Below are 72,089 nucleotides of genomic sequence, written 5' to 3' on the forward strand. Positions count from 1 at the left end.
CTTACTCAAAGATTTTCCTCATCGCTAAACAACAGGCTAGAAAAATAGAAAGTATGAGTAGTAAGACTATGAGATCAGCAGACAGCTACGAAGACAGAGTGGCCAAGAGGGAGCGAAAAGCCGCAAAAACCCTGGGAATCGCAGTGGTAGCCTTCCTCATTTCATGGTTGCCGTACTTCATTGATTCAATAATCGATGCCTTCCTGGGTTTCGTCACACCCACATACATTTATGAAATACTGGTTTGGATTGCTTACTATAACTCAGCAATGAACCCCTTAATTTATGCTTTCTTTTATCCTTGGTTTCGAAAGGCCATCAAACTGATTGTCACCGGCAGAGTCTTGAGAGAGAATTCCTCAACAGTAAGTTTATTTTCTGAGTAAGTGTAGGTTATAGATTGAGAATAGGTTCACAATGCACATGGCACTGAAGAAAAAAATGAATCATAACTGTGCGCGAACTTCTCATGTACAATTATTGAAGTAAGCTTCACTTTTGATCCAAGTTCATAGTTCATAGTTCTTTGGTTAATGCAACATTAAAACCCATTTGTGAAGGAAACACCATGGCCTTAGAGCCAGAAGTGCCCAGACTACAAAGCAAACTTTGCCATTTAGCGCCATGATCTTGGGCAGCTTCATTTCCTCTGAGCTTAACTGTATTTCTCCGCTTAATAATCACTCCCTTGTAGGACTTTTCAGAAAGATTAAGATAATAATATAAAGGACCTAGTATATTTTTGTTATTCTAAACCCTGCCTTTGATTACTTTATGTTAGTTAATCCCAGGCTGTATCTTCTCTTTGTTTCTTTGTAATATTTTTTTAATAAACTGTAAATACAACTAAGAGATACTTAAGGAGGCAGTGGCTCTTTGCTCTGACAGGATCGCAGAATGAATCTGCACTGTCAGGTGTTCATATTTATGGGTCTAATAGTGTGATTTCAGAGTCAGAAAAAAAAATCAATCAAGAGACATATCTCTTAACTGTAATATCAATGCAGGTATTTACAATGGAAAAGATAAATGAATGGCATCATAGAAAACAACATTTATTCAGTAAGCTTCTTCCTGGTAAGTCTGCACATAGAATTACAGTAGGGATCAGAAATTTTGCCAGTTAGCATATGTTTAATTAAAGGATTTTAAGATTGTCATTCATCATGTTAAAATTAATTTTAAAATTAATTTATTTTTATTCACATAATGGAACTTTGTTCCAAAAATTACTCATAGAAGCTTTCAAGGATATATGTGAAAATATAAGTTAAAAGTGTGTTCAAAAGTAGAAAGAAAACTGAAATATAAAGAAGGCATAAAAAGAAGCCAAGAAGGAATCTGCAAAATACATATCATATGACCCACAAACTTGGTTCAAAGGTGAAAAAGAAAAGCTGACTTAGTCAAGCAGATCACCAGGGGTAAACCAAGCCAGGTATTTCAGAGGTTTTCCTGGGTGCTCAGACTGAAGGTTGCTGTATGACCCATGAACAATGTGCTACAGTACTTGATTCAGTTCTAACTCTACTTTTATTGCCATCAAACACTGAGATGTTAAGGTCAGATATCAGATCTTGGGAGCAGGTGTGAATATATATCAGAATATTCTTGCTATAGTTTTCAAATTTCTAGATAATGTAAATCAATGCTATCTACTAGCACATCATTTCTGTAATTATGCAAATGCTACAAAGTGCTAAACCCTTCCTGAAATAGTGTATTATTTCTGATTCTACTGTGCTTATGAGACACTCTCTTATCTCTCTCTTGCTTTATTGGATTTTACAAATGATTAAAGGTACCCTACTATGTTTAGTATCATGTTACCCACAACTCTTCAGTTCCAATACTGAATATCATCTATTTCTTTTGATGCTAGTGGTTTCAGTTATAGCAACGTTTTTTCATCCTGTTCTGCAAGCTATGGAATCATCCTGCTGCCTCATGTTAAAGATCAAAAAGCTAAAACCAGTGTTTAAGAAATCTAGTGACTATCATAAAGCTTCTGGATTCAAACAAACACTTTCAGCATCGAGTTTAATAAATTTACACTTGTCTTTTCTCTTTATTTATTTATTATTGGTAGCCTCTCAAATATATTCAAAAAACCTTTTCATTTTTACCACTCTCTTCCAAGACCAACAAACTATTGTACTTAAAAAAAAATTTTTTTTAATGTTTTACTTGTTTCTGAGAGAGAGAGAGACTGTGAGCAGGGGAGGGTCAGAGAGAGAGGGAGATACAGAATTTGAAACAGTCTCCGGGCTCTGAACTGGCTGTCAGCACAGAGCCCGATGAGGGGCTCGAACCCACGAACCATGAGATAGTGACCTGAGCTGAAGTTGGACGCTTAACTGACTGAGCCACTCAGGTGCCCCTGTACTATTATACTTTTATAAGTGTTTGAAACTTTCACCTTAGGGGTGCCTGTGTGACTCAGTCCATCAAGCGTCTGACTTTGGCTCAGGTCATTAACTCATGGTCCTTGAGTTCAAGCCCTCATTGGGCTCTGTGCTGACAGCTCAGAGCCTGGAGCCTGCTTCAGAGTCTGTGTCTCCCTCTCTCCTTGCCCCTCCCACACTCACACACTCTCTCTCTGTCTCTCAAAAATAAATAAACAATTAAAAAAAATTTTTTGATGGACCTTGAGGGTGTTATGCTGAGCGAAATAAGTCAGGCAGAGAAGGACAAATATCATATGTTTGCACGTATAGGAGGATTAGGAGGAACTTGACGGAGGAACAAGGCGGAGAAGAAGGGCGGAAATGGTGGGGGAAAGGGAGAGAGGCAAACCATGAGAGACTCTTGAATGCTGACAAAAACTGAGGACTGATGGATGTGGGGGGGAGGGGGGGGTGGGCATGGAGGAGGGCACTTTGGGGATGAGCACTGAGTGTTATGTAGAAACTAATTTGACAATAAACTATTTGTAAAAAAAAAAAAATACAAAGATTCCTTAAAAAAATAAAAATAGAACTGCCAAAAAAAAATTTTTTTTAATAAAATTTAAAAGTTTAAAAAAAAGAAACTTTCATTTTAAAGATACCAGCTATTCCCTCATTATTCTCTATGAACTTATTCTGGTTGTGTGGGGCCTTTGCTATTGGCCTTTGTATCAATGAACATTTATTGAGTGCTTTTGGTATGCAACACGTGGGCTCTGGAACTGGAAGCATGTACAATAAAGTCAATTTCAACCTAATAAAGATTTATCCAACTTACGAAACTATCATTCTGTGCATGGGATCCCTTACCTGCACTGGCTCAATCTTCCCAACAACTCTCTAAGAAGGCAAATATTATTATTTTATTTCCTAAGCAAGGAGCCTAAGGCCATAAAGAGGTGAGTAGAAGGCATATTTGTTAAACAATAGAACGTTATTCATAACCATAGCCAGGCAGTCAGAGAGTAAGCGCAGCAACCACCCATTATTAGCCTTCACAGGGGAGGCTGTGGCCCCCCTCGGCATTCAGGTCATTGGGAGGGATTTGGAACACAGGACTTTCCTGCTACCAGGGGAAAGTATGAGCATCATAAAGAAAAGTACAAAGTTCTTTGGGGAGATGGGGACACCGGAGAGAGTAATTGATTTGCTATGGTGTAACATTTAATCTACAGTTTTTTACTCACCTATACTCCTTCATTCTGGAAATAGTATTTTACTGTACAAGGCTCTTCCCACTGAGACTGAAGGGAGGGCCATTCAGATACACTGTATCTTTACTACTAAGGCAGGGTTGGCTTACACATGTGCACAACCATGAATTTGGTGCTTTATACCATTCTTTGGCTCCTTTGCACCTTTTCTCCACAGAAATCACTCCATCTCACCTGCATTGTTGACATTAGAAGTTTCATTTTCTTTTTCCATGGATCAATTGTTCCTTCATTATTATGAATAACAATATGATTATGTTTGCTCACATATTTAACAGTCCCTTTCAAAGTTTCTCTTTGTTTTCCACGTACAAAGAGATCATAGAAACATTTCCGTACATCTTCCTTCTCAGGAACCACCATGTTCATTGTATCCATGACATTACTCTCTGCTTTCTCGTGATCTGTTGTTCATATTTGTTCATTCCCAAAAAACTTCATGACTGAGGAGAATGTCCCTCTTGTTCTTCCTTTTATCCCCAACTAGACCTTCTACTGTACTTGGAAATAATGGATAATCAATAAATGTTTACTGAATAAATAGGTGTGTATTCCTTTAAATATTTTAGTAAGTTTATATAGAATATGTATGGTCACATTGAGAAAATAATAGACTTAGAATTTCTTTCAAGCTCTATTGGTAGGAATGGCTCTTACCTCATTAAAATCCTTATACTAAGTGTATTTGGGGTTGTCTTTTTCTCAACTCTGATTTTTTAATAGATTTGATGCTATCTGATTTTTCCTTCAGATTCTGTATGGATCATGCTTTACGCCTCACAGTGCATATCATTCTCAATGCTGTAGACACATAGGTGTTAATTTGTAGTAAATGAGTGTGACCATTCATGGATATGAATTTTATTTGAATTACCCTCTGAAAAGGGCTTCATTCCCTAATTGTAGGGCATTGGTAGTTGAATTCAATGGACAGAACAATTCCAAAACCAAATGTACTTTTGTACACTCCCATAACCACCTGGTGGAATTAGACTGTGAAGGTGGAATCCTCATGGATTGAAACTGAAAGTTATCTTAAAATAATCTAAATTAAACCATCCTCCGTTAGATGCAGGTTGCGGCTTCAGTAACCAGCACAAGGCAGAACAGCAGAAGTCTCGTGAATTTATGTAGAGGGCCGGCCACACACCAGCAGCATCCGGGTGTGCACAGAGCCTGAACCAAAGCACCCTCATGTCCTCCAACATAGGCTCACAGTACAACCGCTCCTTCCTGAATGTTGCCTCAACTCTCTTGAAGAATTTTATGGGATTTCAATGACAATGATAATTTTAACCAGAATTAGAACTCTGTTTCAAAAAAGAAAAAAAATCTGTGAGAATTTGAGAAGAATTTCTCTATTACCTTCTAGGCCAAGTACACTGAGGAGTGGTGTGATGCCAGCATGATGGCCACTCCTTAATTTTAAGCTAACTGTCTCTCGATGGCCCCTGTTTAGGAGCTTTTAAGATTTTCTTTTTACACTTGTCTAAGTTGTTGCCTGTGCGGTCTTTTCTGTTTGTTTTTTAGCCCTCTTTGCATTTTCAGTCTGAAGCTTCAGACCTTTCTTTTCCCAGAAGAAGCTTCCCTTACAATTGCTTTCAGTATTTTCTTCCCTTTACTGTTTGATTGTTCTTCCTAGAACTTCGAATTTCTCCCAGGCTCTATTGGAAGGAACAGCTCTTACCTCTCTGGTAAGCTTATACTGTGTGTATTTTGGGTTGTGCTTTATTCTGGTTTTTCAATCAATTTGATCTCATCTGATTTTTATGTTTCATAAATATATTAGGGGACCTTTCCTGGGCTTTCAGGAGTAAGGTACAGTGCTTCATTATCTTTGTAGGGCTGATTTCCCCATGGCATGCACCAATTCGACCATTCCAGTTGTGAAAACACTGAATTGCTTAATACTGGTTGGTGAGTATCTATTGCTCTGAGCCCCCATGAACCACCTGTTTACTTTCCCTAGAAACTCCTCCCCAGACTTCAAAGGCTCCTCCGGATCCAGCGTGCGAAAGGTCACTGCAAGGCCAGGAGGACATCTCCAGGGCTGACTCCGCCTGCCAGCATAGCATGCATCCTGACCCGTCATTGCCTCCGTCTGCCTATGGTTTTTTACTGTGTTGAAATATCAACCCTGACTATCGAGCTGAAATGGTCATGGGCTGAAGAGTACTTCATCAATGATACATTTATTTCAGGTCCTTAACGCTTAAGTAGGGGCAATTTCAGAATGTATTCAGAACTCCTGAATGATTGCTTACTTAATTATCATTTGTTTCTAAGAAATGAATGAGAGCTCGTAAAATGTGTGGTAGGGTGATGCGACATATTCTTCAAGTTAGTCCGGAAAAGTGTGAAGGAATGAGACTCTGGTCATCAGATTCATCTTTCCTGCTAGTTTAATTGGAGGCCTGACTCACAAAATATGTCACTAGATTTGAAACACTCTGAGCTTGGTTACATCACAAATATCAAAAGCTTCACCATTCTTTCTACTAGAGCTGACAAATGCCCTTTGATTCCCTCTTACTCATCTTTATGTTTTTAATTTTCTAATGTTCTTTAATTATGAGGGAGAGAGTTACAGAGTGCAAACAGGGGAGGGGGAGAGAAAGAGGGGAAGACACAGAATCTGGGGAAAACTCCAGGCTCTGTCCTGTCAGCACAGAGCCTGACGCAGGTCTTGAACCCACAAACCATGAGATCGTGACCTGAGGTGAAGTCGAACACTCAACCGACAGAGCCACCCAGACACCCCGACCCTTTACTCATATTTTAATAATACTGTAAGCAGATCTTATTGCTTTTCACTCAATTTCCACTATCTATAAGCCCATAACAAATTCTATCTAATTCAGATTAAAACTTTACAATCACACCCCACTCCGTTCTCTTTCAGTGGTGTCCAGGCCCAGGCCCTCAGGCCCTAGAGTTTTTACTCTTTCCTCTACTCTCTTTTCTGCCTGTGACTCCATCCATCTGCCAGGGTAGGGCAGCAATGGAATAAGAATATGACAAATGGGCCAAAAGCTGTCCTCACACCTGGTAGTGTCATTGTCTCAATGGACAATGCCCTGAATGCGCCAGGTGCAAGGGTAGAGGCTCTGTGATGAGGTATATATGTGACTTCCTTTGGGGGGCCGGGGTGTCCCTCCACCATCTGGTCCCCTGGTATCGGTGAGCCACTCCAGCTGATCTTCCAACTCCTCCTTAGAGTCTGTCCATGAAGGGAAACCTTATAGACCTTTCTTTCTAGGGTCTCTTCATTCAGGGACCCACTCCATTGAGGAAGGTACTGGCAAGATGACTCAAACTGATTCCCTGTTTAGATCTGCTAATTCAGTCATCCTGCTGAACTGCCCTGTCTTCAGGTCGAGCACAGGAAAGCAGAGTTGGAGAAAGATGGCTGTGAGGAAGACAGGCCATCAGGAAAAGAAGCATGTCTTGTCACCTACTCAGGTGGCACCAATGCACGTGGGCTGGAGGACACTGGAAGCCAGTCAGGTTAGACCCTTCCTGCAGACCTCCTATTGCAGGGTGCACTGGGGGTCTGTGCCACATCCACTTGAGGAGGATGTCGGAAAACGTCAACTGAGCACTGATCACAAGACCAGGGAGCAGGGGAAGGGCTGTCTCCTGCAGGGCTGCCTGAGGAACCCCATGTGCACTTGCATGAGCTGGACATTACTGGAAGGTTCACAACACCAAGGTCATGACCACTAAGCCAATATTATGGGGAAACCAAATTCGGTATACAATTATTGTTCTCCTTCTCTTCGACTCTACCTTCTCCCTGTGGAATGGAGCAGAAAAGGAGATGTGGTAAAGAGTGAAAAATCAGACATGCCCCACGCCTAAAACCAGGCTTTTTAAGTTCAGACTTGACTACCCCTGGAAATAGTGAGGACAGTTAGACATAGAGCATAGTTCTAAACTTCGGTTAAAAATGGAGTTACTTGGGGGCGCCTGGGTGGCTTAGTCAGTTAACTGTCCGACTTTTGCTTAGGTCATGATCTCGCGGTTCGTGGGTTCCAGCCCCGCGTCGGGCTCTGTGCTGACTGCCAGCTCGGAGCCTGGAGCCTGTTTCAGTCTGTGACTCCCTCTCTCTCTGACCCTCCCCTGCTCACGCTGTCTCTCTCTCTCTCTCTCCTAGAAATGAATAAAACATTAAAAAAATTTTTAAAAAAATGGGGTTACTTAATTTTTAAAAAGTGAATTCAATAAAATTAAATTTTTAATACTCAAAGAGTGACTGTAGAGGGGCGCCTGGGTGTTTCAGTCAGTTAAGCGTCTGACTTCGACTCAGGCCATGATCTCATGATTCATGAGTTCAAGCTTCATGTCGTCGGACTCTGTGCTGACAGCTCAGAGCCTGGAGCCTGCTTCGGATTCTGTGTCTCCCTCTCTCCTGCCCGTCCCCTGGGCTCTCTCTCCCTACCTCAAAAATAAATAAACATTGAAGAATTTTAAAGAAAAAAAGAGTGGCTATAGAGATATACCTGAGATCTAATGAAAGAATAAACAGGGAAGATTTGACAGGGCCCATTTTAGAGGCTGTGATTTAAGGAGAAATTAATTTCATGCTGTTTCTCATCCCAAAGATTTCCATAAGCAATTAAGACACATTTCTAAGAAATACCTATTAAACAGAAATTAATTATGTGATGAATCAAAATGAGAACTGACTCAGTTACACATTAACTGGAAATTTTTGTAGGACTGGCAATAGAACATATTGATTGTGTTATCAATGCCAACCACTGTTCATTTACAGTTTGACCCTCTGACTCTGATTTGTGTTTGGTTACCTCTAGTCTCTAAAGACCCAAGAGCACAAAACATTTCTCGTTCCTTTCTCTCATTAACGAATGTATGAGTGTGGGGCCTGGAAGGAACACAGAGATCATTAATGCATCTTTCTCTCTGATAATGAGAAATGTCTCACACTTTCAGTCACTGGGGAGATGGTAATTTAATGACCTTTTATTTTAGGAATGTCTCAGAAGTTCAAAACTTTCAAACTGATTGGCAAGTGCAGATAAGAGACTGAAAACTTTGTATGATGCAAGATAATCAAAAGTTTGCCTCCAGTCCTGCCCTTGGTGTTAGAAAACATAACCGCTGAAAACATGATTGCTGATTAACCTTGATCTTGATCTAATGCATTCACTCAAAATGGTCTTATGAGCAAGATAGGAAGACTCATACAAGTGCCAGAATTTTAAAGCTTTAGGAAGTGCCTCTAATTTGCATGGCATCTCAGCTCTGGGCTAGTTGCTTTTTATAGACTAACCACAAATATGAGTGTCTAAAATAACCTAGATTCTGCTAATAACTTTCAATGATGTGGAAGAAAGAAAGAAAGAAAAAAAGAGAGAGGAAGGAAGGAAGGAAGGAAGGAAGGAAGGAAGGAAGGAAGGAAGGAAGGAAGATAGGAAGGATGGAAGAAAAGGGAAACTTGCAGAAGAATTCTTTTTCTTAGTAGACACTTCATATTGCTTTCTCTAAAAGGTTGAATTCTTGGACATATGCTTGCATTGGATCCTGTCACATTTATTATCAGTCATTATTACAGTTCTATTATCAGTCTTTATTACTTCATTGTCTCTAACTTAAAGTTGACCAAATGCTGCCCAGGCTTATTTTGAGGGCATAATAAAAGACTTACCTGCCTAAAATACCACCTTGCTGTTAAAAATACAAGGGTGAGCGCCGGGTGGCTAAGTCGGTTAAGCGACTCATGATTTCTGTTCAGATCATGATCCTCTGGTTTGTGAGTTCAAGCTCTGCAACAGGCTCTGCGCTGACAGTAAGGAGCCTCCTTGGGATTCTCTTTCTCCCTCTCTCTCTGCCCATCCTCCCTCCCTCTCTCTCTCAAAAATAAATAAACTATAAAATTTTTTAAAAATACTAATGGGTCAGGATAGTGGTTTCTAGAAATTTAAATCAGAAATAATAAAACCGGTTTAAAAATTAGGGAAACTAAGCAGATTAATTACAAAAATTTTAACTTTACCGACTAAGGACATGATTTTAAAAAAAAAGCAGCAACAGCACGGGGGACAATTTTAGGTATTTTGCCATAATTTCATTGAGTATGTCTTACTATCAAGAGTTAAAGAAGAATATAATCTAAGGAAATGGATAATCTTGTAAATTGAATAAACTTTCCATCGTGAGACACATGTCCCACTATTCTCATTTTTCTCATTTTTCTCTGCCCAGTGAGAGCGTTGCCACAGCCTAGTGCTGTTCCCAGACTGGCATCTCCACATAAGACAACATCAAAATCGAAAATATTGAGAAATAACATTAGAGACATGTTTCCTTCTGTGTGGATCCCCTGCACCTTCCAGAAACCTGGCCTTTACCTGACGACTGTGCTCCCCAGCAGGCAGATGATGAGGTGGGTATCGTCCTTTCCTCCTCCTCGTGGTACTAAGGCATTCTTCCTCCATCCTTTCTAGAAACCCAAGGTTATCAGGGGTGCCTGGGTGGGTCAATCAGTTAAGCATCCAACTTCAGCTCAGGTCATGATCTCACATTTTGTGAGTTTGAGCCCCGTGTCAGGCTCTGTGCTGAGAACTCAGAGCCCAGAGGCTGCTTTGGATTCTGCATCTCCCTCTCTCTGCCCCTCCCCTGTTCATGCTCTCTCTCTCTCTCTCAGAATAAAGAAACATTTAAAAAATTATAAAAAAATAACCCCAAGTTTGCATTTCCTCTGCCCTCCTCAGTATTGTCAAGCATGGACCCCAGAATCCTCCACCTTTATTTCAGGTGAATGTTTAATACCCTGCACTCTATCCATCTCTCCAGTACTACTGTCAATATACACAGTATGTAAAACATAAATATTTGCTGTATTAGTGCTTTAGAAATATTAATTCCTACAATCATCAAAATAACTCTAGGAAGAAGGTAGTATTGGTATTCACATTTCACAGCAGAGAGTACCGAGGCCCAGGGAAGCTAAGAAGTTAAGGGAACTGGATTCTAGCCTAGGCTGACTGGACCCAGAGTCCATGTCCTGGGCCATGTGCTAAGCTGCCTCCTGGGTCTTGGAAACCCTCTCCACCCCACCTCAGTCTCTCACTCACAGGGTGAGTCAGAGGTGAGTCACAGGGTGAGTCAAAACCTAGGACTTGTATTTTATAGGTTTATCTGAAACCCTTGGGACTTCTGAAAATAGGATTCTTTTTATTTAACAAAGCACATCTATTACAAATGTGGAACACAGAAGTGAAGTATGGGAAGCACTTGTAATCAACACAGTACGATCTCTGCACAAGCGCATGAACATTCATGCGAGGAGAAGTAAATAAACACTAGTCCTCATGTGGGTGTTTGCCATCGAATTAATTAGACACAAACTTCCAGTGTTATAGCTTGTGGAACATCAAAATTTGGACTTGTACTAAAATCTGAAGTCCCTCCAATTTGTGTTTCTGATCACCGACTTCTGCCTTCAGGCTCCTTTACTCTAGAAAACCGATTAGAAGCAAAGTTTCAGCTGTCACTTCCTGGAATTCTTCACTCTCCTCCTCACCCAGCTAATGCCAATGCCAATCATTCCAATCACTTCTTAGATGTGAAGTTGAAGTTGGATGAAATCACTGTTCACTTGTTCTTACTACTTTTGTTAATGGTAACCCTATCTATCTACCTTATCTATCGATCTACCTACCATCTATCATTTGATATTATTTATATATCATTATATATTGTATTCTAATGAGTTCTAACCATAAATTAGTCCTTTCGCTTCCTTATCTTTACCCACAGATTCATATGGTAGATAATATTGCTTCCATATTTAGAGATGAGTGATCTGAAGCCAGGAGAGGAGGTGAGGTAAGTTGTGCAAGATTACACAGCCAAGATTTGTCCTTAGAACTTTCTGATCCACACCCCTGGGCAGTGATTCTCTAGAAGACTGCCTTCCTAGCTTAGAAGACAGGCTTTACCTATAGCTTATGCCCAAAACACTTGCTGTCACTGTGAATCACTTTTCACAAAAGGACCTAAAGAGTGGAAGTAGAAAACAAAGGAAAGATGGAAAAATGTCTCTTACTAGCTTCCACAGACCCCCGAATCAGCACACACTTAATATTGAAGGGGAAGTGTTGGAAGATCATAATGACCTGCTTTTAAAAATTACTAAAAACACTTAACAGCAACAACAACAAAAAGAAAAAAAAACTTAATATCATTAGGAAGTGATTTATAAGATGCTTTAAACACTTTAAAATGTAGCCCCTAGATTTGCGGGCCTGGGCCAGCCAGATGGCATGGATGGCAGCCACCACTGGCGGGACATCTCCCTGCACAACTTGAGCTCGAGACGGTGGGCGCAGCTCGGCCACTGCCATATCAGTGGCTGACGGACTCACTCTTCCCGTGGGTGGGGGCCACGTCACACCTGCACAACCTCGCCGTGGCCATGTGCAACCGCTACAGTCCCATCTCCATGTCTACCTCCCTCCGTGGAGACACTTCTGATCCGACCTCCTTGGGCCGTGACCAGGGCTTAGGTTCCCGGTTCCACCACTCTGACGATGCAGACCTTCTCGGCCTCCGGGAGAGCTCCTTCTCCAGCTCTGCAGAGAATGAGAACCTGTGTCCTGTGGGCCGAACCCTGGGCAGGTAGCCTCATACATGTTCCCGAATTAGGGCATCGTGAAAAGGGGCGATTTTTTTTTTTTTCTTGAAGCCAGAGAAGAGGGTCTGAGTCTCAGGATAGAAAGTGCATTCACAGACACACTAACTTTGCCATTCAAACTTCCCCATGGGCCGTGAGGAGAGCGAAAGCAGCCATAAGTGTACCTTCCACTGCAAAGCCTCTCTTGTGAGTGAGGCAGGGTACACACTAATGAGCAACCGGTGTTGACTCACTCCACTTGGCCTGAGGACCAAATTTAATGACAAGGGCGCCTGTGTGGCTCAGTGGGTTAAGTGTCTGACTCTCGATTTAGGTTCAGGTCATGATCTCATGGTTTGTGCGATGGAGCTCCAGGTAGGGCTCTGAGCTGAGAGTAGGGAGCCTGCTTGGGATTCTCTCTCTTCCTCTCTCTCTCTCTCTCAATCAATCAATAAACAAACAAACATTTTAAAATATGTAAAAAACAAAACAAAAAACCCCAAATGACATTCTGGGTTACAGAGGCACTAATCAGGTCCAGGCCATATTAAAAGAAGCAGCTCTTTTCTGTGTAGAGTCTGATCTGTCGCATCACCCATGTTCAGACACCAGGAGAAGCATGGCTCGAAAGCTCCCTAACTTCGTGGGCTGAAAGTATGGTGGCCTTAGCTGCTCCTTCTACCGTGGCCCCTAAGGGTGTGTCAATCGTTGGAAAGAGAAATAAACACATGGATGAACACCTATGCACAGCAGTACATACATATGTGTACGCACCTCTCCATGTGTGTATGTTTTAGTGAACAGTCAAAGGTCTTTGGGGGCTGAGCAAGACAGGCAGCGTTCGGACTCAGAGTGATGTGACTGAGTTATGAGGCAACGTTACGAGACAGTTTCTCGTGAGACTCAAACTAGCTCTGAAAGCCATTCTGAACAGAGTCCCCTAGCCCCCCGATGCCGCGTTAGCAAGCTGAGAGAGTTTGCTGCAGCCCGGGTGTGGATCTAGCAGTTTCACAGGGAGGGTCAAAACCCAGAAATGCCCCAGCTTTCCGGAGCTCCCTGTGCTTCTGTGAGCAGAAATGCCACACTTTCAGCACCTGAGGCCCCTCTGTGCCCTCCCAGCCCAGCAGACCCTCAGGGAATAATTCTCTCTACTCAGGAGCTGGAAAAGGAAAAGGAGGCCTAACCCATCGGTTGGGTGGCCTGTGCCTCTCAAGACGGTGGAGGCCATGTGGGGCGCCTGGGTGGCTTAGTCGGTTAAGCGTCCGACTTTCGCTTAGGTCTTGATCTCGCGGTTCGTGGGTTCGAGCCCCGCGTCGGGCTCTGTGCTGACTGCCAGCTCGGAGCCTGGAGCCTGTTTCAGTCTGTGACTCCCTCTCTCTCTCTGACCCTCCCCTGCTGACGCTGTCTCTCTCTCTCCTAGAAATAAATTAAAAACATTAAAAAAAAAAAAAAAAAAAAAGACGGTGGAGGAACACTGCCCAGACCACAGGAGGCTGGGGACATGTGACAACGAAGTGTGATCCTGGATGGGAATCGGAAACAGGAAGTCATTAATGGAGACACTGGTGACATCCAGATGAAGGGTGGGGTTTGGTGTATAGTAATTTGGAAACGGCTCCTCAGCTGTGACAAAGGTCCTATGGTAAGATGTTAACAATGAGGAGACAGAGTGCAGGGTATTCAGAAATCTTGTACTAGTTTTGTAACTTTTCTGTAAACCTAAAATTATTCCAAAATAAGTTTACTAAAAAACAAAACCAAAACCAGGAACAAAACCAAGCAGTATGGGTGGGAAGGCCCCCATCTACTGAGAGCAGGGCGTCCATGCTTGGAAGAGAGAGAATTACCTCGGGACAGACCTAGCAGCAGCCACTTGCCCAGGGGACTGCTACTGATGAGCTCGCTGGTGCTTCCTAGGGCCTCTTCCATCTCATTACTTACAGTTTGAAGGGAAATGTGTTGCTTCACCATAAGGATTTAGGAGCTATTATTTAAACAACATTTTTTTGGATCAGTGTCACCAGCTGGGACATTGAAGGGAGAAGGAAAAACCTTTTCAATGTTTAAGGGATGCCATGCCACTTGAGTTTCCAGAACTTTCTTCCTTCCCACTGTTAGGTGCAAAGATTGAGGTGTGGGGACAAGCCAGAACAGCTGGCATCTTGGGCGTCTATCCATGGATCCCCTCAACTCTCGGGCTCTTCCGAACCTTTATTTTTCCCTCTGCAAAAGTAGGCTAATCTGATTTACAAACACCCTTTCCCCATGGTTCAAACACTAAAAAACTTTTAAAGAGCATAACAGTGTGATGGTTAACAGATTATGTGGGACCCAATGATCTCAGTAGCTTCACTGTTATAAAACTCATCAGGAATCAACTATAAGAGCCACACTTGCTCACCATGGAAACCATCCAAGAAGAAAATTTAAATGTCTATTAGCCCACTTATAGAAGTTAACATTTTTTTTGTAATGTGGCCCAAACCTAACTGCTAATACATTACAGTATATGAAATGGATGTTTAAAGAAGCTGCAGCAATTAAAAAAAAATGTAGTCCTAAAATTTACCAATGCAGCTGCAATTTAGTTCATGTCATAAGGTTAAGAAAAAATCTAGCACATATGTGTTTTCAAAAGATTCTCCTAAAATAAAGCAAGGAAGCAAGCAGACAAACATAATTTCAATGTTCAGATAAGAACAGAGATACAAGTTAGAATATCAATTTAATATATTTATTTCCTCACAAACACTAAAATGATAAAGATAAATGAAAAGAAACTCCCCCTACACACACTGTCCATAAAGTTAGACTTTGTGAAAGCATATGGAAATATGTGCTTCCTACCTCTGTATATATAGAAATATACATATATGGGGGCTGTGTTACATCTACTGTTTTATAATCTGGACCAGTGTGTTTTGCTTTTGTTTTGAGTTTAATCAAAAAATATATTGTGCTTGTCTTTCCATGTCAAGACTTCTACAAAGAATGTCCTGGTCATGCCGGTTTCCTTGCCTGGCTCTTAGAATTACTTTCTAGAAATGGAGCTACAGGTTTAAGTGACATGTATGATTTAAATTTAATATACATATTTTAATTACTTCAGAGAGAAGAAATTAAAGTGCATTTTTCCGAGATGTATAGAAGCATGTTCAACTTTTATGAAGATGCATAATTTCCTACACTCTAATTCACATTGGGTTTTATGGATCCTTCTAATATTTGCCAATGTGATATATGAAACTCTAACACATTTTATTCGTATGTTTATTTATTTGTATATTTGGAATTTGAATGCATTCATTAGTCATTTGTATTTTCCCTCTACAAAATGGCCTATTGACATGTTCAGTGTAATATTTGACTATGTCTTCCTGTTTTATAAAACACTTTTCTGTTTTTAAAGCTATTAACTCTTCTTTATCATGTACACTGCCAATAGTTTTTTTAATGTTATCTTTTTTTCCTTAACATGACTTTGCTTTCTTTTAAAATTTAAAAAACCTTAAATTAGTATATGAATCCCTGTGGGTTTTCTGTTATGATTTCACCAATGAAAAATCATAAATGCTTTATTTTCTTTAATTTTCATAAATCTGAAAGAAGTCAGTTTTGATTTTATGAAATACATGAAGCAGAATGCTGAACAATATTTTTCCAGAAAGTTAAATACTACATCAACATTTCTTTTATATATATATATATATTTTTTTTTAATGTCCATTTATTCTTGAGAGAGAGACATACAGACAGAGCACAAGTGGGGGAGGGGGCAGAGAGAGAGGGAGAGAGAATCTGAAGCAGGCTCCAGGCTCTGAGCTGTCAGCACAGGGCCCAACTCAGGGCTTGAACCCACCAACTGTGAGATCATGACCTGAGCTAAGGACAGATGCTTAACTGACTGAGCCACCTAGGTATCCCAACATCAACATTTCTTGAATATCCCATCCTTTTCCCATAAACATGGACAATATATAGACTTTGGATAGTGTTTAATAGAAAAAAAATGACAGAAAATTTCCTCCATCATGATTGAAGATCGAACAACAAACCTCATGTGATAAGAAAACTATCATGTCAAGAGATAATCACTATTCAAGAAATTGTGCCATTTGCTCATGATTATTCCCACATGTACATTATATGCTCCCGAAATATAAAATATGAGTCTTGTCCTGTGTTTGAAATAGCTCATGTATATGGTTGAGAGATGTCTTAGAAGCTCCAGAAAATTATCTCTCCTCCACCTCCCCTTCCCTCCCCCCACTGCTGCAAGAAACAAGCCACTCAAATGAAAGCAAAGTTAACCTAGTCCAGTAAAAGGCAGGAAATACAAGCCATTAACAGGGAACATGGGACCAGGAAATCTTTGACAGTGAAAGAAAAGTGAGAAAGGAACGTGAGTCCTGGAAGAGGAAAAAAGCAACTGACAAAGCAGGAAAGGGCACAGATTTAAGGAGCCTTGTGCCAACCATTATTTAGTAAATACAGTTCTATCAAATGCTTAAAGATGTTCACTTCACCAAGAAAGCAAAAGCCTAGAGGTTATGCTACTGAAATTGAGGTACCATTTCTCTTCCATCATCTAAAATGACATTTTCATGTACTATAATTTGCATTATAATCATTAGGAAATTTTCAATATGTCACCACATCAATGTCTTTTTTTCAAATTATTAATTTAGGTCAATTTAGAAATTCAATTTGTGGTCGATGAACAGTCTTTTATTATTTGACCACTTATAATAAGTTTTCCTGCTCTCTTCATATATAAAGCATATATCAAAGACTTTAGGGCAGAGTTACAATAACCAAACCAATAAACTATCTCATAACATATGAAGGTGCCATAAACCCTTAAAAGAATCAGTGAATGAATCAATTGCATGTGGTTAACATGCAACCAAAAGTGCTACCCTGTGACACCCAGGGCCTGAGCTGCTTTTCTCTCTCTCTTAGCCATCTTAGCCTTGCAAGTCCCTGACAGTGATTCTATTTTGTACTAATATTTTCAGCCTCTTTAGTATGTTTTCTAGCCACAAGAAAAATATTACTAGATGCAATATTAGGAAAGCTAGATGTGAAAAATAATAGAAATTCTATCAACATCCAGAATTGATTTATAACAAGGTGGCAACCATGTACAGAACAGAAGGCACTTACTAATTCCTCCATCCCATCCTCATGGGCACCTACTGTATACAAGAGAATCCAGGAGCCGCTGAAGCAAATTCCAAGCACAGGTACCATGCAGACAGCCAACAAAATAGATTTCACTTCTGCCCCCAATTTTCCTTTGGGAAAACAAGCAAAGCATAGCCAAAAACAAACAGGACAACAACCCTGTGAAAGCTAACCTCAGAGAAATTTTTTAACAAGTTGGGAGTGAGTAGAAAACTTTCTAAGGAAAAGAGGAAAGAAGACAATGTTTAAAAAGGTGTTTTTAGGCTATGAAGGGAATAATCAATAAAATACAAGAGCAAAAGGGAGGGAAGGAAGTATGTGCAGGAAATGAGGGATGGTGAGCTCTGTAGCACTTAACAAATAGGGGTTTGACATTTACTAGTTATACAAATATTTTTTTGAGAAACGACAGGAAGCACACAGTTAATACTGGAAAACATTGATTTATCCTGTTAAATTTGAAGAGCAAATGGTTTTCTCCTCATTAATAGTCTTATTTGATTTTTACAAACTCATTTCCTTTGGAAATTGTAAAGGTTTCTCTAATTTCCTCAGTCCAATTGCTTACATTTGTTCAGGGAACAAATTCATGGTGGCTGAACTGACCTGGAAAACCCACCCACTCACAATAATTTTTATGGCTTTCCTGAACCATGGGTAAAATAAAGCATAAATTAAAGGATTCATGGCTGAATTATAATAAGCACACCAACAACAAATCTCATAAATGTAGGCAGGGGTTATGAAACCCATATAAGCATCAATTAGTGAGTCAATACTGTATGGTAACCATGAAATCATAAATGTTACCACAGTGATACCCAGGGTTTTCACTGCTTTTCTCTCTCTCTTGGCTACTCTGGATTTGTAACTAGCTGATGACAATTCTATTTTGCCCCCAGTATTTTCCATCTTTTTGGCCTGTTGTCTAGCCACAAGAAAAATATTGCTATAGAGAATTATCATAACAAGGGTAGGTATAAAGAAGGATAGAAAATCTATCAATACCCAGTTTTGATTTACAACTGTCTGACAGCCTCCTACACAGTTGAGGGCACTAGATAACTCCTCCAGCCCATCATCATAGGCACCTGTGAAGAACACGGCACCACTGTATACAAGAGGCAAGATCCAGGAGATGCCGATGCATATCCCTGACGCAGACACCGTGAACTTGGTAGGATAGACCAGAGGCTCAGTCACAGCGATGTACCTGTCGATGGAGATGAAGCACAGATGGAAGAGAGACGAGTAACAAAACGCCACATCAAAGCAACTGTGCAGGCTACAAAATCTGGCTCCAAAGTACCAGCAGCTCTCCACAGACCTGACCATGCTGAAGGGCATGACGGTCACCCCCACCAGAAAGTCAGCACAGGCCAGAGAGGCGATGAGGAAATTGGTTGGAGAGTGCAGCTGCTTGAAATGCAGGATTGAAATCACCACCAGGAGGTTTCCAAAAACAGCCAGCGGAGCCACAGAGCCAAACACCATGTAGAGAATGAGCCTGGGTCCAGGTGAATAGGAAGCTTTCACGCAGGATCTGGTCACGTTCTGGTAACAGAGCTGCTCAGCCGTAGAGGGGGATGAGTTGGTGCTCATGGTGCATGTGGAGAACTTTGTCCTTGATTTTCACACAGAGTATAAGATTCTGCTTTTTAAATACTCCTGGGGAGGAAAACATAATTATACCAGGATGCCTGAAGAAATTATCAGATATTATTTCTAATGTTTCCACTTTCCCTTTATTATTATAAATACTTTCTATACAACAAAATAAAATTGAACACAATTATATTGTAGGGATGCCTGGGTGACTCATTTGGTTGAGCGTCCAACTCTTGATTTCATCAGGTCGTTGTCTGGCATTTCCCGAGCTCGAGCCCTGCGTCCCCTGCTTGGGGTTCCTTGTCTCTCCCCCTCTCTCTGCTATTTCCCCACTCATGCTTGCTCATGCTCTCTCTTTCTCTCAAAATAAATAAATATTTTAAAAATTATGTTGTACAAGATTAGTAGGTGTTAATTTCAACTAAGTAATGCTTGATTCCTTTACTTTGATAAAAGTCCCTTTTTTTCATAAAAAATGTGTTTTTCTTTTTACCTCTAGTGTTCCTCTTTGCCACAGCTGCTGATATGGGATGGAACTGTGGAGATGAAGGATCACCTCCTCTTTATCTCTACGTTAGCTGACCTGCATCACTAAGACATGCAGTTCTTCCACATAAATAAATGCCATCAGTGGGAAAATCCCTGCATGGAATCCCTATAGTATAACGTGTGAACTTGGGAGACTTTTTTCAACAGTGATGATCAGGAAAGGCATTCTACAAAACAACTCTTAACATTAAATTAGCTTAGCCATTAAGTTTCTTGGGCCAAAGATTTCTTTTTTTTCTTTTTTTTTAATTTTTTTTTTTTTTAATTTCTAGGAGAGAGAGAGAGATAGCGTGAACAGGGGTGGGTCAGAGAGAGAGGGAGACGCAGACTCTGAAACAGGCTCCAGGCTCTGAGCTGGCAGTCAGCACAGAGCCCGACGCGGGGCTCGAACCCACGAACCGCGAGATCATGACCCAAGCGAAAGTCGGACGCTTAACCGACTAAGCCACCCAGGCGCCCCAAAGATTTCTTTTTTCGTAGACTTGAATCTTTCCCCTGTTCTTGGTCCTGATGTGGTCACCTCATCGGATTTTTGTACAGAGACACAATATGGTGTAAATAGGGAGAGTTATTACTTGGCTCTTTCTCTCTTGTTAGGCGTCATTTTTATATCTGCACTGGCTACCAACAAATAGAAAAGGTAACCTACATGAAGGACAGCTTGAGGTTGGTGAAATACATCACACACAACCATTAAAAAACAGCATGGTGTTTAGACACACCAGCACTTCTGAGGTACTATGAGTGTCAGTGCTGGTAGAAAGGAGATCAGTTCTCTTCTCAGACATCACTGGAAACACATCCGTGATATCTCTCTGTCCACATGAGAAATGGGCAGTGAACCCTCTGACTACACACGTTTGGTGTTCTGATAGAATTTCTGTTTCCAATCCTGAATGAATTCAAATAAGGAATAATGAGCATAAAGTTGGAAAATGGGAACACAATTCCTTAGTAATTTTGCAACCCTGCAATGCTGAAGTCTGCAGAGGAAGGGAAGACACTACTCAGACTTCTCGAAGATTCAAGACTCTTGCCACTGCAGGACTGTGACCTACACATGTGTGAACTTGCTTTTCAAGTTATAGAGTGCCACAGGTATTATTATTAATCCATCTGGCCATCTGCTTCCTAATCCACAAAAATTAGATTCTTTCTACTGTTTTTTCTACTATTTTTGAGAATCTGGTTTTGTAAAATAATAATAATTGTTTACAAGGGCAACAATCTAGGCCAGGCTGTCTCAAATTCAGCACTGTTGATGTCTGAGATCATATAACTCTGATGTGGGGATCTGTCCTGAACATTGAATGGGATTTAACAACATCCATGCTACTAGATTCTGGTAGATGTCAGTAAAATTTCCCCAAGTGCATCAACCAAAAATGTCTCCAGACACTGACAAGTGTCCTCTGAAAGGTAAATGTCTCAATGACTTGCCTAATGAGAAGATCTCAGTGACCAATGGGAAGACCTATTAAGAAGGTCTCAGTGACCTGCCTATTTATGCTAAAAAATACATACATGATACTCACCACTTAGGATAAAGAAATAACTTTATATCTCCCTCCAAATTCTGAGATTTAGTCATTCATTCATTAATCAATTCAATATATGTTTGTTGAGTGCCAGGAGTTGGGTACAAAACAATATAACAAAGAAATGAACAAAAAAGCTGGGTCCACACAATCCCTACCCTCATGAAGCTTGTAATCTTGAGCGGGAGACAAACCTTAAGCAAGTAAACAAATAAATGGATAGATGAATACAAATTGTGAAAAGTAGTAAAAAGGAAAAAGACAGTAGCTCGTGATGCAGGAAGCACTTAGGCAGGTGTAGATAAAGAGGTTTCTTCAAACACAGTAAAGCAAACATGCTACTTCAATATTTATAGAATTTTAATATAATATGTATGGGGAAAAATGAAATGAGGATGGAGTAGAACAATAGCTGGGGTTTTCTGATGTTTTCCAGCAGAAGGTAGCTTAAGGAGAAAGGAATATTATGCCCAAAAAAGAGAAAGACAGAGAGAGAAGAGATGGAGACAGAGACAGAGATAGAGAGACAGGGTGAAAGCCTTACTGTGGTCCAAGCAGAAATGGGTAGAAGGCCTGAAGTTTGTTCCAGGAGGAACCTGGACAGAACCCCAGATCTGCATACATTAGTTTATAAAACAAAGAGCTAGACATCCTCCAGTTTTCTACTGGGCCTAATTTCTGATGATTCTATCCAAGCTAATTCTTAGGATATTCAGTTAGGATTTATATTCTTCCCTTTTTCACCTGTCCCCCACAACTTTCAAGGCCCAATTTGCAACAGGTTTAGAAAACGCTACCACAATCAACAGGATCAAAACAAATTAAGAGTGTTACATTTTTTAAGGCAACAGACACAGATCTTAAAGTAGGTGCCGAGCCCCACCCCTCCAGCTCCATTGAGTGGACACAGCCATCTCTAAAATATCATCAAGAGACCAGAGAGAGAGAGAGGGAAAGCCTTGTACAGTAAAATACTATTTTCAGAATGAAGAAGCATAGATGAGGGGCGTCTGGGTGGCTCAGTTGGTTGAGCCTCCAACTTTGGCTCAGGTCATGATCTTGCGGTTTGTGGGTTCAAGCCCTGCATCAGGTTCTGTGCTGACAGCTCAGAGCCTGGAGCCTGCTTCAGATTCTGTATCTCCCTCTCTCTCTGCCCCTCCCCCACTTGCGCTCTGTCTCTGTCTCAAAAATAAATTATCATTAAAAAAAATTTTTTTTAAAAAGAAGTATAAATGAATGAAAAACTATAGATTAAATGTTACACCATAGCAAATCAATTACTCCCTCCGGTGTCCCCATCTCCCCAAAGAACTTTGCATTTTTCTTTATGATGCTCATACTTTCCCCTGGTGGCAGGAAAGTCCTGTGTTCCAAATCCCTCCCAATGACCTGAATGTACAGAGGGGGCCACAGCCTCCTCTGTGAGGGCTAATAGTGGGTGGTTGATGCACTTACTCTGTGACTGCCTGAGAGTCAATAGAATAAGACCAATAGAATAAGGTTCTATTGTCTAATAAATATGCCACCTTGGCCTCCTACTGACCTCTTTATGGCCTCAGGATCCCCACTTAAGAATTAGAAGTAATAATATTTGCCCCTTACAGGGTTGTTGGGAAGATTGAGTCAATGCAGGTAAAAGATCCTATGCACAGAATGAGGGTTACATGATTTTGATAAATCCTTATTAGGTTGAAATTGGCTTTATTGTTACATTTCCAATTCCAAAGCCTTTGGGAGCCATTCTGAGCCCACTAGTCGAGAAAACTCCTGGTGAGGTTAAAGCAAGTTTGCACTGTCTCTTGCCAATCAGATGACGACCGATATCCACCCCCACTCAATTATGTCTGCTTGAGCATGACCCCTAGGGTACCTTGTTGATCAATATCGGGAGTGACTTGTCCCCTTATTCTGGCCCTGGTATGATGATTGCACCTTGTGAAGGAACTTATTGTGGGAAATTCTTTTGATTATGGGAACAGACATCGTGTCTCCAGAAGGTCCTGTTTCCCTCCATGCTTTCCCTTGAGCTATGAACAAGCTAATGACCCCTAGTCATAAAAGATTGACCTTTACATGTACAGTTCTGTTTCTACCGTTGCGTTAGTCCAAGATGTTCGTACAGCTCAACATGTAAATCAACTAACCAAAAATGTCTCTCCTGCCCTAGCTATTAAAGAAATCATAAAAGTAGACACAAAGGTAAATGCACTCGAAGAGGCTGTTCTATGTATTGGAAATAAGCTAAACTCTTTAAAGGTATGGATGGCTCTCAAGTGAAATAAAGAATATAACTAGAAAAACAAGTCTTGCCAAGAGACAAAGAGCCTCACTTAGAGAGAAGGAACAGATAAGGGCAGAAGATAAGTTAGTACATACACCTTTGCTGACTGTGATGTATAGCATCCCTTCCCTAAGGACTACATTCCACAAACACCTTCCCTTACCCTGGCAGCTGTGATGAGGATGGATAAGAGTATCTACAAACCTATGACTTAATCTTAGCGTTATTAAAATGTGAACACCTTGTTATTTTCTTAGTTACTCAACCTCACTATAATTGGGGCAGTTCTGCAAGAAGACTTCTGTAAAACCTGTTTCTATACATTTCCAAAAACACCTTATCACAAAGAGCTATCCTTTGTAAAAATTCCATTTCCTGATGCCATGTTAACATTTGATCTATAAATAAAGACACCAAAACCGACAGGACAGAGATGCCTGCCTGGTGATCAGAAAGGATCTCGGGGCTCTCTCACTCTCTTTCGCCGACACAGTCCATCCTTCAGGGACCCCTGGACCTGTCGGAGCCGGCGCGGCCTCCGACAAGAACCCACGTGTTGCATGCCAGAAGCACTTAATAAAGGTTCAGTGATGCAAAGGCTAACAGCAGAGACCCCACACAACCAGAATAAGTTCACAGAAGAAAATAATGAGGGAAGTAGCAGGTTTCTTTATAATGAAAGTTTTTAATAACATAAAAATAGAATAATATGTTGATCTAGAAAAAGAAATGGTAAAATTAGACGATTTGTCTAATTTTGAAAAGCTACAAATAAAAGGCAAGTGTAAATTTTTTAAACTCGATGCTGAAAGTGCTTGTTTGAATCCAGAAGCTTTATGATAGTCACCAGATTTCTTAAACACTTTGGTTTTAGCCTCCTTATTCTTAAAATGAGGCAGCAGGAGGATTCTATAGCTTATGGAACAGGATGAGAAAACACCGCTATACTGAAACCACTAGCATCAAAAGAAATTGATGATATTCAGTGCTGGAACCAAAGAGTTGTGGGTAACATGATACTAAACAATCTAGGGTGCCTTTAATCATTTGTAAAATCGAATAAAGACAAAGGAGAGATAAGAGAATTTCTCATAAGCACAGTAGAGTCAGAAATAATACACTATTTCAGGAAAGGTTTACCACCTCATAGCATTTGTGAAATAACAGAAATGATGTGCTAGTAGATACTGTTGATTTACATTATTCCAGAAATTAGAAAAAAATAGCAAGTTTTTTTTATATATTCATTCCTGCCCCAAAGATATGATGCCCTAGTTTTGAAATCTTGATATCTGACTGCCCCAAAACTAAAGCTAGAACAGCATCGAGTATTTTAATTGCATTGTGCATGAGACAGAGAGCACCTTCCAGTCTTACTACAAAGAATAAGTCTTCATCTCTGAAATAAGTGTTTCATCCAGTGTTAATTGCATAGCTAATCAGTTTCCCTTTTCTGCCAAAACCGAATCTATGGGTCATAATGAAATACACTTACTAGGTTCTGTCTTATCATCATGTTGTGCCCTTCATTTCAGTTCTATTTGACACATTTTTTGGATTAAATTTTATTTTATTTTATAAAATATATTTTATTTCGATATAGTTGACATATAGTGTCATATTAGTTTCACATGTACAATATAGTGATTCAACAGTTCTATATGTCACCCAGGAACTCAACACAAGTGTACTCCTTAATCCCCATCACCTAGTTCCCCCCTCATGCTCCCACCCACCTCTCTTCTGTTATTTAGAAAGAACATCAGTTTGTTCTCTATAATTAAGAGTCTGTTTCTTGACTTGTCTCTCTCCTTTTTCCCCTGCACAATTTTCTTTTTTTTTTTTGCTTCTTAAATTCCACATATGAGTGAAATCATATGGTATTTGTCTTTCTCTGACTGGCTTACTTTGCTTAACATTACACTCTAGTTCTATCCATGTTGTTGCAAATGGCAAGATTTCATTCTTTCTATAGCTGAATAATATTCCATTGTGTGTACATGTGATATTTGTGTGTGTGTCTATACCATATTTTCTTTATTCATTCATTTATCGATGGACACTTGGGCTGCTTCCTTTATTTGGCTATTGTAAATAATGTTGCAATAAACATAGGGATCCATGTATCCCTGTGAATTAGTGTTTTTGTACCTTTTGGGAAAATACTCAGAAGTGTGATTACTGGATTATAAGGTTGTTCTATTCTATAATCTATTCTACAATTCTATTGATTAGGTTTAAATCAACTAAATATTTTTTTCCTTCTTTACATTTTTTCTTTCTTTTATTATTCTGGACTCATTTTGGATTTTTTTTTATTATTCACTCTTTTTCTCCCATAAAAGTATAAATAGGACTTACTTATATTGTTCTCTTGGAATCCTAGAGTTCTAATATATATACCTGATAAATTAAATTCTCCAATAAATTAATAATTTTACCAATTCAGGGCAATGCACATGTTTGCCAGGAATTGCAATATATACTTTACCTCCATTTGTCTTGGCTACTTTATTGATAATGCTGCCATTTATTTTAAGACATTTATTTTTACTTTCAGTATTCATTTTATTTTTCTGATATTGACACTCTGTGGCACACTTCATGACTTCCCACACTATAGTGTTTCCTCTGGGATTCGTTTTTTTTTTTTCTGCCTTGAAAACTCCTTTGGGTTTTTTTTTTGTGTGTGTGTGGGTTTGCTGTCAGTGAAGATGCTCAGGTTTTGTTCATTAAAAAAATATTTTTATTTCACATTCAATTTTGAAAGGTACTTATGCGAACTTCAAAATTCAAGGTTGTCAGTTATTTGTTATAAAGGCTTTAACGATCAGGACACTTGGTGCATTAGTCGGTTAAGCGTCCAACTCTTGATTTTGGTTCAGGTCACGATTTCACTGGGTGAGATCCAGCCCACTTCCAGCTCTATGCTGACAGCGTGAAGCCTGCCGAAGATTCTCTCTCTCCCTCTCTCTGCTCCTTACCCGCTTGCCCTTGCACATGTGCACACTCTCTCTCGAAGTAAATCAAGTTTAAAAACATTGATTAATTAATTAATTAATTAATTAAAGACTTTAATAGGGTGGCTCAGTCAGTTAGGTGACCGACTTCAGCTTAGGTCATGGCCTCAGTTTGTGGGTTCAAGCCCCACGTTGGTCTCTGTGCTGACAGCTCAGAGCCTGGAGCCTGCTTCAGATTCTGTGTCTCCCTCTCTCTCTGCCCATCCCCCGATCACATGCATGCTCTTTCTCTCTGAAAAATAAATATGCGTTAAAAATTTTTTTAAAAAAACAGGAGGATATGAAGTCAGAGAGGACAATGTGCACTAAGGTGTGCAGACGGGCAGGCAAACAGTCAGCAGGGACCGTGCTGTTGAGTTGCTGTAGGACAGGCGCTATATGGGGAGGAGCATGAATACAGAAGGAATGAACGCAGGGTAAAGATGACTTGCCAAGCAGTTGGAGGCAGAGATCAGTGTGTGGGAGGGGAGGGGACATAAAATATACATGGTGACACGTACAAATCTTAGCTACACAGGTGTGCTACAGTGCAAGTGTTTTTTTCTGTAATACTCTTTTATTTTAAGTTTATTTATTTATTTTGAGAGGGACGGAGACAGGGGGGGCGGGGGAGAGGGCAGAACTCAAGAAACTTTGAGATCATGACCTGAGCCAAAACCAAGAGTCAGAAGCTTAGCCAACTGAACCACCCAGGAGCCCCTTGGGTTTTGCAACCTCTTAAATCTTGCTTAGAGTCTCACAGCCCACCAGGAACAAAGAAACAGAATCCAGAAAATTTAGGGATTCTGCTCCTTTTTCGCAGGGTGACATCCAAGCTCCAGGGGCCTTGGCCTCCGCATTAGCATCTATGGGTGTTCCTGGAGGTGTATTTAGGAATGCATCTCCCTGCCTCTAAGGAGCAGCCTCAGTGGCATTCCCTTCAGGAGAAGTGCTCCTTCCAGCCCTGCTAGGAAGTTAAGTCTCTCAAAGCAGGTGATGGACTGAACATCCCCACTGTTGCTGTTTTCACTTTTCAAGAGGAGACCTAAAGAGTAGAAATAAAATACAAATAAAAGATTGAGAAGTGACTGTTGCTAGCTTCCATAGCTCCTGAATACAACACATAACTAATATTAGAGGGAAAGAGTTCGAGAAACTTAAAGATCTGCCGAAAAAGACAAAACTTAAATGCTTAACAACATTAAGATGTAATTTCTAAGATAATTTAATCACTTTGAGATGTAGTCCCTGAAACATACCAACGCAGCCACAATTTCATTTCTTTAGGTAGAAAAATGTAGCAGAGATATATACTCAAAAGATATTCCCCTGAAATAAAACAAGCAAACAAGACAGACCTAACTTCAATGCACAGGTAAAAGTAGAGATATGTATGGTTAATATCTATCTATCTATTTATTGAAATCTCTATTTTAATATTTTTATTTCATTTCATATATTAAAATGATAAAGATAAATTACAAAGCAAATTCTCCACCCCTACCACATACATATTGTCTATTATACATAAAATTACACTTTGTAAAAGGATGTAGAAATATATCTATGTATGGAGGCATATATCAATTTATACAGAACTCGTTAGTGCTTTTTCTTTTCTTAAGAGAAAAAGAGAGAGAGCTTAAGCAGGGAAGGGGCAGAGGGAGAGGGAGAGAGAGAATCTTAAGCAGGCTACAAGTCCATGTCCGTGATCTCCTGATCATGACCTGAGCTGAAATCAAGAGTTGGACGCTTAATTGCCTGAGCTGCAGGCACCCCTTGTTTGTGCTTTTTAATGGCATCAAAACATTCCTTTATGGGGTTAGAGCATAATTTTATTAATTTATTCCACACTGATCCTAGGTTATTCCAAGTAATAATTAAGAATTATACAATAAATGTCCTTGGACTGTTTGCTTCCTTGTCTGACTCTTCTTCTTCTTTTTTTTTTTTTGGATTCCTTACTAGAAATGACATGTATGTTTAAACTTTGTAAAAAAATTTTTTAATTCCCCTCAGAAAACTGATACTAAGTTGTATTCTCATGAGATATATGTGAGAAAGCTCTACTTTCTCTAGAGTGGTCCATTTCCCATACTCTAATTGTTATCAGGTATTTCTTATCCTTCTAACATTTGCCCACTTGATATACAAAATACTGCCACATTTTAACATTGTAAAGTTCGTTGTACATTTGGCACTTTAATGTATTTATTAATCATATTTTTCCTCTGCAACATTGCCTATTTATTTGTATGGGAGATGGTAAGCTATACCTTACTGTTTTGTAAAAGTCCTCGTTTTTAAATCTATTAACCTTCCCTTCACCATATATGCTGCCAGTGGTTTTCCCAAGTTTGCCTTGTCCCCCCCAAATCTGGCTTTGTTTTCTTCTGAAGTTTTAAAATTAAAATTTTTTTGTTTATTTATATTTGAGAGAGAGAGAGAGACAATGTGTGAGAAGGGGAGGGGCAGAGAGAGAGGGAGACATAGGATCTGAAGCAGGTCCCAGGCTCTGAGTTGTCAGTTCTATGCAGGGCTTAAACTCCCAAACCATGAGATCATGACCCAAGCCAAAGTCAGATGCTCAACCGACTGAGTCACCCAGAAATCCCTGAAGTTTTAAAATTTAAATTATGTGCAGAAAGCTACTGGGGTTTTCATTCAGGATTCCTCCAGTAAAAAATTATAAAATATTTTCTTTGACTTTTCTAACATCTGAAAGAAATATGTTTTGCTTTTGTAAATGACATGAGATAAGATGTTTAACAATTTTCTCCAAAGAGTGATATACCATATCATCATTTCTTGAATAGTCCATCCTTCTACCATAACTTATAGTATATTGTTATTTATTGTATATTGTTATTTAGTTCACCAACAATGTACTACTTTGGATAGTGTTAATAAAGAAAAAAAAATGACAGAAAACTGCCCTCCACAATAGCTGGAAGGGAAAACAACACACCTCATAGGATAAGAAAACAATCACATAAAACAATCACTGGTATGGATTCTACACCATCTGTTCAGAATTATTCCACAAAATATTTCCAATGATATAAAATATGAGTCCAGTTCTGAGTCTGGAGTGACTGATGTGTATGGCTCAGAGATCTCTCAGGAGCTACAGAAAGAGGGGCCCCCCAAAACAAGCTGCTTAAAATGGAAGACAAGTGCACAGTCCAGAGAAGACAGGGATGGAGAGATTTCACTGAAAACTTTTGAAAGTGGCATGAAGACAAGCTTGAAAGGGAGGCCTGGACATGAAAAATAAGTAAGAACTGACAAAGCAGGGAAGTGTGCAGATTTGGGGAAACTAGGAAATATAAACTTTGTGTCAAGCATTGTTTAGTAAGCACATTTCTATCAAATGCTTAAAGATGTTTAGTTCTCCAAGAAAATAAAGCACGAAAATTATGCCCCTGAAATTGAGGTACCATTTTTACTCCTCAATTTAATGGGTCATGAAATTCCCAATATATCAACAAACTCCTCAATTTGAAATGTAGGGGTTTAAGGAAACAAATTCATAGTTGATGAACTGTCTCCTCGTAATACTTGACCACTTAAAATGAATTTTATTGCTCTCCTAAACCAAAGGTAAAATAAAGCATAGATCAAAGGATTTAGAGCAGAGTTATAATAACCAACCTATTAAGCATCTCGTAAACATATGAAGGTGTTATAACCCCCTCAAAAGAATCAATGAGCGAATCAATCATAAATGGTAACCATAAGATCAAAAAATGCTACCACCGTGATACCCAGGGTTTTAGCTGCTTTTCTCTCTCTCTTATTCACCCTGGTTTTGTATGGCTCTGATGTTTCTGTTTTGCTACTATTGTTTTCAATCTTTTTGTCCTGCTTTCTGGCCACAAGAAAAATATTACTGTACAGAATTCTCATTACAAAAGTAGGTATGAAAAATAATAGTGAATCTATCAAAATCCAAACTTGATTTATAACTGGTTGACAACCGCCTACACAGCTGAGGGCACTAGATAACTCCTCCAGCCCATCATCATGGGCACCTGTGTAGAGCACAGCACCACTGTATACAAGGGGCAGGATCCAGAAGATGCCGATGCATATCCCTGACAGACACCATGAACTTGGTAGGATAGATGAGAGGGTCAGTAACAGCGACGTACCTGTCGATGGAGATGAAGCACAAGTGGAAGATAGAACAATAACAAAATGCCACATCACGGCATGTGTGGAAGGTACAGAATCTTGGCCCTTCCACCAAGGGAAAAAAGTACCAGCAGCTCTCCACAGACCTGACCATGCTGAAGGGCATCACGACCATCCCCACCAGAAAGTCAGCACAGGCCAGAGAGGCGATGAGGAAATTGATTGGACAGTACAGCTGCTTGAAATGCAGGATTGAAATCACCACCAGGAGGTTTCCAGAAACAGCCAGCAGAGCTCCAGAGCCGAACACCGTGTAGATAATGAGCCGCGGTGTGGGCGAGTAGGAAGCTTTCACGCAGGACCCGGTCACGTTCTGGTAGCAGAGCTGCTCGGATGCAGCGGGGGACGAGCTAATGCTCATGGTGCTGCCGCCAAGAGCTTGTAAACGTGAAGTTCTGCCCTTGGCCAGTCACACAGCATAAAGCAGGTTCCTATTTCCTAGGGCAGAGAAAAGTTCGTTTGCACCTGCCTACCTTTGTTATAGTTATCGGACAATATCTCCATGGCCTGTCGCGTACTCATATTGATTTTAATATCTGAACACTTGAAGTATATATTCAATTTAAATGTTCAACAAATCTTAGCTGTAATTCATTATTACCATTATTTTTCTTATACTTTAGAGTACACTTGGAAACAATTTTCTAAGTCCAATCATTTAATTTCAAGTGCATCTTGTACAAATTTGCTAATCCCAAAGATTTCTTCTTGCCTTACAATTTGTCAATAATCTCTTATTACCCGGTCTTGACACAGGGATATTTCTCTTTGTCAACATTAGTGAGATATGTGTGATTTGTTTTTTATTGGTTGCCTTTTATTACACCCACCTCAAGACTGTTGGAGGAGTAATGACAAAATCCACAAGAAGCATTGCTGAATCCCACACCCAAAATCCATACCCAAAGGCTAAGGTGGAATCCCTACAGCGTAAGGTATGAACAGGGATGAGAAACTTATCTTTAATGATCTCCACTAATGTATATGTTTTGCTGTAGCCTGCATACTAAAACCCACAGAGCCAATTTGAAAAAAGAAAATGAGAGAAAACTCTCACTCATAAGCAAAGATGCAAAAATCTTAAACAACTGTTTACAAACTCGATCCAGAAATATATAAAAAGATGATACATCATGATTAGAGTTGATGCAGGAATGAAAGTTTGCTTTGAAATTAGAAAATCTATCAATATAAATCACCATTGTAACAGGTTAAAATCTTACGATCATCTGACGAAATGAAAAAAAAAGCATTTGATAAATTTCAAAATGTGGTCATTACTAAAAGAAACATTCTTAGAGGACTCTAAAAGACAAGAGGTCTTTTGTACCTATAGAGGTCCGTACAGAAAGGACCCATCACATATGATATACTCAATACTGAAATGTGACAGTATTCTCTTTAAGATGAGTAAAAAGGTTTAGATGCTTTAGTAAAAGACTCAGGGAACGTTAAAGTTTTCCCAAGATGCCTATAAATCCGCCTGCAGTTCAATCATTTGTGTATGCAATATTTATATTTGTTTATTTATTACGCATGTATTTGTGAATGGTCTTCAATATACATGAATAAACACAAAATCTCTTCTTCCTGTAGTGGGAGTTTCTATGTTAACATGAGAAACAGACATAAAATAATATAGCAATTCACTGTGCTTCTAGCTAAAATTAACACATTTAAAGTCACAATGAGAAGCACCTAGGTGGCTCAGTCGGTTAAGCGTCCAACTTCGACTCAGGTTATGAACTCACGATTCGTGACACAAATTCAGAGGCAGGATCACGAATCGTCTCACGATTCAGACGATTCTCTGAGCTTGCTGACAGCTCAGAGCTTGGAGCCCGTTTCGGATTCGGCTCAGATCATGATCTCACAGGTCATGGGTTCAAGCCCCACGTCGGGCTCTGTGCTGTCAGCTCAGAACCTGGAGCCTGTTTCAGATTCTGTGTCTCCCTCTCTCTCTGCCCCTCCCCTGCTTGCACTGTCTGTCTCTGTCTCAAAAATAAATAAACATTAAAAGGATAAATAAATAAAATCACAATGAGATACCACTCCACACCTGTCAGAATGGCCAAAATTAACAACTCAGGCACAACAGGTATTGGTGAGGTTGTGGAGAAAGGGGAACCCTTTTACACTGGTGGTGGGAATGCAAACTGGTGCAGCCACTCTGGAAAACAGTGTGGAGGTTCCTCAAAAATTAAAAATAGAACCACCTTACGACCCAGCAATTGTGCTACTAGGTATTTATCCAAAGGATACAAAAATACTGATTCAAAGGGGTACATGCACCCCAATCTTATAGCATGCTATCAACAATAGCCAAAGTATGGAAAGAGCCCAAATATCCATTAACTGATGAATGGATAAAGATGTGGTGTGTATATATATATATGTGTGTGTGTGTGTATATATGGATACACACATATATGTATATGTATATATGTACATATATATACACAATAAGAATATTACTCAGTGATCAGAAAGAATATCTTGACATTTGCATCAACATGGATGGAACTAGAGTGCATTATGCTAAGTGAAATAAGTCAGAGAAAGACAAATGTCATACGATTTAACTCATATGTGGAATTCAAGAAACGAAACAGATGAACTAGGGGAAGGAAAGCAAAACACAGAGAGGGAGACAAACCATAAGAGACTCTTAAATACAGAGAACAAACTGAAGGTTGCTGGAGGGGAGGAGGGGAGGAATGGGCTAAATGGGAGATGGGCATTAAGGAGGACACTTGCTGGGACGAGCACTGGGTGTTACACGCAAGTGATGAATCACTAAATTCTATTCCTAAAATCACTATGTTAACAAACTTGGATTTAAATAAAAAATAAAAGAAACACATTTGAAAAGTGTAGAGTGAGAAATGACATCAACAGCTAACAGAACTGCTGTAAATGAATAGAATTCACTATGGGTATAAATTTAGGGCTAAGCTAGAAAGATGAGGATGAATGGAAGGTATTCATGTAAAGAACAGGGAACAATTCAGATATTGTGCACATATCTGAATGTACATCCCAATGATCATTTCAGATTTTATCCTATGACTAATGCATGGAGGTAGAGAAAACATACATGTTAGCAGGTAAAGATCTCAACTACCACAGAAGGCAATTTTCTTGCTTTTTCTGTAACTTATCTTTAACTTTCTTTTTTTTAAAAAATATTTTTTATTTATTTCTAGGAGAGAGAGAGAGAGACAGCGTGAGCAGGGGAAGGTCAGAGAGAGAGGGAGACACAGACTCTGAAACAGGCTCCAGGCTCTGAGCTGGCAGTCAGCACAGAGCCCGACGCGGNNNCACAGACTGAAACAGGCTCCAGGCTCTGAGCTGGCAGTCAGCACAGAGCCCGACGCGGGGCTCGAACCCACGAACCGTGAGATCATGACCCAAGCGAAAGTCGGACGCTCAACCGACTAAGCCACCCAGGCGCCCCATCTTTAACTTTCTTATAAGCCCCCATGTCATGGGATCCCACAGTCGTCTCCCAGGCTTGCATCTAAATTCCAGGGTACCATGCAGTATGCCTCATTTATGCATGAATAGACTGGGATTGTCTTTGTAGGTGTCTTCTTGGATGAAATGGCCATCTGTCTCATAATGAAAAAACGGATGTTCATATGACCCTAAACTCTGAATGTGCTTAACTATGGCCCCCTCTAGACTGTGAGTCTGGTAACCTCTTACACATGTTCCAGCCCATCCATGTGTGGTTCAGTGAGTGGTGTGCTGCTTTGGCTTTTTCAGATCTCATGGCCTCATCAGTATTTCCTCTATCCCTAGAAAAGGGCTCCGCTTTTATTGAAAGTAAGAGATTAATTGAGGGTCTTAAATCTGAGTCTCAAGCCCCTTCCTTTTTGGTGTCCTCAGTTAAGACTCCGAAATTTGAGTTATGTCAGAGTAGGTCTGTCCATTTTCTCTCCAGCTTTCCTTCCCTCCTCCCATCCCTCCCTTCCCCTTAGCCTCTGCTAATTCCCGTGTCTGTCCACAAATTTGAAAACATTCTGAGATTCTCAAACTCTCATAATCATAATCACCATGTATTTCTTGACCTACTGTAACTGTGGAGCACCTACTTAACATCTTTTTACAAATTTGCTTAGAGGGGAACCTGGGTGGCTCAGTCAGTTAAGTGTTCGACTCTTGATTTCGGCTCAGGACATGATCTCACAGATCGTGGGTTTGAGCCCCGTATCAGGCTCTGCACTGATGTTGCAGAGCCGGCTTGAGATTCTTTCCCTCCCCGACTCCTTCATCTAGCCCTCCCCTGCTCAACTGCTCTCTCTAAATAAATAAATAAATTTAAAAACTTTTTTTTCTTAGAATTTGGGTCAGAGTTCTTATCTTATGGCTTTTAATTGTCTGTTTTACAGAAATGCTTCTTAAAACATGGTAGAAATTCTAGAAAGACCCACAAGTATTTTCTGTGAATCACAGGGCACAGATTCAGGTGCGCAAAACATGTTACTTTATTGTTAAGGCAACTATCATTTTAACAATAGCAAACAACTTTTGAACACTGCTATATCTTGAGAGTTTACATGTATTCAGTATGAAATTGTCACACACAAAAAACCCAATGAGGTCAGCATGGCTATTAACCCTACTTTGCCAATGATGGGCTGAAACCCTTCAGGTTAATCACTTGTCCAGGGTCAATGTCTGGTAAATGATAACTGGGGGGTTGTAGCAATTTAGCTCCAGGTTTTGTGTTCTGCTCCTCTATGCTGTACAACTATAAGTGAACCTAAAATCTGTGTCATGCCTCTAACTTTCAGGTGATAGAAACTTCTCCATCTATCTGGGTTTTCCCTACCTTCTTCTCTGAGTCAACCATGCATCACCAATGACTCTGTGGATTAGAGATCTCTGGCCTGGGTGACCATCCACTGTCACTGATATTCAATGAGATGTCCTGCCTGGTCTCTGGACATTGGTCCAATGCTGTCACAGAGAAGTAACCATTCCTACCTGGCCTCATACACTGTATTGTACATCATAATAAATGGAAAATTCCCACATCTCACAGGTTCCTTGATTTTAACTTTGTTTTATCCTGAAAACATTTATGTTGGCAACTGTTCTTTAATTCTTGACCAGTTACATTAAATTTTAATTCTCTCCTAAACTAAGGATAAAATACAGAAAGGAATTTAAACCTGAATTTTTGAATCTGTGTCTCAGGTAGTTGTTTTTAGGAAAGACTCTCGTGAAGTATATGGAAGAATCTAATTTCTTTCTTCTCGGTCCTTTGTGAAGTTTCACATACCCACTACATGTTCAAAACATTTCATATTTAGAATTGTATTGGAAGCTTTGGTAGGATTTATGACAATATATTTTGCTTGCGCATAAGAGAAATTTCAAAAATCTCTAATTTACCTTTGACCTTCTGTCATAATCCTTATCTATAATTTGGCGACCATGTAATTCTGAGACATTTATAAAATGGGACTATCATACTCTCAGTTACTTTCTTCTATGTTTGTCCCCTATACCCTAAAAATAAGGAATATGATGACCTTTTTAAAATCTGTGACAGCCGATCTGATCTATTGAGTATAGAGTGATAGCATGAATTGGTCATTATGCTATAATATATTCATTGTCATACATTTTGCCAGGCCAATCCTCTATTTATGGAAATTAACCCTCCTGTCCAAAAAATGTCCACATTCCTGTCTGCCTATGCAAGTCCAAAGCTTGAAGACTCATCGAAAGGCCCTTTTACTGAGAAAATAGTCTTTAACAATGTTTTAAGCCCACAGGCCATGAGACCACATGTCAGTGAGAAGACAATGTCTTAGAAATGCCCAGCACCAAGCAAGCACCAGCCTGTGACAGTAAGTGACAATTAGTCCTCTGCTCCAAGATTAGCATCTCTGACACTTTTCTCATTCTCAAAAATGTAATTTAAAATATTATCTACAAAATCATGTTCCTTAAGGAAATTACTACATAAAACATATTTTTTATTGTTAGATATTCCTAACTCAGGTACTTACCTGTAATTTATGCTCAATATTTGCTTGCAAAAAATGAAAAATCTCAGTGAAAGCCAATGGGAAAAAAATACTTCAATCATTTTAATTGAGTGACCCCACAGATAAACCAAAAGGAGAAAAGAAAAAAATAAGGTTTTTATACCAGCACTCTATTACAATTTAGATTCATTACACAAAATACTGGAATATGCATTCCAAAATACTTTTATTACATCAAAAATGTAAAATATTCCAGAAGTGAAATGTAAAATTAGAGCATCACTTTTTATATTCTTTTTAATAGAAGTTTTTGCAGCACCAGCATAGTCTTTTTGACCCCACAACATTCTGAAAAAGTGAAACACGCAGTATACTCAGGTGAGAAAAGTTGGTGTCACTGCTGGTAATAATTGATCATTCTTTCACTTGCAGAATTTCCATTTGCTAACAATCACTGGGCCAGCTTCCTTGTAGCAAATTTTTCCACCTGCAGTTTTTCACTTCTGTGCAACGTCTGCAGTTAATACCTGATTCCAAGGCCAAATTACTGATCCCACAATATTACAGGTGAATATTCCAAGATTCTGCCCAGCCATTAAGCAAGAAAATCTTACTTGCTGTCCCAAAAGCTCTTAGAAGGTACAGACAGTATCACAAATGAGCAGCAAATGAACAGACCCTTGGGTAGTGTCACCAACCCTGGTCTTGTGCCTGTTGTGGGCTAAATGGTATCCCGCTAAAATTCATATGTTAAAGTCCTAACCTCTAGTACTTTAGAATATAGCCATATATTGAGATAAGACCTTTTAAAGGATAATGAAAGAGAGTTTTAAAGAGTGATCCCCAGCCCAATATTCCTGGTATTCTTAAAGGAAGAGGGGATGAAGGGGTGTGTGGGTAGCTTAGCTGGTTAAGCCTCCGACTCTTGATTTCAGCTCAGCTCACAATCTCACACTTTGTGTCATCGAGCCCTGTATCAAGCTCTGTGCTGACAGCATGAGCCTCCTTGGAATTCTCTCTCTCTCTCTCTCTCTCTCTCTCTCTCTCTCTCCCTCTCTCTCTGCCCCTCTCCTACTCACACATATATATGTGGGTCGGCGTGTTCTGTCTCTCTCTCTCACTCAAAATAAATAAATATACATATATTTTAAAAAGGAGATTAGGACACAGACATACACATAACATAAACCATGTGAGAACACAGAGAGAAGCTAGCCACCTACAAGCCAAAGAAGAGGGCCCTCAGAAGAAACCAGACCAGTTGACACCTTGACTTTGGAATATTAGCTTTGAAATCATAAGAAACAGAATAAATTTCTGTGGTTTGAGCCACCTAGTCTGTGGTACTTTGTTATGACAGCCCTAGAAATTAATAGTGTTGCAAAAGACAAGGAAACAAACACCATTTGAAGATAAATGAGAGTTGACCATAAAAAATTAGAGACATCACAACTTAAATGAGATTCAGAATTCAATGAAATTGGAAGAAACAAGTGCATATAACAAGGACATGTACAGAGCACTAGGGCAGATACGTATGTAAACCACTTCATTATTTTCTGTTTAGTTCAGTAATATCTCCGCAATGATTTAATGGAGGCAACTTCTTGTGATTTTGTTCTTCCTGGCTAATTTGAAAAAAAAAATATATGTCCTCAATTTTGAAAGGATTTGTTCATTTCTTATATCTAATTTCATCATAAATGTGTCATTTTAAAAATGTTTTTAAATTTTTCAACTTAGTGTTCATACTTAATCAACAAATAAACTAATGGTTGATGAGCTATCCTTTAAAAATTCTCCACTTAAAATAATTTTTATGGCTTTCCTAAACCAAGGATAAAATAAAGCATAAATCAAAGGGTTAATGGCTGAGTTATAATAAGCACCCCAACAGCAAATCTCATAAATATAGGCAGGGGTTATAAAACCCAAATAGGCATCAATTAATATATCAATAGTATATGGTAACCAAGAGATCATAAATGCTACCACTGTGATACCCAGTGTTTTAGCGGCTTTTCTCTCTCTCTTGGCCACTCGGGATTTGTAACTGTCTGATGCTGATTCTGCTTTGCTACCAGTATTTTCAATTTTTATAGCTTGTTGTTTAGCTACTAGAAAAATCTTACTGTAAAGAATTATCATAACAAGGGTGGGTATGAAGAATAACAGAAAATTTATCAAAACCCAGTCTTGATTTACAACAATTTGACACCCACCTATACAGTTGAGGGCACTTACTAAGTCCTCCATGCCATCATCATTGACACCCGTATAGAACACGGCACCACTGTATGCAATGGGCAGGATCCAGGAGAGGCCGATGCATATCCCTGACACACACACTGTGAACTTGGTAGGATAGACCAGAGGCTCAGTAACAGCGATGTACCTGTCGATGGAGATGAAGCACAGATGGAAGAGAGACGAGTAACAAAACGCCACATCAAAGCAACTGTGCAGGGTACAAAATCTGACCCCAAAGTACCAGCAGCTCTCCACAGACCTGATCATGCTGAAAGGCATGACGGTCACCCCCACCAGAAAGTCAGCACAGGCCAGAGAGGCGATCAAGAAGTTGGCAGGAGAGTGCAGCTGCTTGAAATGCAGAACTGAAGTCATCACCAGGAGGTTCCCAAACACAGCCAGAGAAGACGCAAAACCAAACACTACGTACAGAATCGCCCTGGATCCAAGCGAGTAGGGAGTTTTAACACACGATCCGTTGACATTCTCATAGCAAAGCTGTCTAACAACAGGTTGGGAAAGATTGCCGGGCATGTCCTGCATTTTGATGCCTGCTATCGTTCAGCCCTTCCTTGTGGTAGGAAATAAAGTTTTTCAATTCTGAGAATTAAAAAATTTTTAAAAAAATCAAATCGCGTATTTGAGCAACTGCTTGTAAGTATTGCCTCATCTTCTATCCTTGATCCCATTTTAGTTATAAAGAGGAGTTAAAAGAATTTCAAAAAGTCAGAAATGTATCTTTTCTGACTTTAATGCATGCAATTATTTCTGTAATTACATCTAAAGCTAATCCCAAGCTAATCTATTATGAATTTTCATCAAGCCCGAATTGGTAGTATCTGAATAATTAAAGAAATGTAATTTAAAGACTTGATTCTTTATACCTGTGAGGTCCTTCCTTCCTGGCAAAGAATAATCACGTATAATATAATTACATATTTGAAGAGTCACCTTTTAATAGACTTCCACCTTCACATCGTCTGAGAAGTTAACACCTAGAATGTTTTAGGAAGCCGGCCATAAAGTTCACCCATTATAAATTCCTCACTAGGAATCCCTACAGTGTAAGGTGTGAATCCAGAAAGGAAACTTTTGATAATTATAATTAGTTAAGTTTTTCTGCAAAATGTATTACTCGGTGCTCTACTACATTGCAGAAAGACTTGTGATTTTCCTAACCAAGAGATTTCCTTACGTTCAACTGTTCCGAAATAGCCTCATCCAGTATGTGGCAGGATATTCCCTATTTACAAGACTGGCTACAGAGTTTGTAGAGACTAGGGCAAATGAAAAACATGGAGATCTTTTCTCAAAATATGGAAAAAAATTGCCCTTGAGTATAAAGCTTGTTCCTTTTGTCTGCAGTCTTTGTTGTCCTGCATGCTGTTTGGGTTTTATTTATAAGGTCCCTCTTCCTCGGATGTGAGGGTGTTTGCGGGACAAATACAGACCCTGGAGATGCCTAGAGACCTTGCGTTAGGACTCGGCCCACCTGGCGCACCCACTGCCAATTTCCCCCTCCCACCGACGGCTGAAACAATACGCATGCCCAGGCTGGGGGCCTAGGAAGCTGAGCAAGGCCATTGGTCCTCCCCCTGGGCCTGCCACCTCAACCAAAGGCAGTTTGCTGACACCCTAGGGATTGTAACCTCCACCTCAGGCCCCACTCAAAATACGGATTGAGGGTGGGTAAAAGGATTGCACCTGTTATGGCACCCTTCTAATGTGCTGTGGTTCTACCAGCCTGGATGGGGTAACACCTGCCGTGACTGACCCTGAGACCATGGAATGCCATCTTGTGTCAACCCTCTGGCCCTGTATCCAGTCCTCCAATAGGGCAGTCTTAGTAGGTTAGGGTGAGGAAGGGGAGGCTGGACCAAGCTGAAGGTGCTGGTGGTAGAGGTGCTGGGGGGACAGGAAGCCAAGAACTAGTCCAAGGGAGTAGGGGAAGTGGTATAATGCAGGACAATCACACGTAATGCATCTCGATGGTTCCAAGACCCCCACACGTGCTCTGTTGTCTTTTAAGACTTTACATACAAACTCAAGTTCAAATATAAAATATTTAAAATTTTCAAGCCCCAATAGCAGGGGTCTGTGTCACTGGCTCATCATGAGCCCATAGAAGAGCCCTGCCTATTTCATTTCAGAGATTAAGTGATCTCTATGATAGCAGTTAAATGATGAGGCAAAGAAAATCCAATGGAGGTGACTGAGAAACTGCCAGATGGGAAGGTGCAGGAGTTGAGTGCCAGGGAGTTCCAATAATAGCAATTTTTCCTGACACTAGACGCTGCCTTTGCAATATTAACAGAAATTTAGGGAGCTCAAGAGGGAAATTGAAGATACTGAAAGCTACATAAAAAGATTTCAGGTCTAAGGAGATAAGCTACCTTTGATCCTATAAAGCAAATAGAAAGTGCTAAAGACTTCTTTCTTTAAGACTTTAAGACTTGAAAACAGAAATGGGATCTGTCACTTAGGATACAGATATTAAAAATATATGGGAGGGCTCCTGGGGGGTTCAGTTTGTTGAGAGTCTGACTCATGATTTTGGTTCAGGTCATTATCTCAGTTGGTCGGAATGGAGCCCCATGTGAGGCTCCACACTGACAGCACACCTATGTGGGATTCTCTCTCTCCCTCTGCCCCTTCCTCACTTGCTATCTCTCTCTCTCAAAATGAAAATAAATAAATAAATAAATAAATAAATAAATAAATAAATAAATGAAATATACTGGGATAAGAATAGAACAGATATTAAAGGTGTGACATGAAAACAATTATTCAACTGCCCATCTACCAAATTCCTCTTGGTAATACTATCTTCTCTTTAAATTCTCAAACCTGACTTGATTCCAGCCCACTCTAATTCAGTAATTTTGCCTCCCTGCTTTCTGAAAATATGAAACACACAATTTAAAGACTGAAAGGATGAAGGGGTTTAGGGATGTATGATGGAGGCAGGAAACATGGATGACTCCCAGATTTTTAACTTGCCAACAGAAAAGATAGTGTATAGAAGGAAGACCACATTTGGCGAAGAAAGATGATCGGTTAGGTTTGGATTGGTCAGAGCACAATCTTGTACTTTGTATGGCAAGGAAGGAAGCACATTACCTGGTAGACCTTTTCAGGATCCAAAACAACTTATTCCACAGTTAGGAATACTTTTCTGTTCCATATACTGAGTCACAAAAAAGTCTGCCAGATTTGTATAGGGATTGGAGGATGGGTCTGGGCTACAGTGTGATTGCCACGCAATTTAGTGGCTTGGTGGTGCCAGAGGTGTTCATAATGGTAAAAACAATGCAGTTTAGATTTTACGGAAGGCTTCAGTGGGAGAAATATAATGCAGTCATCTGGGGTTCTGAAGCAAGGCTCTGCTATTTACAGAGAAGGATAAAACACCTTTTGAAAGATGGCTCTTTGTGTGCTACAGAGGCCAAGTAGTGATAGAACACTTGACCTTATGATACCAAGTGATCATGTGTTTCTAACTAACCACTATTATGTAGGTCTTCTTGAATTTGCAAAGTCATAAAGTTGGGTAGGTCTGGCAAATTCTTGGTGAAATGGAAATTGTACACCTGGAAGCAAGCCCGAGCAAAGCCAGACAGCATGAGTCCAGAGCCCATGTTACCCACCACATCTGCACCAGTATCCCTTCCGTCTCACACTCCAGCAAACTGAAGTGGAGGAAAAGATGTAGCTCGGTCTGTGGGTAAGTTGTCTTAGTATGTGGGTACAAACCAAAAATAGAGAGCAGCTGCATTACAGACTTGCATTGGCCTAAGGATGAAAATCTTCTCAATAGGAAAACTTTTGCTTCGACTAATAGTATTAACTGAAGGACACCAGAAGGTTATCTGACCTGAACTTCACTCTTAATTAGCATATTATTCTTTTTCTAAAGTACTTCTCTCTGTCCCCTAAAGTACCCCTAGGGCCTTCATCCACTCAAAAGGGAAACTCTGAGAAAACGCTTTATTGTGAATGCTTTAATATGAACAATTAAATTAGCTTAGCCAATGGTTATTGCTTAGTAGCTTATATTACTGGTGGGAAAGGACACAGCACAAATATTCCATCGTAGCCAGCAGTGCAAGGGAGTTCCTAGGGGATGGTAGGAAGTAGAGACAAAACAGGCTGGGGACTCAAGTGGATTTTTCCTGCTCATAAATGTAATCAAGATGAGTCATAACAAGGATCTTATCCATCTTACCTTTGAAATGGTCTACACTCCTTAGCTTAGTACTAACCTTAGAAGCCAATGAAATTTGTCCTTTGGCATGAGACATAGCTGAGGGCTTATCTTTACATCTGTGGTGTGTGTGTGTGTGAACACAATAAAATACGTCAGCGCCCATGCAATGCCTGGGAAGACAGTTCATGCCTTTTCGTTTCTGAGAAATATTGTTGTTTTTTCTGGCTGGTTCACGATGGTAGGAAAGCATTGGCTTTGAAGACTAACAGACACAGGTCTAAATATCTAGCTCTAGTACTTAGTGCATAATCTCCCTAGAGCTGGTTTCCTCATTAATTATTCCTATGACTAATAGTAGCAAGAAAAACAAAATACTTCTGATAATCCACATAATAGGAATGCAATGTAAGCAGTTTATATAAATGTCCTTTTATTTATGTAATTTTTAATTCATATTTTTGAACTATTGCCTCCCTTTATTCTTACTAATAAACTTAAGAGTTATTCTCTCTGGAGGGTTTACTTTTGACCTGATGTCATTTTCTGAACAAGCTAAGTAGTTCATTCCAGAGAACCCTGCAGCTCTTCCTGAATGAGCTCTGATTTCTAATCATAAAATATTATGTTGGTTGGGTTTAGAGCAACCTTATCAGTTAGTGACAGTGTTGTGAGTAATCTGTCAATAACAAATTACAAAGACAGCATAGACCATCAGTAAGGGCCAGGTGCTTTCAGAGAGCTACTGGTGTAACTGGGCACTACTGTAATGGCATTTCCTCACTTATTCCTGAGGTTGTGATTAATGTTTACCTGAATGCAGCTAATGTTCGGTGACTCTCAATGTCTGAACTCTCCATTTCAAATTTCTTTTTAAATTATACAAAACCCTATATAAGGTAGCAGCTATGCTTTCAGGACTTACTAAATTGAGAAAAATACATGTGGATAAAAACTATTATGAATTCAGTAATGCTTTTATGTGAATTTTTCTTTTATGAATTAAAAATAAACATGTATTTTAAATAATAGTACATACATAGTATTTACATAGCCTACAATGTGGGGCATAAGTAGTCTAATTAATTCTTCACAACAGTTCTGCAGCCTTCCGTTGGCTGAAGCAGGCAACTTGGGAACCAGAGCTCACTAGGATTAAGAGACACAGCTCAGGAACATGTGTCTACTCTGCGGACAGTCTAGCAGAATCAAGCCGGTTTCCATCTCCATCTCCAGTCTGTCTTGTTTCCAATGGACCGATGGCCCTGATGCAGTTGGTATGCAGCAAGCAAAGAAGTTACTAGTTTACCTGTACAAATAATTGAGATGTAGAGGAGGAGAGTGATGCTATAGTAATGGTCTAGTCAGTTTGGGGGACAATAAGCCAGTATTTATTTTTTTTATCAAAACACTTCCTACAAGAAGAATAGAAAAATAAACAAAAGAGAGTACAGTTAAAGTGTATTCTGCACTTACAAATATGTACAAGAGCTTCAAAAGATCACTAGACAGAAGTTCTGCAATTTTGTCTAAAGATTACACTCTACATAGTGTGAGTGAACAGAAGTCTAGTATATATTTTTACATCTCCCCAAATGATTTTCCTTATTATTTATGAGTGTTGGAGTAAGTTTACACTTGCAATTGACAGAAGGACACGTGTTTCTATGGCGACAACATTCCTGACTCACCATCAAAGGGACGCAAACTTTGCACTCTTCTTAAGGAATGGGGGGGTTGGGAGGGCAGGCCTGAGCTGTGAGTCTTTGAAAGGTCAGTACACCTGATCCTTGACTTTATCATCTCAATCGCAAACAGGCACTATGCTACAAAGGCATTCATTCATATTCCTTTCATCCTCTTTTATCTTTAACTCCCTCCCCAAATTCTCTGAGCTCTATGTGAAAGATATTAACACATAAGTGTGAAACAGCTTAATTTCATATAAAATATCTCCAAACAGATTTATTTATAAAATATGTAACATGTAAGGTTTACATACCTTTGTTTACTTAGTTATCTCTTCTTCTCATTTCATAAAACAGATTTATATAAAACAGTTTGTGAAAATCAGCTACCTAAGCAAGGATTTAAGGCTGTGAATCAAAGATTTGAGAAGATGAATCACCTGTTATTAGTTTCTTTCAAATTTTGACTCTATATTAAAATAGTCAACATATATTTTTAGTTAAAATTAATTAAAATTCATGTGGCTAAGGGGCACCTGGCTGGCTCAGTCAATTAAGCTTCCTACTTCAGCTCAGGTCATGATCTCAGTATTTGTGGGTTCGAGCCCCTTGTCAGGCTTTGTGCTGACAGCTTGGGATCTGAAGGCTGCTTCAGATTCTGACTTTTCCTCTCTCTCTGACTCTCCCCCACTCACTCTCTCTCTCTCTCTCAAAATTAAATAAACATAAATTGTATTTAAAAAAATTCATGTGAGGGGCGCCTGGGTGGCTTAGTCGGTTAAGCGTCTGACTTTCGCTTAGGTCATGATCTCGCGGTTCGTGGGTTCGAGCCCCGCGTCGGGCTCTGTGCTGACTGCCGGCTCAGAGCCTGGAGCCTGTTCCAGTCTGTGACTCCCTCTCTCTGACCCTCCCCTGCTCACACTGTCTCTCTCTCTCCCCTAGGAAAAAAAAAAAATTTAAAAATTAAAAAAAAAATTAAAAAAAAAAAATTCATGTGGCTAAGGCATGCTATCATAGGAGAAAACTGGAGCTATTCCTAAAATGTATAATGCCAGTTTGAGTGTTAGCTATTCCAAAATAATCCCTGGTTATATTTGGGTCATTCAGCTTTATATTTCCAATATCAAATACAGTGTCTCCAAAGAACAGAACACTGTGCAAAGAAAGAATTCAAAAGTAACACAGCGTGAATTTGAGGTAGCTTTTTTAATACACATTTTACTTCAAATTACTAAAAAAAGAAGTACAGAAACCACCTTTTTGTTCACATGCTATTTTGATTGTAATAAATTATGTCCTTTAAAAGTAAGATGTAGTGTGTAATCATGTAATCATTACACCTGCTCTTTGTGAATATAGCCTGTATGAAATGGAGAGGAAGCAGCGTAAGGGTTCAGAAAATAAGACTTCCGGGGTTTTTTGCACAATCCTCAATGACTAGGAAGTTCCACATTTTAACTTTCTATAAAGTCCTTTCAGACTACAAGGAGTTCCAAGAATTTTAATCTTGTATTTACTTTTCAAAAAAGGTATATTTTAAAAAGGATTTTTACCCCAGGGTGCTTGGGTGGCTCAGTGGATTAAGTGTCTGACTTTTGGTTTCAGCGCAGGTCATGAGCTCTGTATGGGGCTCTGCATCCACACTGCTTGAGATTCTGTCTCCCTTTATCTCTGCCCCTCCCCGGCGCTCTCTCTCTCTCTCTGTCTCTCTCTCTCTCTCTCTCTGTCTCTCTCTGTCTGTCTGTCTGTCTCTCTCTCTCTTCCACTCTCTCTCAATCTCTCTCAATAAATAATAAATAAACTTTATAAGAAAAAAAAGATTTATGTCCCTAACGCATCTACTTCACAAGTTAAGCAGAAACTCATTTTTCCTCCTCTGTTTTTTGGACAACTGAACATTGGTAATAGATGTGGGAGAAACTACAAAGCTTCAAAGTTTTTGAAGAAACAAGTAGGAAATTCAGAGAAGGTATTAGAAATTATCATAGAGATTAGAAAACCATAGAAGAAAATGAAGAATACTAAATAGGAAGTAATCAGGAATTTTTTTGTGACCTATCACTGAGTTCTAAAATAAAAAAATACTGAAATACATGAAGACAACAAATGCTTTAGCACAACTAAATGTTGAATATAATATCCTCCCACTTGGCAGATGATTACATTTGCCTCTCTTGACTCAAGTGCTTAATTTCACACTTGACCTCAATTCCATGTTAGTTTCGAAATCCCTGCAGGCATCACGTCACTCTATATCTGCTTCCTCAGAAAACAAATTGATTGTTGATGAGTCTCTTCTTAAGACTTTACCACTTATGGTGAGTTTTATTGCCTTCCGAAACCATGGGTAAAAGAAAGCATATATCAAGGGATTCATAGCCGAGTTGTAATAAACACACCACACTAAAATCTCATAAACGTAAGGAGGAGTTATAAAATTCATGTAAGCATCAATCACGGCATCAATAACGTATGGCAGCCAAGAAATAAGAAATGCTGTCACAGCAATACCCAATGTTTTCGCAGCTTTTCTCTCTCTCTTTGCTACCCGTTCCTTGTAACTCTCTGTGGAAGACTGAGGGTGGCTGGCTGAACTTTCTATCTTCCTAGCTTGATGTTTGGCCACCAAAAAGATCTTACCGTATATAAACACCATGGCGATGGTGGGTATAAAGAATAGAAGGAAACAAAGTAGAACCCAATTTTGATTCAGTGGTGCCTGACAGCCTCCTACACAGGTGAGAGCAACAACCAAGTCCTCGATTCCTTCCTCATTGGCCCCAGTGTAGAAGATGGAAAAACTATAGGTGACCGAAAAGAACCAAGAGAGAACAATGCATATGCCTGATACCGAGACAGTAAACTTGGTTGGGTAGGTCAAAGGATCAGTCACAGCAATGTATCTATCGATGGAGATACAGCATAAATGAAATAAAGAAGCAAAACAGAAGGAAGTATCAAAACAGGTATGAAATTTGCAGTAAGTCTCCCCAAAGTACCAGCAACTCTCCACGGACCTCACTGTGCTGAAGGGCATGACAGTCACCCCCACCAAGAAGTCAGCGCAGGCCAGGGACACAATCAGAAAGTTTGTAGGTGTGTGCAGCTGTTTGAAGTGAAGGATAGCAATGATAACTAGTAAGTTTCCAAACATGGCCAGCACAGCCCCAAATCCAAGGACTGTGTACAGAATCGCTCGAGGACCCGGTGAGTATGCGTTTTTAATGCAGGATCCATTCACATTCTCATAGCAAAGCTCCACAGCTGTAGGTTGGGAAGAATTGTTCACCATTGCCTTCTTGTTTGAGTTACTTTAAAGTTGTCAAATTCCCTATGTCAGCAATTTAAAGCGAGGAGATGTTAATTTCAAGAGTTTCTAAGAAGAAAAATCCACTTAAAATGGAAGCTAGTAATTTTCTACTAATTTTTTGGCATGTTAACTAGAACCCCTTGATCTTTCTAAAAAGTATTCCCAAGTTTTCAATATATTTAGAGCGGGAACTTGTTGCAGAAAGCCATTATAATTATAGTCAAATATAGTACAAAATAAATAATTGGCAATACATTTAGCCAAATGATATATATGTACATCTTAGATATTAGATTAATATCAGACAATAATAGATTAATATAAATTAGAATGTAATTGGCTCATCATTAGAAAAATCTCCTTTGTTGTGTGACATTACCTTTGGAAATCTTACCTGTAACCATCTGAGTTGAGAAATAATTAGGCTACCAAAGGTTGAGTTATATTCACAAAGTTATCTCCCCTGAGTAGCTACTTCAGTAGTAATGACAAGCTATACTTCATTTTTTTCAAGAAGGGATAAATAAATTATGACTTCAAATTATGACCTCAAAATCCCTATAGTATAGCATGTGAAAACTGAGGAAACATTTGCTCATAATAGCTTGCTAAACTTATTGGGCAATACATTTCTTCTATTGCTTATATTTTCAGAGTTTTGGGTTTTTTCTTCTTTTTTATGTACTCATGGTTTGGACAGCTTGAGATGACCTGGAGAACTATTCTTACAAAGTAACTCTAATATAATTTGTGTGTGAGTATTTTCCAGGCTAATAGCTAGTTTCAGATGTCTAAATTCGATAAGACTGATTAAAATAAGCAATAATTCCCCTAGAGTTTCACCTCCCCATTCTTAAAAAAAAAAAATAGTATAGTTTTAAAACTAGCCCAGAAGGGTAGGCACCACTGGATCTAATTCGTAGATTAGTCATGTCTCTTGCAGGAATGGATTCATGCTAAGTTACCCAATGCTCAAAGAGAGAATAAGTTTCTTTCTCTAGATATTTGAGGGTTTTGTTTTTAATCTGAGACACAGTCTTAAAACAGTTTGCAGATCTCACCAAATAACAGTGCATAATGAATTTTTACTTTATTTAACCATGAAAAAGTATAATCTTGCAGCTAAATCTTAACGTTTGAACTAGAGAGTAGGGTATTTGTATTGTCATTTAGCCCATACCATAGGTCTGGACTCTGTTGAAATTGTAGGATCCTAGAAAAGGCTATATGCATACATATGGGTGTGTGTACCTTTTATCTATTTATCTATACTCTCCAGGTAGTAGATTCCACTAGTCTGTAAATTTAAATGTTTGTTTATAGGTGAGTGTGTGTCGGGGATGAGGGGTAGTATACACCCATGGTGTTTTCAGGCTTTGCATTTGGTGAGTTTTAAATCAGTTCATTTTTACTTTTATTTCTAGTTTAATGCTTTACTTAGGCCCTCACTGGTTTGATGGCACAAATCTATGTCTCATCTTTACTCCTGGGATTCCCCACATGAGTGCATCCATGTGCTCACAAGTTAGTCTTCCCAATAAAATCTCCATTTCATATGCCCTGTATTTTCTTTTCCTTCCTCAGTTCTCCTGATAAAGTCTACCATATCTCTTATTTTATTCTCAATCTGACTAAAGGAATTTTACCACTGCTGCCATAGATGGTGCCCTGCCTGAAAGTGTGAGTGTCTGTGTAAATGGTAATAGCTCCCCAATATTTTAAACTCCTCCCCCCCCACTTTATTTGTATCCAAGTACTGCTGCTATTATGCAAAAACAAAAACAAAAACAAAAAAACACCCTGAGTTTTTCTTCAGATCTTCACACTCAGACTTAGAATAGCAGACTTCAGTCTTATAGAAGATCTTAAAAGTCTTACAGAAGGTCTTTCCATAGAAGAAAAACCCCTTGAGAAGTAGAGTACTCCTAAGCCCCACATCTTGGTGCTTAATACTTTTCACCAGTAAAATGAATTAGAACTTCAAAAAAATGGTTCATCCAAGTGATGGGACAGGGAAAGTATAGGAAGAACCTGGAATATATTTTTATATCAGAAACTAAGAATGAGATATTCTAAAATGTGGGCATTTTATAAAGACACTGTTGCTAACTTGAATAGACTCCCACCAGTCAAATTTGGGGTAATCTGAGTGTCAAAATAATGAGGGAGAATAAAAGGCTATAAAAGGGTGTGTAAGAGAGGGAAATCTATGAGGCCATACTAATGATGGATAGATAGATAGATAGATAGATAGATAGATAGATAGATAGATAGATGACAGATACATAGATACATACATAGAAAGATAGATAAAGGAGGGTTCTTCCTTGCAGTAGAATACCAAGCACAACTGATATTATATAGAGAGAAAGTGCCAGAGCTGTAACATCATAATTTTGGAAGCATTTAATATGCTTTAATATTGACTAAAGCAAGAATCATCTGTTGATGCTAAATCTTATAACAAAGGACAAGAATTTTGATGAGAATCTGGTATATAAATGGTATAAAATGTCATCTCCCAGAGACTCCTTATTAATTGCAAGAGGAAAAAAAAATAGTAGCTACCCAGTGAAGAAATCAAATAAAACCCTGAGTGGGTAGTCAAATTAACATCATCAATGATGTTGATTGAGGAGGAGGCCACATATACCTCTGGAGAGATACTCTTAGAGGTACACAATAAGATGTATATAGTACTCCAGTCAGGAATGCATAACGAGAACCTGATCAGGAAGACATTTCAGATAATACCAAGTTGAGACACATTCTATTTTTAAAAGGCAGGAGGAGGGAAGGTTTTAGTTTTCAAAAATGTTTGTGTCATAAAAGACTGAAGAACCTTTCCAGAATAAAGAAGACTGAAGGGCAAGACAACTGAAGGAAATATGTGATCTTAGAATGGAATGTATTACTAGGCGAATTGACAAAATGGAAATAGGAATGGTAGATGGTAAAAGTATTGGGTCAGTATTAAATCACTCAGATATTTAGAGCTAACAGGCCATGATGGATACAACTTACTCTCAGACGGTTCAGGAAAAAAATATTATGTGCACATATTGATAAAGATGGAGAGAGAGAGAGAGTGAATGTCAAAGCAAACAGAGCAAAATTTTAATAGGTGAACCCAGATGAAGAGTATGTAAGTGTGCTTTGTACAACTGCACAACTTTCCTACAGGTTTAAAATTATTTCCCAATAAACACTTTCTTTTGCAAAAAGCAATTTTGCAAACTTGGGCCTTTAGTAGCCTCATTTTTATTCATCCTCATGTACAAGCCACTCTCAACCCCCACCATCTTGCATAGAAAACCTCTCTACCAGCAGGTATCTCAGGTTCTGGTGTCCTGGTTCAGTGAACCAAACTCCCCTCTCCGCACCACCACTGTCAATGCAGAAAGCCTTGAGATGCGTCTCATTTTAATATAATGCTACCATTTATACCCCTGAAGCACAATGCTTCATAACTGCAGTTGTATTTCTGGTAACTTCGATTTCTCAGTGAACAATAAAGAACATAAAGTGAGTCTATCTGAGTGGCTAAAGTTGTGGAATAGGGAGAGTAGTTTGCCCCATCTGAGAGGCGGGGCTGTAAATCATGAAGGAACTTAGGAAACCAGAGAAAGGAAAATAGTTAATTGTGCTTCCACCCAAAATTGACTCTGAAGTGGTTTTCCGGGTGCCCAGAATATAATCCTACACCAACGCAACCAGAATTTCATGTAAGGAACCAGGCATTGTGGGTATATTCAATGACCATATAGTGAAAGCCATTAGCAATTGCCAGAATTCAACCGAATGTCATTTTAATGTCTGTAAAAATTGAGACACTACCAGGAAAGAATGCATGAGTAAGGCAGAAATGAGGTGCTAAGATGTTAAGAGCTAGATGGAACATTCATGGACAGGATCTTCCTTTAGAAAAAGAATACAAAATTACAAAAGCAAAGTACATGAAGTTGAGAAAAGAAATCACAACAGTTTCTTCATATTTACCTAAGAAACTAGGTAAACTTGAGCCTAAGTGCCCATATTATTATCAAGCACGTGATGTGAGAGGTACTTCCCGTGACCATCCACTTGAAAATTGTTTCTTCTCATGATAATCATGGTGGCCCCGAGGGCTTGGAGATGTATTATTCAATAGAAGATTCCTTCCATATTAATTTCAACAAATGTGAGTAATCATTTAATTCAAAGCTGAAATTGTTATCTGGTCATTTTGGGCTCTAAAAGCTACCAGGAATAAAAGGAGATTAGGGGGGCTCCTCGTGGCTCAGCTGGTGAAGCATCTGAATCTTGATTTTTGTCTCAGGCCATGATCTAATGGTAATGAGATTGAGCCCCACATCAGACTCCACGCTGACAATGTAAAGCCCACTTGGGATTCTCTCTCTCCCTCTCTCTCTCTCTCTCTCTGCCCCTCCCCTACTTGTGCTCTCTCTCTCTCAAAAATAAACTCAAAAAAAAAAAAAAAAAAAGGAGGTTAGGAAGTTTGCTCCTGCAGCAGTAACCCTGGGCTGCCTTGCACAGTGAGCACATTAAAGGATATGGCTGGAACCTTGACCAGAGGCAAATGTTAAAGAAATAACTTTTCTCAGAAATGAAACACCCCCACTGAGTAGATAAACCTAACAGCTAAGGTACTGGCTGAAGGCAAAGGAAGATGAAATCAGTAGTGGGAAAGAAAAGACTTATGTCAACTACAATTCCATGACCAGTTGAAAAAAAAGGGATTGTTTCACTTAACCTAATTTTCCCATATCCTAATTTTAAAACATGTGTAGTACAATACCCTTTTTCATTTCTTTCATCTCCCTCTATCTCACTACTTTATGTAGGGTGTATTAATGGTGTTTAACTTTATAATTTAGTCTGTAAGTTATTGAACCTTGAGAGAGAGGATTGTATGCCATCCAGAAACCATGGACTTGGAGCTGGAAGGAAAATTAAGAGGACCGAGTTGCCATTTGGGTAAGAGGTGAAGTTGTGTTGAGTTATATAAGGAATATTATGTGAAGAGAAAAAGAAGCATTTTGAAATCTAAGTATGGGGGAGAAAAGAATGTTGACTGTTGGAGACATGTATTAATTTGAATGCCCAGTATTCAAATATTCTCCCTGTTGTGATGATACTAAGCAAGGGGAAATCAAGACCCATGTTATGACCCTCTCCCTACACCAAAGCCCAGAGTGTGAATGCACGTATCCATTCCAAACTCGGGTAAGAGGTCCTTCACAGCAGCTCTAGTGGAGTCCAAAGAGCGGGCCATGTTGTTCCACTTATAGGGTGGCAGAGGCCCGCTGAGAAAGAGTTACTGCAGTGGAATCTTCCTTTGGTTCCTCTGAATCTGGTTCTCCTGCCTTCCTAGAGATTTGGGGATCTACCCTAAACCTTTCTAATTAATTAAATTCCTGCATAAAACAACTTAAAAATAGATTCAATGTTATGAATGAGAAGTCCAGGGTGATTGCTTGCCTTGGGGCTTAGATGACCCAGCAAAGGAGAAAGTTTGGGGAGGGGTTAGGGAGGGGAGCAGATTTTCAGGTGGGGTTTGTTGAAGTTGAGATGCCTATGGACAAGCAGCCTGGGAACTGGCTAGTGGACAAATGGATAGAGAAGCAAAAGACTAGAAAGTGTTATTGGGGACCCTCATTTGTCATCATCAGTCACTGAGGGAACTAACAGTGCTAAGAGAGTGATTATTTATTATGAATATACTGAATATTATGAATATACCAGGCATCGACTAAGAGTCACCATAACACCATAAAATTATAAGTCAGTGAATGACTTTGTAATTCTACAATATGGTCTGAATAAAATTTTCCAAGATGCTAGATTTCTTTTATAGGGCATGGAACAAATTAGGTATAATAATCAAATTTCCATTATTAGTTTCTCTCTGGACCCAAATCTTACTGATACAATATTTCCTATCACATGGTTCAAGTGATATTTTTCCCAGCAATTTAAAAAATTTTCGTTTCTTGACTTATCAGTATTGAACATGTCTTCAGTGGAGATAGTTTCTTTGATTTTTAAGAAAGAACTGTGTTTCTAAGCACTGTTTGCTTGTGGTTTCAAGCAAGCAATATAACTTAATTTATAATCTAGAAATTATATACTTAACATTAATATAAATGATTAGGCTTAAAAATAAGATTTCCAAATTAATAGTAAATATATGAAAGGGAATGGGACGTATTAACTTATTATCTCTTGGCATGTTTTTTTTCCAAATTTTTATTTAAATTCTAGTTATTTAACATATAGTGTAATATTGGTATCAGGAGTAGAATTTAGCAATTCATCACTTATAACACCCAGTGCTCATCATAACAAGTGCCCTTCTTAGAACCTATTACCCATTTCATCCATCCCCAACCTTCTTCCTCTATCAACCCTCAGTTCTCTATCATTAAGAGACTCTTATGGTTTGCCTCCCTCTCTGTTTTTAGCATATTTTTCCTTCCCTTCCACTATGTTCATCTGTTTTGTTTCTTAAATTCAACATATGAGTGACATTATATGGTATTTTTCTTTCTCTAACTTATTTTGCTTAGCATAATACACTCCTAGCTCCATCCACCTTGTTGCAAATGGCAAGATTTCATCCTTTCTGATGGCCGAATGCCATGTCTTTCTTACTGAACTATTTCAAGAGTAATGTCGCCATTCTTTTAAGAACCTCTCATTCTTTTCCCCGTACTCTGCTGCCCCTTAGTGGTCACTCTGAATAATACTGGGCTGCCCAAACAGAAGCTAAGTAAGTAAATACCCAGAAGGAAGTGTCAATTTAAAAATGAGCCCCAGCTGCCCACAAAATTAGCCCCTTACCGCCTCCCTGCAAAATAAGCTCCACAGCAAACATTTTGAAAGCATGTCAGGGAGGCGGCCATCTACTCCCTTGCTTCCAAGCCAGCCCTCCATAGAAACAGAAAATTTTCCAAACTTTCATTTTCATTAGAATCATGTGAGGTTCTTAAGCTCTCCAGGTGCTCCACACCAAAGTTCCAATCTCTCTCTAGCACTGAAGTAAAACCTGAAATATGCTTTTGTAACCAAGCATCCCACACAATTCTGCCATTCATCTACAGGCCCCTTTTTGAGAAACACTACTCCAGCGGAATCAGCACAGCTGTCAAGGACAGAACTTTAAATTTAGGTCAGAAAAGTCAGGTCTAGTCATTCCACTCAGACTCGCTGAGCACCTTCTAGTGCCAGGTGTCCACGCGAGGTGATAAGAATGCAGAAAAAAGCCACAATAAGTTCATAGTTGAGTTTGGGAGAGGCCAAGTAAACAATTACAGTCTCTGAGATAAGAACTCTGGAAAGAGAGACTCCGAGGAGCACTCCAAGAAAGAATGGGAGGGTCAAGGGGAAGGCCTTGGGGAAGGCCTTGGGGGAGCCAGTTTGATGGCATTTACCTTTGAAAGTTCTCCAGGCAGAGACTCTGATTTGAGTTAGGAAGGACAAGTGGCACTTAGCTTCCCATTTCTGTGACCCTGCACACATTTCCAAACTCTTTGAGCTTCACTTGGTCACTTGCATAACTAAAGGACAGGTTATGTGCCTGTGGATTTGTAATTGTGTGGCTGTTTCTGGTGCTTTGGGCTTTTACTTGACAGTGTGCCTTATGGCTTACAGTGGTTGCAGTGTTTTTGACAGGTAAAATAAAAGATCCCAAGATGCCATTCACTGACTCCAGATAGATCCACCTCCCAACGTTTTATGGTCCCATTTATACCCAGGGTGCAGACACCTTATGAGGAGCAGCTTGCTACTCTCCCAACCAAACCAGGTAAGATCCTAACTCCTCACTGAATCTCCTTAATAATTTCACAGTAATCTATCAAATGGAAAGCTGTAATATTGATCATGGACTTCAGTGAAACCAAGAAATATTCAAATGGAAAACAGGCTGAGACCGTGTAAGATGACAGGAAATGGAAAGGACCATAGATAGAGCAAAGGGGTAAGGAAAAGACAAAGGAAAGGGTGGTAATTCTCCCTCTTTCACAGTCCAGCGTCCGCCTCCTCATGAGGTCCCTCCTAAAGCAAGGTCACCATCCATGCACAGTGTTTTTCCTTGCCCACAATTCCTGCAATAGTGAGAGCTAACACTTACCCTGTGCTACACACCCTCACAAAAGCATCTTTTCATTGTCAACTCGTTTAATCATCACAACTCTATGAGGTAATATTATCATTTCTACCTGACATGTGAAAACAGGCACAGGCTTTGAGTCCCTTCCCCGAATTTAGAGAATAAAGTGGCAGAAGTGCATTTGGATAAACCTGTCCTTGATTTCCACTCTTTTCATAAGCTATCTGAGGACAAGGACATTGTAGTGCCCTTTTGTATCTGTCTTCCACACTTCAGTGGCTTGTGAAAACTGAGGCACTGAAAATCATATTGATGACTTCAAGAGGGAAAAAGAAAGTTGGAGGGGGAGTGGCTTAGCACATTTTAAGGAGAAGAAGCATTGGAGCTCATAACTGGGAGTATTCAAAAACAATACTCAGCGGATTATTTCCTCAACTATAGATAAGCTGACTATTATAAGAAGTCCTTCACTATTTTTAATATTTACACTTTTTTAACAATCTTCAGTAATCTTTCATTCCAATCTTTAACACCATATTGCTTTTTAAATTGAGATATAATTGACGTTAATATGGTATTAATTCTAGGTATACAACATAATGGTGATGAGAACTTTTAACATGTACTCTCTTAGCAACTTCCAAATATACAATACAGCATTATTAACCACAGTAACCAGGCTTGTCTAGACTCATTTATTTTATAACTAGAAGTTTGTAACTTTTGACCACCTTTACCCATTTTTGCCCACCTCCTACCCCCTGTCTCTGGCCACCACCAATCTGTTCTCTGGAAACCACCAACCTATTGTTTGTATCCACAAGTTGGTTTGTTGTTTATTTTCAATTCTATGTGTGTGACACACAGGTTTTGTCTTTCTCTATATTATCTATTTCATTTAGCATAATCATAGTGCCCTCAAGTTCCATCCATGCTGCAAATGGCAGAATTTCCTTCCTTTTTATGCTTAAATAATATTCCAGTGTGTGTGTGTGTGTGTACCAGTTTTTTATACATTCACCTATCAGTGAACACTTAGTTTATTTCCATGTCTTGGCTATTGTAAATAATGCTGCAGTGAACATGATACCTTTTCAAGAGAGTGACTTTGTTTCTTTTAGATAAATTCCCAGAAGTAGCATCAGTGGATCATGGTAGTTTTGTTTAATTTTTTGAAGACCTTCCATACTATTTTCCATAGTAGCTTGCAACAATTTACATTCCCACCAACAGTGCATGAAGGCTGTCTTTCGCCACATCCTCAGTAACACTGGTTATTTCTTGATTTTTGATAATAGCCATTCTAACAGGGGTAAGATGATACGTCATTGTGGTTTTGATTTGCATTTCCCCGATGATTTACAATATCTAGCACTTCACATACCTATGTCTTTGTCTTCTTTGGAAAACAGTGTATTCAGATCTTCTGCCAATTCTTAAGTTGGATTATCTTTTTGCTATCGTCATAGGAGTTCTTTGTATATTTTGGATATTATCCCCTTTTCAAGTATATGATTTGCAAATATTTTCTTCCATTCCATAGTTTGCCTTTTCATTTTATTGATGATGTCCTTTGCTGTCCAGGAGCTTTTTAATTTGTTGTGGTCCCACCTGTTTATTTTTGCTTTTGGTGCCTTTGGTGTCAAATCCAAAAAGTCATTGCCAAGACTGATGCCAAAGGGCTTATTCCTCATGTTTTTTTCTAGAAGTCTTATGGTTTCAGGTCTTATGTTCAGTATTTTGCATGCAGCTGTTCAGTTGTGTAATTACTTAACACAATTTATTGAAGAAATTATTTGTTCTTATTATATGTTCTTGGCTCCTTTGTTCATAAATTAACTGATCATATATGCATAGGTTTATTTCTGGGCTCTGTATTCTGTTCCATCAATCTATGTATCTCTTTTTATGACAATGCCATAGTGTTTTGATTACTATAGTTTGTAATATACTTTGGCATTTAAGATTTTTAGGGCTGCATGGGTGGCTCAGTTGGTTAAGTGTCCGACTTCAGCTTGGCTCATGATCTCACAGTTCGTGAGTTGGAGCCCCGTGTTAGGCTCCATGCTGACAGTTTGGAGCCTGGAGCCTGCTTCATATTCTTTGCGTTTCTCTCTCTCTGCCCCTCCCCTGTTTGCATTGTATCTCTCTCAAAAATAAAATAAATAAATAAGAAACATTGAAAAAAATTTAAACTTTTAAAGACTGCGTTCCAGAATAATCTCACCACAAGTAGAATTTATGGAAAACATTCTCTCTTCAACTCTAAAGACCAAAGAATTATAACCCCAGAATCAAATATAACCCCAAGTCACAGTATCCCTACCTGTCCCAACCTATTGCCTGACTATCCACATACTTTTTTTTTATTTTAAATAGGAGATGGTTTTATTCTTTCCATAAATTTTGTTTAAAAAAATGAATGGTTCAGAAGTACCTAAGTAAAAAGTTAAAAAGTTAAAGTCTATGTATATTTTTTCAGATATTATTGTTTCTTTCTCTCCTTTCCTCTATCTGTATATATTTTGAAACACATATATGACAAGCACCTTGGATGTCAGCAGCATAAACCTGGTAATACTAACTGTATGATTACATTTATATTACAATATGGGCTCTGTGTGCTATCATATATTAAGTCATTTAATTTTCCCAAGATACCTACAAGGTAGATGCATCTCTATTTCCCAGGTAGAAAAAAAAAAAACTGGGGCACAGAGAGAGTAAGTGCCCAAGATCACACTTCTGTCAGGGCTGGAGCTGAGATTTGAACCTAGACAGGCTGATTCCAGAGAGCACAGTCCTCATCACCTCACTGCCTTCTGCCTCTCCGTTATCTTTGTAAATGCCACATTGTTATGTGCATGCAAATATCCTTCACGAATCCCACTGACAGATATTTATGTCATTCCTAAATATTTGATATTTTAAATAATACTGTAATAGATGTCATTTCATTATTGTTACCCAAGCATTTCCTCGGTAGAGACTTCTAAAGGTGAGACAAATGAGCTGAAGAGTGAGTACATCACATTTAAAAGTTTGCAGAGAGGCTCTGTCAATTTGTAGAGCTATGATGTTGTAAGAGTGTCCATTCCCCCCCATATACGTACACCTGTCAACACAGTATTGTTATTATTCTTTCTCGTATTGCCAGTCTGGTAGGTCTAACAATGGTGGATTTTACCTGAGCTCTGTGATCTTGGAAAACAGCTATGGTTAAGGTCCTCGCACCTTTTGTGTTCTGGGAAATGACTTATTGAAATAACTGCCTTTCGTTATATGACACAGATAAGACTCACAGATGTCCCCCCGTTTACCTGTGACAAGGGCAGAAAGAAAAGGTGCCCATTCTTTGCCTCATAAATGATTAGCTGAATGTCTGCTCTCTACGGTTCAAACTGGGAACAAAATGCTTATTAACCAAACTTTGCTTAACGCTCGCTCCTTCCCCAGGTGCCTGAACTTTGGTCCACCACCCTCAGCCTGAGCCGGCACACAGGCAGCCTCTCCAGTGGAATAGACTAGCCTCGTGGTAAAACATTTTCTGATCTTGTTTTCCTATCCATTCCAAATGCTCACACCCAATCCTTTCTAGTTGTGTTTACTCCTGTCTATAAAAGAAAAATCCCATAGCCTAACTCCTGAGACATTTGCAGATCTTATGGTCAGAGGGTTCTCCGCATCATGACAGCTTCTTTCCCCCACTGCAGTAACTTTTTTTTTTTTTAATGTTTTATTTATTTCTAGGAGAGAGAGACAGCGTGAGCAGGGGAGGGTCAGAGTGAGAGGGAGTCACAGACTGAAACAGGCTCCAGGCTCTGAGCTGGCAGTCAGCACAGAGCCCGACGCGGGGCTCGAACCCAAGAACCGCGAGATCATGACCTAAGCGAAAGTCAGAAAGTCGGGCGCTTAACCGACTAAGCCACCCAGGCGCCCCATCACTGCAGTAACTTTTAAGTCCCTCCTTACTAAGTCCACATTTTGTTTTTTATTTGATGAGTCAAAATGATGACAGCAAAACAGCTTGTTTTAGTTCACTTTCCTTTGTGTAATTTTGTTTGCTTTCCAGGTGTGATTATTGGCTATTTTGGTGCCTCTCATTCAGTTTATCAACCTCCCTAGATACACTCACTCCCAGCGGACTCCAGCCACTTGTTCCCAGTGATCTAGCCACTGGATCAATACGGGTTCAATAGTGCTGGGTCTCTCAACATGCCTACCATGAACGTGGGTTTCTGCAAAGCCTTCATCGCATGCCCTGAGTGAGCCACAGCAGTGCCAGCACACGGCTCCAAGCCAAGTCAGTCAACAGAGGCCACAGCCTCTTTTTCACTTTCTCCTTGAAACAATGTATGGTTCTGTGTTTGGGATCTGACTTTCTAGAACCTGGGCAACACAACCTGAAAGTGTCCAAGGACTTAACGCCCCAGGGGGTGAACTTTGATTCATGAAAATCAAGAGACCGGAAGGGAAGCAAAAGTAAATGCTCCTCCCTTCTCTCCCTTCCCTCAAGCTTTTCCGGATTCATTTCCAAGTCACCATGGGTATCTGAAAGGCCGATCTGGAAGAATGTCCCATGCTAATGGTCCCAACTGCCTAAGCCATGCTTTCTTGGTGATGCGCCACTTTATATTTGCTCTCTGTCCTTTCCTGCCTGGCCTCCCCTTTCACCTCCCTCCTGCTGCCCTAGGATTACTGTAAAGCTTTACTGTGGGGATGATGTGGGGAGGAAAAGAGATGTTGTTTAAAGATACAAACTTGCAACCAGTAGATAAATAAGCTCTGCAGCTATAGTGATTATAGACAACAATACTGTATTATAAACATCAAACTTGCTATTAAGAAATGATTAAAGAACACAATTTAAGTGATACAAACAAACACTATTTAACACTTCTTAGGGTGCCTGGGAGGCTCAGTCAATTGAGCGCCTAACTCTTGATTTCGACTCAGGTCATGATCCCAGGGTCATGGGACTGAGCCCTGCATCGGGCTCTCCATGCTAGCCATGGAGCCTGCTTAAGATTCTCTCTCTCTCTCTCTCTCTCTCTCTCTTTCTCTCTATGCCACTCCCCTGCTCACACACTCTTCTCTCAAATAAGAATTTAAAAAAAAAAACACTTCAATAAGTAGACAGTCTCCTTTCAGAGAACTGCAAAATAGGGTGGAAGACAGAAAACTTTTATAGGATGAAGAGTAAAGAACAATGAAGAAAAAAATAGAGAACAGCTGACTGACTGGGACCACATAGTCAACCTTGTTTGGAGTAAGGAGGCCCACTGTTGGATGGGCATTTGGGTATTGGCTGACTGGAAATACTGCTTTTCTGGTCAAGCAGAGCATGTACAAGGACATGAAAGTAAATCTAAGTTTTGGTTTGCTCACATGCATCCCGGGTAGGAATGGCTTAATGCTGGGCTCAGAAACCTATTTCAACATTGTTAAGATACAAGATCTTAAATATTGGCACCACACAAAAGAAATGGTAATTATGTGACATTGTAAGGCCACAAGTCTAAACGTCTAAACCAAACTGACTCCATGACAGGCTTTAAGTTTCCCCTCTGAACTAGAAGGCCTGAGTTTCAGCTTTCCTGAAACTATCAGGCAGTTACACATTGCCCAAGGCAGGAGAAACCACCCTTGCAACACCCAATCAGGAAAGTCCAGCGACCACCCTCCACATTACTAAGGGTGAGGCCTGGAGATAGAAACTATAGATGGGACCCTGTTACCTAATGTTAAAGTTAACCCGTTAGTCGCCGAACAAGACCCTAGGCTCGCTCTGTGATTGGTTGAATTTAAAGGTACTCTAAATGTTGTAATTGGATCCCGCCAAAAGTAACGAATACTCTAGATAATGTGTATGGTCAAACCCGCTGTCAATGATGTTGAATTATTATGATTGGATCACTGTTCCCATGTCACAACTTCTGTAACTCCCCCATCTCAAACCCCATAAAAACCCTACTCTGCCCTTGTTCAAGGCTCTCAGCATAGAACCATACGCTGGTGAAGTCTGTGAGCCCAAGCTTAAGCCCTTAATAAAGCCCTTTGCCTTTGTATGTGTGACTCGGTCTCCCTGGTGGTCTCTGGTCGGTGAGGATACTGCGATCTGGGTATAACAACATCACCCCTGTGTTAGCTAACAATACAATGGCAATGTATGGCAACATATAAATGTATCAAAACAACATGATGTACATCTTAAACTTACACCATGTTACATGTCAAATATATTTCAATTAAAAACAAGCTTTAGTATATAAAGCTTGGCCTTAGGCTCTATTTTTTAGGAAACATGGACTAAGACACTTCTGTGAATTGTCTATTCTGAACTTTTGCTAATTTTTCTAGTGTGATGTCTTAGGCTGTTTCTCTCAGTGCAGAAACTGAAGTGGGGGAAACAAGACAAGTTAGGAAGAATATTCACAGGGGAGAGAGAATTAAGCAAGTTGGATGAGCAAGGGGAAAGCCAAGAATGTGGTCTCCTCTGCAGATAGCTTCAGTCCATCCCAGAGGGAAGGTCAGGAGTACAAGCCTTCCCACACCACAGAACCACAGACTCGGTTCCACCACAAGCCCAGGAGTTGATGTCACTCAGTCACCGACAGGGTCCTTGGGTCTGGGAATGCTGTCCCTGAGTGAGGCAGCTCCTATTGTGATAGGAGAAAATAGGTTTCAGCAGGCAGAGAGGGAAAGATTAGGGCCCAAGGTTCCTGGGTGGGGAATAGGAAAAACACCTATTTTGGAACAATGCTGGGAGTGTTTGACTTAAATTGACCTAAGTTCCTCTTAAGAATGTAACATACCCCACCTATTCCCCCTCAGGTTTCCCTTGAGTAATTTGACAAAAGACCTAAGTATGGCCATACAATGGCCCTCTTACAATGGAAACGAGCCAATCAGGAATGGACAACCTACCAAGCCAAAAAGGGTAGAACCTGAGAAGGAATGAGGGGGAAGGGATTGGAGGAGGGCTGACCAGAACCTTGTAAAACTAGGACCCTTGCTTATACCCCTCAGGCATTCACTTTCCAGTGTCCCCTCTCTGTAAAGAGAACTTTCCCACTGTTCTTCCTTTGTGATCTTCTATTCTAATAAGCCTCTGCCTGCTGCTCATTTTGTGTCCACCTCTTCATTCTTCGAAGCAGTGAGACACCGAATCCTGGGTACTGTGGTAAAAAAAGAATCCTGCAACAGCCTTGGACCACAGGCAGTTCTGCAGAGAAGGCTGCTGTGATTTGTTCTTAGCAGATACAGCAACTACCGCTGAGTGACAGTGACAGTGAAAGAGAATCCAGTTGGGATATCAATAGCCTCTACCACACGACATTTGTCTTTCTTACGAATGATAGCATGATGTAAACCATTTGTATTAGAACCTTCAAATATTTTCTCTTCATTTGTCATTCTCTTCCACTTTGTTTATGATTCTAATGAAGAAATTATAAATTTTTGCATTCAGGGGATCAGAATATGCCACTCCAAAATATACCATTTTGGCATGAAGGTTATTTTAAGCTGAAAATATGTGAGATTCAACAGATGAAAGAAAGGGAGGGAGGGGGCCTTGCCAAAGCTTCTCTTATCTGACTAAAAGCAACAAATTCTAAGAAATTAGGCTGCTATAAAATTTCCCTTCAGAGCAGTTAAACTCTCAGACAGGAGAATGTGAATATAACCTACTCCAAATCCTTTCTGTAAGGGAATGTTACAACTGCTCAGACTTGCATAGGTAAACTTTATCACAAACTTTCTCATCTCCAGCCTGTTCTCCTAAAAATCTATTTGTTCTTCCTAACTAAACCTATTTTTTTCTCATAAGTCTTTTCTCCTCCCTACCTTTCCCCTGCTAAGCAGGTGTATAAACCTTCATCTCTATCCATTTGACAAGCTAGCCACTTCGTTTGTCGGCTCCTATACGCATGCAACATGAACCTTTTTGCCCTGTGAATCTTTCATTGGCTTAATTCAAAAGCCCCAGATATTGAACTTTAGAAAGTAGAGGAAAAGCTTTCTTCCCTCTTCCCTACATGTGTCATAGATATCAATCCTTCTTTAAGTTTTCTACTTTCCTTGTGTTCTTCACTCCAAGATGAAAACAAAAATCATTCAGGTAAAAAGAATATGATATAGGTCATAAATTGGGATATACACAAAGAAATAAAGAGATTTAGAAATAGAATTTATAAAATATGAAGTAACTTTTTCTCTCCTGTTACTTTTTTATCATGAAACAATTTTTGCTCTAAAAGATGGATGACATTATATCAAAAGTAGAAAAATATATCATGTTATTATAGAATATGTAAAAGTGAAATGCATGGCAACAATAGGAAAAGAAATGAGAAAAAAAAACCTGGTAATGCACGTTTATAATGTCTTCAGAAATGCGTTACTTGAAAGTGAATTCAGATTCATTTTAATTCATAATTAAATAATAGATTAATGAATCAACAAATTTAATTAATAAATTAATTCTAAAAGAATTAATTCTTCTTTTAGAAATACGTCAATAAAGGAAATAAAAGACAATTATTTAAAAATTCTTAATTAAACCCAAGGAAGAAAGACAAAGGAGAATAAACAAGGTAACAGGCAATAATTAGAAGGATGGTAGATTTTTAACTCAAATAATAACTTTAAGTGTAAATAAACTCTTCATATCGGCTAAGATCAGGTGGAATATGAAATTTTAAAAAATATGTTCATTATAGTACCAGAACAAATGAGCATTTGACTCACAAAACATGTAGGATTTTTATGCTGAAAATTATAAAACACTGATAAAAAATAAAAGAAAATATAAATAAATGAAGAGATATACTGTGTCCGTGAGTTGAAAGTCTCAATATTGTCAATTCTTCTCAGTGCATTCTATCAATTCAAAGCAATCCTCACCAAAATTCTAGCAAGATTCTGTAAATATTGATGAGCTGCTTCTAAAATTTGTGCAGAAAGTCCAAGGAACTGAAATGGCCAAAACAACTCTGGGCAAAAAAATAAACCAGAGACCTACATTACCCAATTACAACTAATAAATTACTCTAGAGCTTCGGTAACTAAAACAGCATGATGTTGGTGAGATAGTAGCCACATAGATCGATGAAACTGAATAGAACAGAAATAGATGCACACAAATGTAGGCAACTGATCTTTTTTTTTTTTTTAATGTTTTGTTTATTTCTGAGAGAGAGACAGTGTGAGCAGGGGAGGGTCACAGACAGAGGGAGACACAGACTCCGAAGCAGGCTCCAGGCTCTGAGCTAGCCTTCAGCACAGAGCCCGACGTGGGGCTCAAACCCACCAACCACTAGATCATGACCTGAGCCCAAGTTGGATGTTCAACGGGCTGAGCCCCTAGACAACTGATTTTTGACCAAAGTGCAAAGGCACTTCAATGGAGAAAGGATAGTCTTTTGCACAAATGGTGCTAGAATAACTACATATCCATAGGAAAAAAAAAAAGTAACTAAGTAAAAAAGAACCTTGGTATGGCCTTCATACATTTTACAAAAGTTAATTCAATATGGGCTCTAGTGAAATGTAAAACCATAAAACTATAAGAAGAAAACATAAGAGGGGCACTTGGGTGGCTCAGTCAGTTAAATGTCTGACACAGGTCATGATCTCCCATCCGGCTCGCTGCTGGGAGCCTGTCAGTGCAGAGTCCATTTGGGGTCTTCTGTCCTCCTCTCTCTGCCCCTCTCCTGCTTGAGATCTCCCCAAAATAATTTTTTTTTTAAAAAAAGAGAAGAAAATATAAGAGAAAAATCTATGTTAATTCTGGGTTTGGTGATGAAAGATTCAACACTAAAGGCATGATCCATAAAAGAAATATTTGACTTTATCAAAGTTAAAAAGTTTAGCTCTTTGAACGAAACTGTAAGGAAAACAAAAAGACAGTCTGTAAAATGGAGGAAAGGACATATTGCAAATGACATATTTGATAAACTACCAAAATATATGAAGAACTTTTAAAACTCAATGGTAGGAAGACAACTCAACAATATAAATAATAGGAAAAAGATCTGGTCCCCTGACTAAAAAATAAATATGGATTTCAAATATGCATATAAAAAGATGTTCAATATCATTATGGAGATGAAATTAAAACAAGGGGCATCTGAATGGCTCAGATAAGCATCTGACTTTTGCACAGGTCGTGATTTTGTGGTTTGTGGGCTAGAGCCGTGCATTGGGGTCTGTGCTGACAGCTCAGAGCCTGGAGTCTGCTTTGGATTTTATGTCTCTCTCTCTCTGCCTCTCTCCTACTTGTGCTCTGTCTCTATTTCTCTCTCAAAAATAAATAAACATTAAAAAAAATAAAACCACAAGATGCCACTACATACTTACTAGAATATAAATTAAAATTAAATTAAAAATTTTAAAAGACATTTAAAAGAAAAATCTGTATCAAAGGAGGATTTAGAGCTACAAAAATCCTCATTCATCACTGGTGGGAATGCAAAACAATTTGGAAATGTAAAACAACTTTGGAAAACAATTTGGCAGTTTGTTATAAAATTAAACATATACAACCCAACAATCTTACTTCCAGAGATTTACCCAAGTGAATTGAAAACTTATATTTTTATCAACACCTGCATGCAGATATTTATAGATGCTGAATTAATAATTTCTGACAGTTGGAAACGACCAGTAAGTGAATGAATAAACAGTGTTACATGCAAACAATGGAATACTACTCAGCCTTGAAAAAAAACCAAACGATTGATTTTTACAACAATGTGGATGTATTTAAAATAATACTGCTAAGTTGTGCAACATCTTTACCCTATTGATCACCAGGATTGGTTCTGCTGATCTGGCTAGATTGGTGCATGTTCCCTTCATCCTTCACTGCTCTATGTGGGTCCCTCTTGAAGCAGTGTGCTCAGTTGAAGTCAGATCCTCTTGAACAGAGGGAGGGCCAGTCTTGATCGAGGTAGCTGAGCTCCCCTGCTAGAGTCTCCAAAAAAGCTCTCAGGGTCCTTTTGTAGGAGATAACAGGGGAGTGAAGCTTCCAGGACTCCAGACACATGCAAGTGAAGTGCTACAAGTGGCAGTCTGTCTTTCTGAAAAGAGCAATGAATGAATGAATAAATAAATAAGCTGCTAACTGAAAGAAGTCATGTCCAAAAGACCTCATACTGTATGCTTCAATTTCTATTTTGGAAAACACAAAACTATAGGGACAGAAAACATAAGTGGTTGACAAAGGTTGGGGAAGAATTGACTAAAAGTTACAGCAAAAGGGAATTTTTAGGGATATAAAACTGTTCTGCATGGTCCTGAGTGATAGATACCTCACTCCATGCATTTGTCAAAGATCCATAGAACTATGTACCACCAAGTGTAAACGTTACTCAGATATAAAATCAAAAAATCCAACTGCCTGGTTGGCTTGGTTGCTTGAACGTCCAACTTGATTTCAGTTCAGGTCATGATCCCAGGGTCATGGGATCAAGCTCTGCATCAGGCTCCATTCTCAGTGTGGAGCCTGCTTAAGATTCTCTCTCTCTCTCCCTCTGCTCTTCTCCCCTGCTCATACTCTCTCTCTAAAAAAGTAAAAATATAAATAAATAAATAAATAAATAAAATTTGGTGACTTCCAGGTGGAATGCAAATATGTGACAAATTACTCTAACTGGGACACAAATATAACAGCTTCAGTGAAGGGAGTGAAGAAAAAGAACTGATGTTGGTAGTTGTGCAAAAAATTGTTTTGACTCCATACTGTAAGGCTAAAGACAAAAAGAATTGTCCATAAACACTGTACTCCAGTTTTTCTCTCACAGAACTGTGAATTAAGAATTCTGAAGCAGGGCACCTGGGTGACTCAGTTGGTTAAGCATCTGATTTCGGCTCAGGTCGTGATCTCACTGTTAGTATGTTCAAGCCCCTCCCCCCCACCTTGCCCCATTGGGCTGTGTGCTGACAGCTCAGAGCCTGGAGCCTGTTCAGGTTCTGTGTTTCCCTCTCTTTTCTGCCCCTCCCCCACTCACATTCTCTCTCTCTCTCTCTCTCTCTCTCTGCTTCAAAAATAAATAAACGTTAAAAAGATAAGAATTCTGAAGCTACATTGGACAAGTAAGTAATTGAGTTATAGGCAATGAAAGCCAGGATCCTCACTGTTAGAGAAATATGCTAACAAAAGGGAAACAGGGAAGGGTAAAAATAACCCTGTGATGTCAGATTAGAGTTGGAAATACCTATGTGAACTCACGTTGATAGATAGATAGGTAGATAGGTAGGTAGGTAGGCAGATAGATAGATAGATAGATAGAGCCAGATAAAATTATAGATACGTGTGTATACATGAGTTAATACACATAGATTTCTAGCTTTGTCCATTGAGAGGGCATAGAAGTAATGACACCCCAGTACAATGAGAAGGTAAGTACCCAGATCTTGATTTCTAAATATAATTTTCTGATGAAAGGAACAATGGCTCTATAGTAAAATGACTGAGCTTTGAGCTACTTGTATCAAGTAAGGAGATGCTAAGAAAAAAAAATTGACATAAGAACTAACCTAAAAATATCTCCAATGGTGAAAGTAACTTAATTATAACGTAAACCATAAAATAAATATGTACAAATCCATTTTGATATAAATGAATGACTTTTAATGTTTATTTATTTTTGAGAGACAAAGAGACAGACAGAGAGCACAAACAAGGGAGAGGCAGAGAGGTAGAATCTGAATCTGAAGCCCACTCCAGGCTCTGAGTTGTCAGCTCAGAACCTGACGCAGGGCTCGAACCCACATACTGTAAGATCATAACCTGAGCTGAAGTCTGAAGCTCAACCAACTGAGCCACCCAGGCTCCCAAATATAAATCAATTCTTGAAAAAATAAATTAATTTGGGAGAAGTGACAAATATTCCTTATAGAAGAAATAGAAAATCACCTTTAGCACACAACAGTAAAAATTGTTATAAGCAAAATATACCGATGAGTGCTAAAATCAGTAGGCAAAACTTTAAGGGAAGCTAGATTATGTGCACAGCCTCAAAAAATCTTTCTCCAAATACTTATTAAGTACTGTGGTAGTTTCAACATATGGGCATAATTTTTAATAGTCCTCCCCTCTGGAGGTGGAACTCAATTGTCCTCCTCTTGATTGTGAACTGAACTTGGTGACTCTCTTCTACTCAATATATAATATGGAAGTGGGAAAAACAGTAACGCCACCTTGGAGAAAACTCACAAACATCACCTTAACCAAACGATCAAGATTAACATCACCAGTAATAGAGAGCATGCCATGTAACCCAGGAAAAGAGACGATGAGAACATTCTACCTCCATGGTATTCCTTCCAAAAATCTATAGCCCGGTCTAATCATGAGGCAAACCTAGACGGAGGCACATTCTAAAAAATTTTGACAAGGTCACAACAAAAAAGGAAAGACAGAAAACTGTCACAGATTGGAAAAGATGAAGGAAACATACTGTGTAAGTAAAATGTGATATCCTGGATTGGATCTTGGAACAGAAACGGACATTAGTGAGATCTGAATCAATAGTTTCGTTGCTACTACTATACCAATGTTAATTTCTTGGTTTTGACAAAGGCACCATCATTATGTTCACATTAGGAGAATCTTGGTGTGGTAAGTGTGGGAACTTTGTACTATCTTTGCAAATCTTCTGTAGGTCTGCCTTTATTCTAAAGAGTTTACTTAAAAAATGAAGCAGAGGAAACAACATATTCTGGTTAAAGGGAGCTGCCTGGGGGGCGCCTAGATGGCTCAGTCAGGTAAGGATCCAACTGTTGATTTCGGCTTAGGTCTTGATCTCAAGGCTCACAAGATGGAGCCCCAAGATTTTCTCTACCCCTATCCCTGCCCCTCCTCCACTCATGCTCTCTCACTCTCTCTCTCAAAATAAATAAAATAAACTTAAAAAATTATTTTCAAAGGGAACTGTCTGAGCAAACCACAAAAATAAGAAAACCCCCGGTATGCGGTTAGAGCACTGGTGGAAAGACAGTGGGAACAGAAAAAGAAGGAGTTCTTTAAGCTGGCATATTCCAAAGCATAAATTTCAATGCAGGGAAGGGCAGGGGCCAGATCAGGTAGGTCCTTAAATATAAAGTGACCATGTAATGTATCATCTGAACTGGAACACTTTTAAGAATGAAATGGGGTGCCCAGCAGGCAAGTGACAATGAGCATAAACTGGGACTGTCCAAGGCAAATGGGGACATATGACCTATCAGTTTATTAATGCACTATGAGAAGGGTTTGGACTTGATTTTGAGAACAATGTTTTCCATAATATGTATTTGGAAGGTCCTTACAGACATTAAATATAAAATTCTACAGTCCACGTTCAGAAAAAAATGAGTTAAAGAAAGTTATCCTTGGGGCACCAGGGTGACTCAATCAGTTAAGCGTCCGACTCTTGATTTCAGCTCAGGTCATAGTCTCACGGTTTGTGAGTTCAAGCCCCACATCTGACTCTGCGCTGATGCTGCAGAACCTGCTTGGGATTCTCTCTCCCTCTCTCTCTGCCCACTCTCTCTCTCAAAATAAATAAATCAACTTAAAAAAATGTTATCCTTGTTACTTTGCTGAACCACATCTCGGAGCCTTTAATTTACAAATGTGTCGTGTGAATTTTCAAGAATGTATCACAACACAGGATACCTGGGTGACTCATTCGGTTAAGTGTCCAACTTCAGCTCAGGTCATGATTTCCCAGTTCTTGAGTTCCAGCCCAGCATCGGGGTATTTGTTAACAGTCCAGAACCTGAAGCCTGCTTCAGATTTTGTGTCTCCCTCTCTCTATGCCCTCCCTGACTTGTGCTCTTTCTCTCGCTCTCTCTCAAAAATAATCATTAGGGGAGCCTGGGTGGCTCAGTCGGTTAAGTGTCTGTCTTCAGTTCGGGTCATGATCTCGCAGTTTGTGTGTTTGGGCCCCGCATCAGGCTCTGTGCTGACAGCTCAGAGCCTGGAGCCTGCTTCGGATTCTGTATCTCCCTTTCTCTCTGCCCCTCCCCTGTTCATGCTCTGTCTCTTTTTGTTTCTCACTAATAAATAAACGTTTAAAAAAATTTTTTAAATAATCATTAAAAAGAAAAAAGAAAAAAAGAAAAGACTGTATCACAATATGGTTTCCCAGATGGTTCTCCATAGATGCCCCTGATTCCTTCCTCCAACCTAGACAACATCCCACCTCTTTCCAGCCCAACCACTTTCATTTTTCAGGGTACATTCCGGGGCATGGGGATGGCATGAAGCCTGAGTGATGTTTTCAGATTGCTCCTTCCAATAGTCAGTGGTGGCCTTGAGGATAGTAAAGTTTGAGTAAAACTGGATATAGAGACCCCAATGAGGAGGCCACTGCAGTGGACTGAGACACAGACAGAGGGATGTATAACAAAATTTGGAGGCAAAATTAGCATTGAACAAACAGATCGTCGTATTATAATTGTCCATGTAAGATTTCTATGGGATGCCTATTTATTACATCTGTGTTTAAAAGTCAGCAAAATCTGTTCTGTACTTGGCGTATCACTAGGCACTTGTGTGGTTTTAGAAAACAAGCAAAAACAGCAGAGGAAGATGGAGGCACTTAAAAATAAGGAACAATGAAACAAATGCTTATTTATTAGATATTTATTGAAGCTGCCTTTTTTAAAGTTTACTTATTTGTTTTGGGGCAGGGGAGAGAGAAAGAGGGAGACAGAGAATCCCAAAATGACTCCTCACTGTCAGCACAGAGCCCAACGTGGGGTTCCATGTCATGAACTGTGAGAGTTCATGAGCTGAAGTCAAGAGTCAGACTAACCAACTAAGCCACCCAGGCACCCTAAGCTGTCTTTTAATCTAGTGCAGAT

General features: G+C 39.4%; 4 protein-coding genes and 1 pseudogene across 4 annotated transcripts in view; 1 reads left to right on the forward strand and 4 right to left on the reverse strand.

Moving 5' to 3' along the window:
• The window catches only part of LOC120237241 (trace amine-associated receptor 7a-like), a 1,038-nt gene extending 652 nt beyond the window's left edge, over positions 1 to 386 (forward strand). The window contains exon 1 of the mRNA XM_039240441.1: positions 1 to 386. This exon is cut by the window's left edge and continues 652 nt beyond it. Coding sequence (XP_039096372.1) covers positions 1 to 386 — 386 coding nt within the window.
• A 17,667-nt stretch (positions 387 to 18,053) lies between these two features.
• Positions 18,054 to 19,091, reverse strand: LOC120237242 (trace amine-associated receptor 6-like). The gene has a single exon (XM_039240442.1). It carries the CDS (start codon positions 19,089 to 19,091, stop codon positions 18,054 to 18,056), a length of 1,038 nt encoding a protein of 345 aa, XP_039096373.1.
• A 10,889-nt stretch (positions 19,092 to 29,980) lies between these two features.
• LOC120237240 lies at positions 29,981 to 31,022 on the reverse strand (annotated as a pseudogene).
• Positions 31,023 to 38,418: 7,396 nt separating this feature from the next.
• TAAR8 (trace amine associated receptor 8) lies at positions 38,419 to 39,450 on the reverse strand. Its single transcript, XM_039240443.1, has one exon. The coding sequence runs from the start codon at positions 39,448 to 39,450 to the stop codon at positions 38,419 to 38,421; it is 1,032 nt and encodes a 343-aa protein (XP_039096374.1).
• Positions 39,451 to 47,053: 7,603 nt separating this feature from the next.
• On the reverse strand, positions 47,054 to 48,100 carry LOC120237245 (trace amine-associated receptor 9). Its single transcript, XM_039240446.1, has one exon. It carries the CDS (start codon positions 48,098 to 48,100, stop codon positions 47,054 to 47,056), a length of 1,047 nt encoding a protein of 348 aa, XP_039096377.1.
• Positions 48,101 to 72,089: the final 23,989 nt, after the last annotated feature.

The sequence above is a fragment of the Hyaena hyaena genome, unplaced genomic scaffold, assembly GCF_003009895.1.
Source record: "Hyaena hyaena isolate Hyena2069 unplaced genomic scaffold, ASM300989v1 scaffold_178, whole genome shotgun sequence".
NCBI classification, from domain to species: Eukaryota; Metazoa; Chordata; class Mammalia; order Carnivora; family Hyaenidae; genus Hyaena; species Hyaena hyaena.

Excerpts from the sequence above, each read along its gene's own strand:
- TAAR8 (XM_039240443.1), bottom strand. The coding sequence starts at position 39,450 with ATGCCCGGCAATCTTTCCCAACCTGTTGTTAGACAGCTTTGCTATGAG.
- LOC120237245 (XM_039240446.1), bottom strand. The coding sequence starts at position 48,100 with ATGGTGAACAATTCTTCCCAACCTACAGCTGTGGAGCTTTGCTATGAG.
- LOC120237242 (XM_039240442.1), bottom strand. The coding sequence starts at position 19,091 with ATGAGCACCAACTCATCCCCCTCTACGGCTGAGCAGCTCTGTTACCAG.